At 36.1% G+C, this 72089-nt stretch overlaps 2 protein-coding genes across 2 annotated transcripts; both read right to left on the bottom strand.

Moving 5' to 3' along the window:
* Nucleotides 1-39354: 39354 nt before the first annotated feature.
* On the bottom strand, nt 39355-41476 carry LOC148570504 (uncharacterized). Its single transcript, XM_088510161.1, has 4 exons — nt 41282-41476; nt 40503-40655; nt 40189-40416; nt 39355-39753 (listed from the first exon to the last, which is right to left on the bottom strand). The coding sequence occupies exons 1-4, from the start codon at nt 41474-41476 to the stop codon at nt 39355-39357; spliced, it is 975 nt and encodes a 324-aa protein (XP_088366287.1).
* A 5753-nt stretch (nt 41477-47229) lies between these two features.
* LOC107630404 (polarity axis stabilization protein) lies at nt 47230-53086 on the bottom strand. Its single transcript, XM_016333512.3, has 4 exons — nt 52762-53086; nt 50623-52434; nt 50314-50506; nt 47230-47938 (listed from the first exon to the last, which is right to left on the bottom strand). The coding sequence occupies exons 2-4, from the start codon at nt 52233-52235 to the stop codon at nt 47720-47722; spliced, it is 2025 nt and encodes a 674-aa protein (XP_016188998.1). The 5' UTR covers nt 52236-52434; nt 52762-53086; the 3' UTR covers nt 47230-47719.
* Between the last annotated feature and the right edge of the window lie 19003 nt (nt 53087-72089).

Genomic DNA, 72089 nt, shown 5'->3' with positions numbered 1-72089 from the left:
TCCTTGAACACCTCAGGATCTGTGGACCCCACAGGATCCCCACTTACCTCCACTCACTTCTTCTCACCCCTCTTTCACACAATCCCATAAACACTCTTCCCCAAAACCCTTCACCAATCACCTCAATCTCTCTTACCCATCACCTCTTCACCACTCACATCCATCCACTCTTCCCCATAAACCTACCTCATAAACTCCACCTACCTTCAAAATTCAAAATCAATTTCCCACCCAAACCCACCCTAAATGGCCGAACCTTCACCCCCCTCCCTTCCCTATATATAGCCCTCCATTATTCCTTATTTTCACACAACACAACCCTCTCTTCTCTTCTTGGCCGAAACACAACCCCTTCCCCCTCCTCTCCATATTTTCTTCTTCTTCTTCGTCTATTCTTTCTTCTCTTGCTCGAGGGCGAGAAAAATTCTAAGTTTGGTGTCGTAAAAGCATAAGCTTTTTGTTCTTCCATTACCATCGATGATTCGATGGCACCTAAGACCGGAGAATCCTCTAGAAAAGAAAAAGGGAAGACAAAAGCTTCCACCTCCGAGTCATGGGAGATGGAAAAGTTCATCTCCAAAGCCCATCAAGACCACTTCTATGATGTTATGGCAAAGAAGAAGGTGATCCCCGAGGTCCCTTTCAAACTCAAAAGAAATGAGTATCCGGAGATCCGACATGAAATTCAAAGAAGAGGTTGGGAAGTCCTAACAAATCCCATCCAACAAGTCGGCATCCTAATGGTTCAAGAGTTCTATGCCAATGCATGGATCACCAAGAACCATGATCAAAGTAAGAACCCGGATCCAAGGAACTATGTTACAATGGTTCGGGGGAAATACTTAGATTTTAGTTTGGAGAATGTGAGGCTGGCGTTCAACTTGCCAAACATGGAAGAGAACGCACGCCCTTACACAAGGAGAGTCAACTTTGATCAAAGGTTGGACCAAGTCCTTATGGACATATGTGTGGAAGGAGCTCAATGGAAGATTGACTCCAAAGGCAAGCCGGTTCAACTAAGAAGATTGGACCTCAAGCCTGTGGCTAGAGGATGGTTGGAATTCATCCAATGCTCCATCATCCCCACTAGCAACCGATCTGAAGTTACTGTGGATCGGGCCATCATGATTCATAGCATCATGATTGGAGAGGAAAAAGAAGTTCATGAAGTCATCTCTAATGAACTCTACAAAATAGCCAAAAAGTCATCCCCCATGGCAAGGCTAGCTTTTCCTCATCTTATTTGCCATCTATGTTACTCAGCTGGAGCTTTCATAGAAGGAGACATTCCCATTAAGGAAGAGAAGCCCATCACTAAGAAAAAGATGGAGCAAGCAAGAGATCCCATTCATGGAGCTCAAGAGGCGCAGGAAGCTCATCACCATGAGATCCCGGAGATGCCTCAAATGCATTTTCCTCCACAAAACTATTGGGAGCAAATTAACACCTCCCTAGGAGAATTGAGTTCCAACATGGGACAACTAAGGGTGGAACATCAAGAGCACTCCATCATCCTTCATGAAATAAGAAAAGATCAAAAAGCAATGAGGGAGGAGCAACAAAGACAAGGAAGAGACATAGAAGAGCTCAAGGACATCATTGGCTCCTCAAGGAGGAAACACCACCATCACTAAGGTGGATTCATTCCTTGTTCTTATTTCTTCTGTTTTTCGTTTTCTATGTTATGTGCTTATCTATGTTTGTGTCTTCATTACATGATCATTAGTAGCTAGTAACTATGTCTTAAAGTTATGAATGTCCTATGAATCCATCACCTCTCTTAAATGAAAAATATTTTAATTCAAAAGAACAAAAAGTACATGAGTTTCGAATTTATCCTTGAACTTAGTTTAATTATATTGATGTGGTGACAATGCTTCTTATTTTCTGAATGAATGCTTGAACAGTGCATGTGTCTTTTGAAGTTGTTGTTTAAGAATGTTAAATATGTTGGCTCTTGAAAGAATGATGACTAGGAGACATGTTATTTGATAATCTGAAAAATCATAAAAATGATTTTTGAAGCAAGAAAAAGCAGCAAAGAACAAAGCTTGCAGGAAAAAAAAATAGGCGAAAAAAAAATGGAAAGAAAAAGCAAGCAGAAAAAGCCAAAAGCTCTTAAAACCAAGAGGCAAGAGCAAAAAGCCAGTAACCCTTAAAACCAAAAGGCAAGGGCAAATAAAAAGGATCCCAAGGCTTTGAGCATCAGTGGATAGGAGGGCCTAAAGGAATAAAATCCTGGCCTAAGCGGCTAAACCAAGCTGTCCCTAACCATGTGCTTGTGGCGTGTAGGTGTCAAGTGAAAACTTGAGACTGAGCGGTTAAAGTCAAGGTCCAAAGCAAAAAAAAAGAGTGTGCTTAAGAACCCTGGACACCTCTAATTGGGGACTTTAGCAAAGCTGAGTCTGAAAAGGTTCACCCAATTATGTGTCTGTGGCATTTATCTATCCGGTGGTAATACTGGAAAACAAAGTACTTAGGGCCACGGCCAAGACTCATAAAATAGCTGTGTTCAAGAATCATCATACTGAACTAGGAGAATCAATAACACTATCTGAACTCTGAGTTCCTATAGATGCCAATCATTCCGAACCTCAATGGATAAAGTGAGATGCCAGAACTATTCAAGAGGCAAAAAGCTATAAGTCCCGCTCATTTGATTGGAGCTATGTTTCATTGATAGTTTGGAATTTATAGTATATTCTCTTCTTTTTATCCTATTTTATTTTCAGTTGCTTGGGAACAAGCAACAATTTAAGTTTGGTGTTGTGATGAGCGGATAATTTATACGCTTTTTGGCATTATTTTTAGTATGTTTTTAGTAGGATCTAGTTACTTTTAGGGATGTTTTCATTAGTTTTTATGTTAAATTCACATTTCTGGACTTTACTATGAGTTTGTGTATTTTTCTGTGATTTCAGGTATTTTCTGGCTGAAATTGAGGGACTTGAGCAAAAATCAGATTCAGAGGTTGAAGAAGGACTGCTGATGCTGTTGGATTCTGACCTCTCTGCACTCAAAGTAGATTTTCTGGAGCTACAGAACTCAAAATGGTGCGCTTCCAATTGCATTAGAAAGTAGACATCAAGCGCTTTCCAACAATGTATAATAATCCATACTTTGAACGAGTTTAGATGATGTAAAAGGGCGTTGAACGCCAGTTCTACGCTGCTGTCTGGAGTTAAACGCCAGAAACAAGTCACAAACCAGAGTTGAACGCCAGAAATACGTTACAACCTGGCGTTCAACTCCAAGAAGGACCTCTACACGTGCAACACTCAAGCTCAGCCCAAGCACACACCAAGTAGGCCCCGGAAGTGGATTTATACATCAATTACTTACTTCTGTAAACCCTAGTAGCTAGTTTATTATAAATAGAACTTTTTACTATTGTATTAGACATCCTGAGTTTTATCTTTGGATCATAGTAGTCTTGGTTACTCCGGTTCCCCTCTGGGGCCGAGACCAATGAACTCCATTATCACTTATGTATTTTTAACGGTAGAGTTTCTACACTCCATAGATTAAGGTGTGGAGCTCTGCTGTTCCTCAAAGATTAATGCAAAGTACTACTGTTTTTCTATTCAATTCATCTTATTTCGCTTCTAAGAAATTCATTCGCACTCCAACCTGAATGTGATGAACGTGACAATCATCATCATTCCCTATGAACGCGTGCCTGACAACCACTTCCATTCTACCTTCGATTGAATGAGTATCTCTTAGATCTCTTAATCAGAATCTTCGTGGTGTAACCTAGAATGATGGCGGCATTCAAGAGAATCCGGAAAGTCTATACCTTGTCTGTGGTATTCCGAGTAGGATTCAATGATTGAATGACTGTGACGAGCTTCAAAATCGCGAATGCTGGGCGTAGTGACAGACGCAAAAGGAGGGTGAATCCTATTCCAGCATGATCGGGAACCTCAGATGATTAGCCGTGCCGTGACAGGGCATCTTGGACCATTTTCACAAGAGGAGGGGATGTAGCCACTGACAACGGTGATGCCCTTGCATAAAGCCAGCCATGGAAAGGAGTAAGACTGATTGGATGAAGACAGCAGGAAAACAGAGATTCAGAGGAACGAATGCATCTCCATACGCTTATCTGAAATTCTTGCCAATGATTTATATAAGTATTTCTATCCTTATTTTATTATTTATTTTCGAAAACTCCATAACTATTTTATATCCGCCTGACTGAGATCTACAAGGTGACCATAGCTTGCTTCAAGCCAACAATCTCCGTGGGATTCGACCCTTACTCACGTAAGGTATTACTTGGACGACCCAGTGCACTTGCTGGTTAGCTATGCGAAGTTGTGAAGATATGTTTAGACCATGGTTCTGTGCATCCGTTTTTGGTGCCATTGCCAGGGAATCAATTTCGAACAACAATTCACAACCTGAGTAACAATTTCGCATACCACCTATGCAATTCATTTGGAGTTCGCATAGGAGGAGATACCCTCATTGAGATGGACAAACCCATCACAAAAAGAAGGATGGAGCATGTCAGGGAGTCTGGACACGGACCACAGCATGAGCCTATTCAGCCGCCTCCACCTGAGATCTTGGAGATGCCTCATGGAACATACTTTCCTCCTCGAGACTATTGGGACCAACTGAACACATCTCTAAGGGATAGAGCATCAAGATCATTCTGCCATCCTCCGACAGATAAGGGAGGATCAGAGGAACATGAGGGAGGAGCAGTGGAGACAAGGGCGAGACATTGAGGAGCTCAAACGCTCCAGCGGATTCACCGGAGGGAGCAGTAGCCACCATCACTGAGGCGGTCATGTTTCATTCTCCCTTTTTCTTATCTTATCTATTTCAGTGTACTTTATCTTATTATCTATTTTCTATTCTAGTGCATGATCACATTTAGTGTTTAGTTCCTTTCTAGTATTATTTTTTTCTTTGTTTTGTTATAAGATGTCTCATGTATCCCTCAGCAAGATTAAAAGAAAAATTTATTAAAAAAATGGAATAGTAAAGATGCACAAGGTTTCGAGTTATATCATGATTTATTGTAATTACTTTGATGTGCTAGCCTTATCCTTATTTTCTAAATATATGAATTAATTGTGCATAATTGATATTGAAGTTGAGTATGTTGGCTCTTGAGAATAGTGAATTTAGAAAAGTATTATTGATTCTCTGAAAAATAAAAAAGATTGATTCTTGAAGCAAAAGAAATAGCAAAAAGAAAAGATAAAGAAAAATAAAAAGAAAAGGACAAGAGCAAGGATCCAAGGCTTTGAGCATCAATGGTTAGGAGGGTCAAAATTGGCCTAAAAAGCTCAAATGAGTTGCTATCCCTAACTATATGCTTGTGGTATGAAGGTTTCAAGTAAAAAGCTTGAAACTGAGCATTTAAAGTCGTGATCCAAAGCTAAAGAGTACGCTAAAGAACTCTGAGCACTACTGTCTGGAAATTTAATCAAAGCTAAATTCAAATCTAAAGGGTTCCCCCTAGTTAAATGATTGTGGCGTTTATGTATCGGGTGGTAATACTTGAAAACAAAACGCTTAGAGTCACGGCTAGGCTCAAAAGTGCAAAGAACCAAAAAGAAGATATGTTCAAGAATCAAGAAAAACTAAAAGAAGAGAATCAATCATATCATCCGGATTCTAGTTCCAAAAGATGCCAATGTTCTAAGCTTCAAAGGAAAGTGAGATGCCAAAACTATTCAGAAGTAAGGAGCTAATAGCCCCATTCAGTAATTGGAACCAAGCTTCATTGACAATTCTAAAACCTCATCCATTTAGTTCTATCTTGTTTTTGGTTGCTTGAGGACAAACAACAGTTTAAGTTTGGTGTTGAGATAAGTGAATATCTTATACACTTTTTCATTGCATTTTCTTAGTGTTTTTAGTTATATTTTATTAAATTTTAGTATGTTTCAGTGCAAAAATTTATATTTGGATTCTACTTTGAGTTTTTGTATTTTTCCTATGATTTTAGGGGATTTTTGGGAAAAATTGCCAAAATTGGCAAAGTCTTGTTCAAAGATGAAGAAAGGATAGCAGATGCTTTCAAATCCTGACCTCCGTACATTCCAACGAGCATATCTTGAGCTACAAAGGTTCAATTGACGCGTTCTAAATGGCGTTGGAAAGCTAACTTCCAGAGCATTCTAGTAATATATAATAGTTTATACTTATTTTCCAGATCACTGCCCAAAACTGGCGTTGAACGTTCACATCTGGAGTTTAACGCCCAAAAGGGAGCAAGGAAGCAGCGCATTCACCCCCTAATGGGAGTTCAATGCCCATTCTCAAAGTTGAACTCCAGACTTGGACAAAACACTCAACCAAAGTGGGCCCAAAGTGGATTTTAGCACTCCTTAGCTTATGCAGTCCTATCTTTGTACTTTTTAATTTAAAATTAACATTTCTTAGGGTTAGTAATTACTATTTAAAGAGGAGATCACTTAGGATTAAGGATCAAATTTACGAATTGACAGACAAATCTTCTCTATTTTTTCTGTAAATTATGAGCAACTAAACCTCTTAGGTTAAGGTTAGGAGCTCTGCTTGTCCTATGGATTAATATTATTACTTCTCTATTTTAATATATGTTTGATTCCATTATATGATGTATTGTCGTTCTTCATCTAAATGAGTCTGGGGTGGAACGAAAGTATGACCCCTTATTCTACATGAGTTCTTGCGAGTCTTGACCCGGATAGTACTGAGCTATATCTTGAGAATATATCTCCTAAACTAACAAGTTATCTAGGCTAATTGGAATATGTAACAGATAATCTCATTAGTTATGGGTAATTGAGGTTTCTGTGGCGCTAAGTCTAGAATATTGAGCTTCATTCTCCGATCCGAAAGATCTGACCTTGTCTGTGGCACTCTAAGTAGGATCAAGGGAGAGTGAATTACGTGAGCTTCATCCTCGTTCATATTAAATGACCATTGATAACAGCGTTTGATGTGGATTAGAGGAGACTAATTGACCATGACCAATGGCGTTAATTACTTACAGCTTTGCCATAGAATGAATCATTCATTGTTAAAGTAGTCAGTAAGAAGTATTAATCCAGAAAGATAAAGCATCTCCAAAGCCTTAACTGATTTCTCATTATTGTTTCTACATCAATTCCCTACTGCTTTCTTTACTATTTTGTTTTATGCGCCTATAACAACAACCACTACATTTCTATTCGCCTGACTAAGATCTGCAGGATAATCATTACTTGCTCAATCCAAAAATCCTCGTGAGATCGACTCTCACTCACCTGAGGTATTACTTGGACGACCCGGTGCACTTTCCATTAAAGTTGTGCGAGTTCAATTTCGCACACCAACTAGTATTATAACAAAATTCGCATTTTTATATCTCGGGTCTTATACTAATTTTTTCTTAATATAACTATTTTTATTTGACACCCCTACATAAAAACTCTTCAATTTTCCCAAATAACTAAAGTCGTATTCCTAGAGCAAACAATTTATGTTCTTATATTAAATTTATAATTAGTATAGATACAACGAAATAACATTTCTTATTATCATATTATTATCAATAATATTGAATGATTAATTAAGTTGTTAAAAATCCTAAAGTAACAAAATCCAAACCCTAAACCCAATTTTATAGTAATCAATTCCAAACCCTAAACCCAATTTTACAGTAACATAATTTAAACTCTAAACCCCAAATTCAAAAAAAAATGTTCGATTTATTTTTAAAATATATATTAAAACTAATTTCACAGCAAAATCTAAACATTAATGGTGGAAACGGCTAACTTACTTGAAATGGAGGAGGTGGCCGGTAGCATGGCAGACTCCTCATCGCAGTGGCGAGGGAGTGCAGATTCCTCATGGAGCACAGGCACACACAGATTGTGAAACTCTCTTGTCGTGGAGAAGGGATAGTTCAAGGAGATGAAGGAGGCGACGGTGCTGACAGAGCAGCGGGGAGAGGCGAGGGGTAGAGAGAGAATGGGAGAAGAGAGGGTAGAGAGAGAGAGAGAGGATAACTCCGAGAGAGGGTTTGCGGTTCGAATTTAGGGCATAATTACCGGCGGATAACTCCGACAGTAACGTGGTGTGGATCACCAAAATGTAGCATTCCACTAAACGTATCTACCGTTGGAATTTTTTTACAGTAAATCCGACGCTAAAATTGGCGCCTATTTTCTTTGTTTTCCCTCCAATTATTACCAGCGGATTTATCATCGGAAGCGGTAATCCGTGGATAATTGTTTGACATGACGAATCTCACACCAAAACCGTTGATAAATTCGTCGATAAAGTCGATGCTAATGTGTAACGCTAAATCCAACGGTACTCAATGCACTTCTTTTAGTGTTGGAATAAAAAGGTAGATGGTGATGGAAGTATGAAGTTTCTTCACATGGCTTTCAAACAAAAAATTAGATATAAAAAGTATGCACTTCCTTAATGTTATTTAGTTGTAGTAACTTTTGAATTTTTCAAAGACAAGCGTGATAGTACATCCACAAGAGAGAAATGTTTATTGTATACTCTTATTTTTATGTAATTAATGAGAATGTTGCATTTTCAATGTATAAACAAGTTAATATATTCTACTGGAAATGTTGTGAATTTAATTGAGCTTTGAGTGATGTTGTGGATTGAGGTTAGTTAGATTTGTGAAAATCGTAAAAATGGAATATATGTCCAATTTTAGGGGAGGTTATATCAAAATCTTTTTGAAATAATGTAAATGTTGAAGGATTTGTGTAGTATATATGCTTATTAAAGTTAATAATATATTTTCTTTGCAAACATGACCACAAGTAGCAGAGGTAGATCGAGTGGATCTCGTGGTCGTGATAAAGGAAAGGTTTTCATTGAATCCCTAGGGACTGCTCAATCGTCGCCCTCTACCCCGACTACCCCGTTGGCCCCTGTGACATCACAAGTGGGTCCAACGGACCAGCAGTTCATAATGATCCCGAACCCAAACTACATGCCTCCTTTTGTTTCGCCCCCTACAGATCCAGCAACAGAGCCCGCAGTGGGTGATTCATCTAATGCGTCCCAGCAGGATGCCCCTCCACCACAACCCGTCATACGGATGAGTATTTAGCCTAATGGCATACAGACGTGAGTTATTACATTTTTTAATGTCTTTTATACAGATAAGGTTTATATGTTTTTATGTGTTTGTTAATCTTAAGTTTTTTCATTGATAGGTTTGCACCAAACAATAATGCATCTACACAGGAGATCTCTGAGGTGATTAAGTCAATGTACGACCACCCATGACCGAGCTACACGAAGATCCCTGCTGAGACCAGAAAGCGATGGTTTCAGAAGTGTGGGGTAAGAACCAAATGTTGTTGAATTAACTGTATTTGAACTGTATTTTATTTTGACTAACTAATGTTGTTGAATCACTTTGTGCAGTTGAAATTTATATGGGATACGGAACACGATCTCATGATCAGGAAAATCTACGATCACTAGACAATTGAACAACTTTAGCAGATGATGAGCGACGTTCATCAGGGGCGCGACCACCTAACGATCTGGATTTGTCCATCTATCAAGAAGGAACTGGCGGGTGGTGCACGAAATCACAATCACACTTTTGCAATTCTGCACAACTAACCAGCAAGTGCACTGGGTCGTCCAAGTAATACCTTACGTGAGTAAGGGTCGATCCCACGGAGATTGTCGGCTTGAAGCAAGTTATGGTCATCCTTGTAAATCTCAGACAGGGGAATTAAAATGGTTTTGAGGTTTTGATAATTAAAATATAATTAAAACAGAAAATAAGATAGAAATACTTATGTAATTCATTGGTAGGAGTTTCAGATAAGCATATGAAGATGCTTTGTTCCTTTTGAACCTCTGCTTTCCTACTGCCTTCTTCCAACCATGCGTTACCTCCTTCCATGGAAAGCTGTATGATCCTCTTGGATGAAAACAATTCTATATGCGCTGTCACCGCACGGCTAATCATCTGTCGGTTCCCGCTAGCGTCGGAATAGGACCATTGTCCTTTTGCGCACTATCACTTGCGCCCCACATTCGCAGGTTTGAAGCTCCTTCACAGTCGTCCCTTCCCAGATCCTACTCGGAATACCACAGACAAGGTTTAGACTTTCTGGATCCCAGGAATGCTGTCTATTGGTTCTAGCCTATACCACGAAGACTCTAATCTCACGGAATGGAAGGCTCTGTTGTCAGGAGAGGCAACCATGCATCGTGAACCAGGAGGCTAATAGATACGCACTCAAGCTATTGTAGATAGAACGGAAGTGTTTTTCAGGCACGCGTTCATAAGTGAGAATGATGATGAGTGTCACGGATCATAACATTCATCAGGTTGAAGTGCGAGTGAATATCTTAGAATAAGAAGTAGGCATGAATTGAATAGAAGAACAATAGTACTTGCATTAATTCATGAAGAACAGCAGAGCTTCACACCTTAATCTATGGGGTGTAGAAACTCCACCGTTGAAAATACAAAAATGATGAAGGTCCAGGCATGGCCAAATGGCCAACCCCAAAACGTGATCAAGAGATCAAAAGTGATCCAAAGATAGTCTCAAAAATGATCTGAAGATGAAAATACAATAGTAAAAAGTCCTATTTATAGTGAACTAGTAGCCTAGGGTTTACAGAAATAAGTAAATGATGCAGAAATCCACTTCCGGGGCCCACATGGTGTGTGCTTGGGCTGAGCATTGAAGCTTTCACGTGCATAGGCTATTCCTGGCATTGAACTCCAGCTTTTGTGCCAGTTTGGGCGTTTAACTCCAACTTTTATGCCAGTTCTGGCGTTTAACGCCAGAAAATGGTAAGGAGCTGGCGTTTAAACGCCAGTTTGCGCTACCAAATCTCGGGCCAAGTATGGACTATTATATATTGCTAGAAAGCGCAAGATATCTACTTTCCAACGCAATTGAGATCGCGTCAATTGGGCTTCTGTAGCTCCAGAAAATTCACTTCGAGTGCAGGGAGGTCAGAATCCAACAGCATCTGCAGTCCTTTTTCAGCCTCTGAATCAGATTTTTGCTCAGGTCCCTCAATTTCAGCCAGAAAATATCTAAAATCACAGAAAAACACACAAACTCATAGTAAAGTCCAGAAATGTTATTTTTATTTAAAAACTAATAATTATATACTAAAAACTAACTAAATCATATACTAAAAACTACCTAAAAACAATGCTAAAAAGCGTATAAATTATCCGCTCATCAGCGGTTCATTTTAGAACTGATGAGGGGTTCAAGTGTCGCCATCTGATGCACGTCACTAACAGGGCTTCGCCGAGATCATTGAAGTATACGGGTGGGTCAGCGACCTTCGTGAAGATGAAGAGCAGGCTGGTAAGTATTTTGCAAATGTTTATTAATAATTACTTGAATTAGTTGTTTCTTGATTTATTTTATTGGTTGATTTCAATATGTGTAGTCTATGCCATTTGATCATGAGGCGACACTGGTGGAGACCTTCAAGTATACCCATAGGTTGAAGGCCAACAAGGAGAGATTTGTTGATGAGCGGTCTGATATTAATTATGTGAGTTTTAATTAATTCTATGTTTGAAATTTATTCGGTTTAAAGTCAATTAACTGTTATCTGAATCACAACATGTGTTACACAGGAGGACTGAACATAGAGATTGAAGGCTACAACCCAGCAATCTCAGCCGCCTAGTGGGAACAATGACCCCAGCTCCAATACCTCAGTGGTATATCCTGATAGGGTTTGGCGCGAGACCGCCTCTGAGCCCCACAAGAATCGCATCTTCGGGTTGGGGTCGTTCTTTGCCAGCCCCACCGCATTGGCGGCTTCATCTACGTCTGCACCCAAGCTGGCGTTTAACTCCAAGAATGGCCTATGAACGTGAAAGCTTCAATGCTCAGCCCAAGCACACACCAAGTGGGCCCCGAAAGTGGATTTCTGCACTATTTGCACTTAGTTATTCATTTTCTGTAAACCTAAGTTACTAGTTTAGTATAAATAGCACTTTTTAATATTGTATTCGGATCGGATCATCATCTTAGGACTTGGAGGCTGGCCATTCGGCCATGCCTAGACCTTTTTCTCTTATGTATTTTCTACGGTGGAGTTTCTACACCTCATAGATTAAGGTGCGGAGCTCTGCTGTTCTTCATGAATTAATGCAAGTACTATTATTTTTCTTTCAATTCACACTTGCTTCTTCTCCAAGATATACTCTCGTACTTAATTCAGCTAAGTCAGAATGAAGGGGTGACCCATCACAATCACCCACTATCTTCGTTACTCGCTTAGCCAAGATCCGCGTGCCTGACAACCACAAGCGGTCTACATGATGTTCAACGTAATCATTGGACGACAACCAGAGTATATTCTCTTGGGTTTCTAATCCACGGACCAAGTCTGGAGGTTAGAACCTTCGTGGTATAGGCTAGAACCAATTGGCAGCATTCCTGAGATCCGAAAAGTCTAAACCTTGTCTGTGGTTCTGAGTAGGATCTGGGAAGGGATGACTGTGACGAGCTTCAAACTCGCGAATGTTGGGCACAGTGACAGTGTGCAAAAGGATAGAGAGATCCTATTCCGACGCTAGTGAGAACCGACAGATGATTAGCCGTGCAGAAATCGTACCTGGTATTTTTCATCCGAGAGGATCATATAGCTTGCCATGAAGGGAGCATGCATGATTGGAAGAAGGCAATAGGAAAGCAGAGGTTCAGAAGTAACAAAGCATCTCCAAACGCTTATCTGAAATTCCCACCAATGAATTACATAAGTACCTTTATTTTATTTTATGTTTTATTTATCTTTTAATTATCAAAACCTCATAACCATTTGAATCCGCCAGACTGAGATTTACAAGACGACCATAGCTTGCTTCAAGCAGACAATCTCCATGGGATCGACCCTTACTCACGTAAGGTATTACTTGGATGACCCAGTGCACTTGCTGGTTAGTTGTGCGGAGTTGTAACAAGTGTGATCACAATTTCGTGTACCAAGTTTTTGGTGTCGTTGCCGGGGATTGTTCGAGTTTGGACAACTGACGGTTCATCTTATTGCTTAGATTAGGTAATTTTATTTTATGTTTAAGATTTTTAATTTTTTATTTTTTATTTTCGAAAAAAATACAAAAAAAAATAAAATGTGTGTTTTCGAAAAATTCATTCAAAAATTTTTAAGAATGAATTCTAGAGTTTCATGAGATATGTTGAAACCTGGCTGGCTGTTAAACCATGTCTAATCTTTTGGACTGAGGTTTCCACTTTCCATTGTAGAAAGGACATGTTTGTATTTGTTATGCTAAAGCTTGGCTGGCCACTTGGCCATGTCTAATTCTTTTGGACCGAAGCTTTAGAATAACATTGCATGAGCCTTTGGATTCTCAGTTATAATTCTGTGCTAAAGCTTGGCTGGCCATTGGCCATGTCTAATCTTTTGGACCGAGGCTTTAGACTAACATTGCACGAATCCTGGAATTCTTATTAAAAATTTTGAATTTCATTATTTTCTTTTTCCAAAAAAAAAATTTCAAAAAATATACAAAAAAATTAATAAAACCAAAAATTTTGTGTTTCTTGTCTAAGTCTAGTGTCAAATTTTAAGTTTAGTATCAATTGCATGTTTTAATTTTTCTTTAATTTTCAAAGATATATACAATGTGTTCTTCATTGATCTCAAGTTGTTCTTGATTATTTTCCTTGTTTGATCTTTAAATTTTCTTGTTTTGTGTCTTTTCTTGTTTTTCTTGTGCATTTTCGAATTCATAGTGTCTAAACATTAAAAAAATTTCTAAGTTTGGTGTCTTGCATGTCTTTCTTTTCTTAAAAATTTTCAAAAATATGTTCTTGATGTTCATCATGATCTTCAAAGTGTTCTTGGTGTTCATCTTGACATTCAAGGTGTTCTTGCATGCATTATTTGTTTTGATCTTAAATTCTTATGTCTTGTGTCATTTTGTTGTTTTTCTCTTTCTTCATTAATTCAAAAAAATCAAAAATAATATCTTTCCCTTATTTTACTCATAAATTTTGAAATTTTGGGTTGATTTAGTAAAAATTTTTAAATTTAGTTTTTTCTTGTTAGTCAAGTCAAAATTTCGAATTAAAAATTCTATCTTTTCAAATCTTTTTCAAAATCAAATCTTTTTCATTTTTCTTTCATGTTTTTTTCGAAAATTATTCAAAATAAATTTTCAAAATCTTTTTCTTAATTTTTATTTCATAATTTTCGAAATTATTGCTAACATTTTATGTTTTGATTAAAAAATTTCAAGTTTGTTACTTTCCTGTTAAAAAAGGTTCAATCTTTAAATTCTAGAACCATATCTTTTAGTTTCTTGTTAGTCAAGTCATCAACTTTAATTTTAAAAATCAAATCTTTTTAATTTCCTTTTCAAATCTTTATCAAAATAAATTTCAATCATATCTCTTTCAAAATTTAATTTCAAAATCTTTGTCTAACTTCTTATCCTTTCAAAATTGATTTTCAAATCTTATTCAATTAACCACTTGATTTATTTGTTTTAATTTTAAAAAGTTTACTATTTCTTATCTTTTTCAAAATCACCTAACTACTTCTCTCTCTCATTAATTTCGAAAATCACTTACCACTTTTTTAAAATTCTTTTTAATTAACTAATTATTTTAAATTCTAATTTTAGTTTTTTTTTTCTTAAATTTCGAATTCTAGCTTAATTAATTAAATAAAAATTAAAAAAAATTCTTCTCCCTCTTCTTAAAATTCGAATAACTCTCTCTCTCTCATCTCTCTCTATTTATTTTATTTATTTACTAACACTTCTCTTCTACTCATAATTTGAACCCTCTCCCTCTCTCTGTGTTCGAATTCTTCTTATTCTCTCTGTACCTCATTCTTCTATTCTTCTACTCACATAAAGGAATCTCTATACTATGACATAGAGGATTCCTCTTTTTTTCTGTTCTCTTTTTTTTCATATGAGTAGGAACAAGGATAAGAACATTCTTGTTGAAGCTGATCCGGAACCTGAAAGGACTCTGAAGAAGAAGCTAAGAGAAGCTACAGCACAACACTCTGGAGAGGACCTTACAGAAATTTTTGAAAAAGAAGAAGACATGGCCGAACCCAATAATAATGGTGGAGATACAAAGAAGATGCTTGGTGACTTTACTGCACCAACTTCCGACTTCTATGGAAGAAGCATCTCAATTCCTACAATTTGAGTAAACAACTTTGAGCTTAAGCCTCAATTAGTTTCTCTAATGTAGCAGAATTGCAAGTTTCATGGACTTCCACTGGAAGATCCTCATCAGTTCTTATCTGAATTCTTGCAAATCTGTGATACTGTTAAGACCAATGGGGTTAATCCTAAGGTCTACAGACTTATGCTTTTTCCCTTTGCTGTAAGAGACAGAGCTAGGATATGGTTGGGCTCACAATCTAAAGAAAGCCTGAACTCTTGGGAAAAGTTGGTCAATGTTTTCTTGGCCAAATTCTTTCCACCTCAAAAGATGAGCAAGCTTAGAGTGGAAGTCCAAATCTTCAGATAGAAGGAAGGTGAATCCCTCTATGAAGCTTGGAAAAGATACAAGCAATTGATCAGAAGGTGTCATTCTAACATGCTTTCAGAATGGAGCATCTTATGTATATTCTATGATGGTCTGTCTGAATTATCCAAGATGTTATTGGACCACTCTGCTGGTGGATCTCTTCATCTGAAGAAAATACCTGCAGAAGCCCAGGAACTCATTGAAATGGTTGCAACTAACCAGTTCATGTACACTTCTGAAAGAAATCCTGTGAATAATGGGACAACTCAGAAGAAAGGAGTTATTGAGATTGATACTCTGAATGCCATATTGGCTCAGAACAAATATTGACTTAGCAAGTCAATATGATTTCTCAGAGTTTGACTGGAATGCAAGCTGCATCCAGCAGTACTAAAGAAGCTTCCTCTGAAGAAGAAGTTTATGACCCTGAGAATCCTGCAATGGAAGAGGTGAATTACGTGGGAGAATCCTATGGAAACACCTATAATCCTTCTTGGAGGAATCATCCTAATTTCTCATGGAAGGATCAGCAGAAGCCTAATCAAGGCTTCAATAATAATAATGGTGGGAGAAATAAGTTTAGCAATAGCAAGCCTTTTCCATCATCTTCTCAGCAACAGACAGAGAATTCTAAACAGAGCCTCTCTGACTTAGCAACCATAGTCTCTGATCTATCTAAGACCACTATCAGTTTCATAAATGAAACAATGTCCTCCATCAGAAATTTGGAGGCACAAGTGGATCAGCTGAGCAAAAGAGTTACTGAAATCCCTCCTAGTACTCTCCCAAGCAATACAGAAGAGAATCCAAAGAGAGAGTGCAAGGCCATCAATATACCCAACATGGCCGAACCTATAGAGGAGGAAGAGGCAGTGATTTCCAGTGAGGAATACCTCAATGGATGTCCACTGACCACTAAGGAGTTCCCTAATGAGGAACCAAAGGAATCTGAGGCTCATACAGAGACCATAGAGATTCCACTGAACTTACTGTTGCCATTCATGAGCTCTTATGAGTATTCTTCCTCTGAAGAGGATAAAGATATTATTGAAGAGCAAGTTGCTCAGTATCTAGGAGCAGTCATGAAGCTGAATGCCAAGTTATTTGGTAATGAGACTTGGGAGAATGAACCTTTATTGCTCATCAATGAACTGAATGCCTTGGTTCAACTGAAATTACCTCAGAAGAAACCGGATTCCGGAAAGTTCTTTATACCCTGGACCATAGGCACCATGACCTTTGAGAAGGCTCTGTGTGACCTGGGGTCAGGAATAAACCTCATGCTATTCTCTGTAATGGAGAAACTAGGGATCTTTGAGGTACAAGCTGCAAGAATCTCACTAGAATTAGCAGACAAATCAAGGAAACAGGCTTATGGACTTGTAGAGGATGTCTTAGTGGAGGTTGAAGACCTGTACATCCCTGCTGAATTCATAATCCTAGACACTGGGAAGGATGAGGATGAATCCATTATCCTTGGAAGACCCTTCCTAGCCACAGCAAGAGCTGTGATTGATGTGGACAGAGGAGAGTTAGTCCTTCAATTGAATGAGGACTACCTGGTGTTTAAGGCTCAAGGATCTTCTTTTGTAACCATGGAGAGGAAGCATGGAAAGCTTCTCTCAATATAGAGTCAAACACAGCACCCACACTCAACTTCTAAGTTTAGTGTTGAGAGGCCACCATCACGCTCTGAGTGTCTGTGAAGCTCTCAAAGAGCTTACTGTCAAGCTATTGACATTAAAGAAGCGCTTATTGGGAGGCAACCCAATGTTATTTAATTATATTTATTTGTTTTCCGTTGTTATTTTATGTTTTCTTTAGGTTGATGATCATGTGGAGTCATAAAAATAACTGCAGAATTAAAGCGGAATCAAAAACAGCATTAAAAATAGCACACCCTGGAAGACAGGCTTACTGGCGTTTAAATGCCAGTAAGGATAGCAGAATGGGCGTTTAATGCCCAGTCTGGTAGCATTCTGGGCGTTAAACGCCAGAATTGGCAGGCTAACTGGCGTTTAACACCAGAAAAGGGTGTCTGGTGTCTGGCTGGCGTTAAACACCAGAATTGGCAGACAGACTGGCGTTTAACGCCAGAAAAGCGGTGTCTGATGGGCGTTAAACGCCAGAAAGGGGCATCAGCCTGGCGTTTAATGCCAGAAAAGGTAGCAGAGTTGGCGTTAAATGCCAGAAATGGCACACAGAGGACGTTTAAATGCCAAAAAGGTGCAGGGAGCAGAATTCCTTGAAACCTCAGGATCTGTGGACCCCATAGGATCCCCACCTACCCTACCTCTCTTTCTCTCCTCTTCACACTTCTCCGTAACACTCTTCCCCAAATACCCTTGACCAATCACATCAACACCTCTTCCCCAAACACCATTCACCTATCAAATCCTACCCTCTTCCCCATAATCTCTTCACCACTCACCTCCATCCATCATAAAACCCCACCTACCTCACCATTCAAATTCAAACCATTTTCCTCCCAACCCCAACCCCCTCTTACACGAATTCCCTCTCCCTCTTACCCTATAAATATCCCTCCTTACCACCTTCAATTTCACACATCATAAACACTTACACCCCCCTTGGCCGAATCTATCACACACCTCTATCTCCTTCATTTCTTCTCCTTCTCCTCCTTTCTTTCTTCTTTTGCTCGAGGACGAGCAAACATTTTAAGTTTGGTGTGGGAAAAAGCTCTGCTTTTTTGTTTTTCCATAACCATTAATGGCACCTAAGACCGGAGAAACCTCTAGAAAGAGGAAAGGGAAGGCAATTACTTCCACCTCCGAGTTATGGAAGATGGATAGATTCATCTCAAAAGTCCATCAAGACCACTTCTATGAAGTTGTGGCCAAGAAAAAGGTGATCCTTGAGGTCTCCTTCATGCTTAAAAAGAGTGAATATCCAGAGATCCGACGTGAGGTTCGAAGAAGAGGTTGGAAAGCTCTTACCAACCCCATCCAACAAGTCAGAATCTTAATGGTTCAAGAGTTCTATGCTACTGCATGGATCACTAGGAACCATGACCAAAGTGTGAATCCGAACCCAAAGAATTGCTCACAATGGTTCGGGGGAAATACTTGGATTTCAGTCTGGAAACTGTAAGATTGGCATTCAACTTGCCAATAATGCAAGGAGATCCTCATCCTTTCACTAGAAGAATCAACTTTGATCAAAGGTTGGACCAAGTCCTCATGGACATCTGTGTGGAAGGAGCTCAATAGAAAAGAGACTCAAGAGGCAAGCCGGTTCAATTGAGAAGGCCTGACCTCAAATCCGTGGCTAGGGGATGGTTGGAGTTCATCCAACGCTCTATCATTCCTACTAGCAATCGGTCTGAAGTTACTGTGGACTGGGCTATCATGATCCATAGTATCATGATTGGAGAGGAAGTAGAAGTTCATGAGATTATATCTCTAGAACTATACAAGGTGGCTGACAAGCCCTCCACTTTGCCAAGGTTAGCATTTCCTCATCTCATCTGTCACCTATGCAATTCAGCTGGAGTTGTCATATAGGAAGACATCCTCATTGAAGAGGACAAGCCCATCACTAAGAAGAGGATGGAGCAAACAAGAGAGCCCACTCATGGACCTCAACAAGAGCATGAGGAAGTCCCTCATCAAGAAATCCCTGAGATGCCTCAGGGGATGCATTTCCCTCCACACAACTATTGGGGGAAACTCAAGACCTCTTTAGGAAAATTAAGTTCCAACATGGAACAACTAAGAATGGAGCACCAAGAGCACTCCATCATCCTCCATGAAATCAGAGAGGACCAAAAGGCCATGAGAGAGGAGCAACAAAAGCAAGGAAGAGACATTGAGGAGCTCAAGCACTCCATAGGATCTTCAAGAGGAAGAACTAGCCGCCGTCACTAAGGTGGACCCGTTCTTTAATTTTCTTGTTCTTATTTTTCTGTTTTTCGGTTTTTATGCTTTATGTTTTGACTATGTTTGTGTCTTTATTACATTATCATTAGTGTTTAGTGTCTATGTCTTAAAGCTATGAATGTTCCATGAATCCTTCACCTTTCTTAAATGAAAAATATTTTCTGAAAAAGAAAAAGAAGTACACGAATTCCGAATTCTATCTTGAAAATAATCTAATTATTTTGATGTGGTGGCAATAATTTTTGTTTTCTGAATGAATACGTGAATAGTGCATATTTTTTATAGTGAAGTTTATGAATGTTAAAATTGTTGACTCTTGAAAGAATAATGAAAAAGGAGAAATGTTACTGATAATCTGAAAAATCATAAAATTGATTCTTGAAGCAAGAAAAAGCAGTGAAAAACAAAGCTTGCGAAAAAAAATGGCGAAAAAAATAAAGAAAAAGAAAGAAAAAAAAAAGCAGAAAAAGCCAGTAGCCCTTTAAACCAAAAGGCAAGGGTAAAAAAAAGGATCCAAGGCTTTGAGCATTAATGGATAGGAGGGCCTAAAGGAATAAAATCCTGGCCTAAGTGGCTAAATCAAGCTGTCCATAACCATGTGCTTATGGCGTGAAGGTGTCAAGTGAAAAGCTTGAGACTAAGCGGTTAAAGTCGTGGTTCAAAAGCAAAAAGAGTGTGCTTAAGAGCTCTGGGCACCTCTAACTAGGGACTCTAGCAAAGCTGAGTCATAATCTGAAAAGGTTCACCCAGTTATGTGTCTGTGGCATTTGTGTATCCGGTGGTAATACTGCAAAACAAAATGCTTAGGGTCACGGCCAAGACTCATAAAGTAGCTGTGTTCAAGAATCAACATACTGAACTAGGAGAATCAATAACACTATCTGAATTCTGAGTTTCTATGGATGCCAATCATTCTGAACTTCAAAGGATAAAGTGAGATGCCAAAACTGTTTAGAAGCAAAAAAGCTACTAGTCCCGCTCATCTAATTGGAACCGAGCTTCATTGATATTTGAAATTTATTGTATTTTCTCTTCTTTTTATCCTATTTTGTTTTTAGTTGCTTGGGGACAAGCAACAATTTAAGTTTGGTGTTGTGATGAGCGGATAATTTATACCCTTTTTGGCATTGTTTTTACATAGTTTTTAGTATGTTTTAGTTACTTTTTATTATATTTTTATTAATTTTTATGCAAAAATTACATTTCTGAACTTTACTATGAGTTTGTATGTTTTTCTGTAATTTTAGGTATTTTCTGGCTGAAATTGAGGGACCTGAGCAAAAATTTGATTCAGAGGCTGAGAAAGGACTGCAGATGTTGTTGGATTCTGACCCTCCTGCACTCGAAGTGGATTTTCTGGAGCTATAGAAGCCCAATTAGGGCGTTCTCAATTGCTTTAAAAAGTAGACATCTTGGGCTTTCTAGAAATATATAATAGTCCATACTTTGCCCGAGATTTGATGGCCTAAACTGGCGTTCAAACGCCCACCAAAGACCCTTTTCTGGCGTAAAACGCCAGAACTGGCACATTTCTTGGCGTTAAACGCCCATTTTGGCACCCAGGGTGGCGTTTAACTCCAACTTGAGGCATATGCACGTGAAAGCTTGAAAGTTCAGCCCAAACACTCACCAAGTGGGTCTTGAAAGTGGATTTCTATACTATCTGCACTTAGTTACTCATTTTCTGTTAACAACAGAAAAAGTTAACAGCAGAAAGAGAAAGAAGGTGTTTCTAGCACTGCAATTCGCGAGATTTCTCTCCTCAAGGAAATGCAGCACATGAATATTGTTAGGTATTCTTTTCTTCATCCTAATCTCACTTCTTCTTGCTCTTATTATTTGAATGCGTGTATCTCTGATGAATGCTTCTTTTTAGTAATTTGTGTTTGTAGTTTCAATTGGTGAAATTCATGTGACATGGAAAATTGGAGGGTTTTGGTGTTCATTGTGTGTGGTGTTTTTGGTGAAATTGAGGTTTCTTTCGTTTGGTGTTTTTGATGAAAAATTGAGGCTTCATTGTGTGAAAAATTACTAAGGTGTGTGGTTTGTACTTTGTAAATTGTAATGAAATCATATATATGTTGGGATGTCTATGTTTAGTAGTTCAATCATGGTTAATCACAGAACCTGAAATGATGTTTCCTTCAATGTGATACTTGTTGACTGTAGTTGATAGTCTGTTGTTTTCATTACAGATAACTGGAGTGTGAAGGCCATCCGCAGAAAGACCACCGACACTGGCAGGATGAGCTACCTCCATCACGTGCCTTGCCGATTCAAGAGCGGCTTCAGAGAAGGTACCTCCACGATCTATTTTTAGATCTTCAATAGTTGTGTTTTCCATCAATCATCATTTCGTTAATGCGATCTTGTTTCTGTTTAACTAGGTACTGAAGCTGTACCAAGGAAGAAGGGAGCAGCTGCATCTAGAGATACTATACATGGGAATCGTCATCATCTTGGTCAAGCTCTTCTGGAAGAAACCAAAGCAACGTTACAAGTATGAATCCATCCAGGATGATCTTGAACTTGGAAGCTCCAATTTCCCTGTGGTTCTCATCTAGATTCTAATATTCAATGAGAAAGAGATCTTCTTAATTCGCTTGCATATGCTTATCTCTAGTCTCTATTTTCCTCTGCCTCCTCTTTTTTATTTCTGTGAAATTTGGTTGATTTTTTTTAGTTCTTTTTCTGTGTGTATATATAGGTATACAAGGTATCAATTGGTGCAGCTTGTAATCTTTCATGGCCTGCTGATTGTCTTCTCATCCAAGTTCTTGACGATTCTACTGAGCCTGCAATCAAGGTAGTCTTATTATTGATATAGTAAAATACTTTTATTAAAAATTCTATAATTTTTTAGTAAAAAATAATGAGTCTTAGGAAATATGTGTTGCTAATAAGAAATGAAAAATAATGTAGCAAATGATGGAGATGGAATGCCATAGATGGGGAAGTAAAGGCATAAACATAACATACCAAATATGAGAGAACAGAACAGGATACAAAGCAGGTGCACTTAAAGAAGGTTTAAAGCGTAGCTATGTCAAACACTGAATATGTTGCAATATTCAATGCTGATTTCCGGCCTAAACTTGATTTCTTGAGAAGAGCCATTCCCTTCTTGATTGGCAATCCTAACATGACTCTTGTTCAAGCTCGTTCGAGATTTGGTAAATAAAATCCCAAACTTATGCTTTCTTTCTTCAATTACTTTTTGGAATGAGTTGCTTAGTAAATTAAGAGCATGTACTTGTTCTCGCTGCTACAAATAGGTCCTTTATTCTTACTGCTACAAATAATGTAAAAAATTCAACACAAACACCTTATATAAGGGCTTTCTAACCTTTCAATTCCACTTTTCAAAATTTTCAAACATGGGATACATTGTTTTCTTAAGCCTTCAACAAATTTTTTCCTTTATGATTGTTGCTTGTTTTTGTTGTTACAACTTCATTTTTGTAACTGCCAGCTTCATTTCTGTTTAGGTCAATGCGGTTCTCTGGTTTGAGTGGAGCAAGATCCAGACGCCTACGGATGAAGTCGTGTGCCTTATGACAGTCTAGCTCCAACTCCTGAAGGTAAGTTTCTTTTTCGCATTTTTCTTTTATCTAATTGGTTGGTCTGAATCTAATGTAACTAATCAATGTATTTGCTGCTTGAACTGAAACTGGTGGAGCCTCTTCCGGGTGAAGAGCCTCTGGGACAAGCTTGTGGTGCTTTAGCTTAATGGAGGCTGGGGACAACTATGGGTTGCACTGGTCCAAAGTATTCTGAATCTTATTTTATTATTTTACTTGTTTATTGTAATTATTTTTATTTTTTTATGCTTACTTTAGGTGCGGAATTTTCAGTATGTAATTACTTGTTTACTGGTTCGTGCTTCTTTGATGCTTATCGCAATGATCAGTTTGATAAACTTTATTGACTAGAATTTGGAACATCACTAGGCGTTTCGATTGGTTTTGCAACTTGGTTATTTGTTAATGACTGTTTGCCATTCCAATTCCAAAGGGCAGACTGGCAGAGACGGGTGGTATGATTTCATTTGTGTATTTTGCCTTTGTTATTCAACTGCATTGATGTAACCAGTTTCACTCGAGTCATGTATTTCTCTCCCTTTGAATTGGAAGTCCAAGACTACTATAAATATAGCTTGTTGATGAATCAGAGATTGATTTAGATACTTACACAGCATAACTATCCTTTAAACTACCATTTAGACGGCTATTCAGATTCAGAAGGATATGAATCTATGGCCAATTAACTACACTTTGGTATGTGATTTGTCTCGTGTATTTCGATGTCATGTTTCAGCAATCCTAGAGATAACAATCTGAATTAAATTGACTTTTCATGCTTGGGAAGAAACATTTGTAGTGTATATAGTTTGTTTTGTTTTGGCAGTCATCTTTGTTTTAGGGCGGTTAGTAGTGTACCCCGAGTTGTATATGATGTGACACAATTAGGCACAAACTTTGACATAAAATATCTATCAAATTTAAGTAATATCATATTCCAAGTACATCTTAAACACGTGTATTTGTTGTTGTTGTGGAATGTATCGTGTGTTCACTATTCATTAATCATCCGCCATAACTTTGGCCTTTAAGTATGTCTTTGCTCATAGCTTCCTAAGCTTGGTTTATGAGTAATTCCTTCATGCATAGGTACTGATGAGCGGATATTTTATACGCTTTTTGGGGTTAATTTCATATAGTTTTTAGTATGTTTTACATAGTTTTTAGTTTATTTTCATTAGTTTTTAGGAAAAATTCATATTTCTGGACTTTACTATGAGTTGTGTGTTTTTTTGTAATTTCAGGTATTTTTCTGGCTGAAATTGAGGGAGCTGAGCAAAAATCTGATTCAGGCTGAAAAAGGACTGCTGATGTTGTTGGATTCTGACCTCCCTGCACTCAAAGTGGATTTTCTGGAGCTACAGAACTTGAAATGGCGTGCTTCCAATTGCGTTGGAAAGTAGACATCCAGGGCTTTCCCGCAATATATAATAGTCCATACTTTGCTCAAAGATAGATGACGTAAACTGGCGTTCAACGCCAGTTCTCTGCCCAATTCTGGCATCCAGCGCCAGAAAAGGATTAAAAGTTGGAGTTCAACGCCAGAAATGGATCCAAACCTGGCGTTGAACGCCCAAAATGGCCTTATGCACGTGAATTGCTTAAATCTCAACCCCAGCACACACCAAGTGGGCCCCAGAAGTGGACCTCTATACCATCTGCTATAGTTTACTCATCTCCTGTAAACCTAGGCTACTAGTTTAGTATTTAAACAACTTTTAGAGACTTATTTTGTATCTCATAACATTTTTAGATCTAAACTTTGTACTCTTTGACGGCATGAGTCTCTAAACTCCATTGTTGGGGGTGAGGAGCTCTGCTGTGTCTCGATGAATTAATGCAAGTATTCTTGTTTTCTATTCAAACATGCGTGTTCCTATCTAAGATATTCATTCGCACTTCAACATGAATGTGATGAACGTGACAATCATCATCATTCCCCCACGAACGCGTGCCTGACAACCACCTCCGTTCTACATCAGATTGAATGAGTATCTCTTAGATTCCTTAATCAGAATCTCCATGGTAAAAGCTAGAACTGATGATAGCATTCATGAGAATTCGGAAAGTCTAACCTTGTCTGTGGTATTCCGAGTAGGATTCAATGATCGAATGACTGTGACGAGCTTCAAACTCGCGAGTGCTGGGCGTAGTGACAGACGCAAAAGGAGGGTGAATCCTATTCCAGCATGATCGGGAACCTCAGATGATTAGCCGTGCTGTGACAGAGCATGTGAGCATATTCTTCACTGAGAGGATGGGATGTAGCCATTGACGACGGTGATCCCCTACATACAGCTTGCCATAGGAGGAAGTGCGTGCATGAACAAGAAGACAGAGGAAAGCAGAGATTCAGAAGACAAAGCATCTCTAAAACTCCAACATATTCTCCATTACTGCATAACAAGTAACCTTTAATCCATGCTCTCCTGTTTATTCACAATTCAACTGATAAATATAATTGACTTCCTGACTAAGAATTGTAAGATAACCATAGATTGCTTCAAACCAACAATCTCCGTGGGATTCGACCCTTACTCACGTGAGGTATTACTTGGACGACCCAATGCACTTGCTGGTTAGTGGTACGAGTTGTGAAAAGTGTGATTCACAATTTGTGCACCAAGTTTTTGGCGCCGTTGCCGGGGATTGTTCGTGTTTGAACAACTGACGGTTTATTTTATTTCTTAGATTAGGAAAATTTTTCTTTTTGGTTTAGAGTCTCTTATTATTGTTCTTGGTTAAAAAAAAAATATATATATATATATATACTTCTTCAAAACAAGTGTTACATTCATAACTCATTTGGCTAGAGCGTTAATCTGTGTTCTTGGTAATTGGGTTAGAATCTTTTATATTCTTTTCAAAACCTTCTTTTTCATAAATAATAATTTCTCTATTAAATTGTGTGCCAAACTTTAAGTTTGGTGTTTTCTTGTTGATTTCCCTTTGGTTTTCGAAAATTTTGGTTTGGTTTTCTAAAAATTTTAAGTTTGGTGTTCTTTCTTCATGTTCTTGTGTTCTTGTGAGTCTTCAAAGTGTTCTTGAGTTTTCCTTGTGTCTTGATCTTAAAATTTTTAAGTTTGTGTTCCTTGGTGTTTTCCCTCCAAAATTTTCAAAAACAAGGAGCATTAGATCTAAAAATTTTAAATCTTGTGCTATCTTATTGTTTTTCTCTTTCCTCACTAAATTCAAAAATATCTTTTCTCTCTATTTTTAAAACAAATTTTCGAAAATTATTTTTAAAAAAAATATAATTTCAGATTTTTAAAATTTAAAATCTTTTCCAAATCATATCTTTTTCAAAACTTCCTAACCACTTTCTCTCTCCTCATTTTTTTTCGAAAATCTTCACCTATTTTTATTTATTTTATTTTAATTTATTTTATTTTTGAAATAATTAAATAAATAAATAAATAAATAAAAATATTTTTTTTATTTTACATCATCTCCCTTTCTCCATCATGGATCTAAGTGGAAATGAACAGTCCAGGAGGACTCTGGGGTCATATGCTGACCCCTCTACTGCTTCATACGGGAGTAGTATCTGCATACCTTCCATTGGAGTCAGTAGCTTTGAGTTGAATCCTCAGCTCATTATCATGGTGCAGCAAAATTGCCAGTATTCCGGTCTTCCACAGGAAGAACCTACAGAGTTTCTGGCACAGTTTTTACAAATTGCTGACACAGTACATGATAAGGAAATAGATCAGGATGTTTACAGACTATTACTATTTCCATTTGCTGTGAAAGATCAAGCTAAGAGGTGGTTAAATAACCAACCTAAGGCCAGCATAAGGACATGGAAACAGCTGACAGAAAAATTCCTGAATCAATACTTTCCCCCAAAACGGATGACACAGCTAAGGCTGGACATCCAAGGCTTTAAACAAGGAGATAATGAATCTCTTTATGATGCCTGGGAGAGATACAGAGAGATGCTACGAAAATGCCCCTCTGAAATATTTTCAGAGTGGGTTCAGTTAGACATCTTCTACTATGGGCTTGCAAAAGGAGCTCAGATGTCTCTAGATTACTCAGCTGGTGGATCTATCCACATGAGAAAGACAATTGAAGAGGCTCAAGAGCTCATTGATACAGTTGCCAGGAATCAGCATCTGTACCTAAGCAGCAACCCTTCCATGAATGAAGAGGTTAAAACAGTAACTGCTAAACTCAGTCCTGTAAAACAAGCTGCTGAATTTAATCAGCAATTGGACTTTCTAACAAAGCAGCTAGCCGAATTTAAAGACAGGCTACAAGAGACAAGAATGGCTAATATACATATGGAAGAACAGTTTAAGCAAACAAAGCAGCAGCTATCAAGACAAATAACAGAAGAATGCCAAGCAGTTCAATTAAGAAGTGGGAAAATATTAAATACCCCACCTCAAGGCAGCAAAAAGCTAAGGAATGAGCAAACCACCCAAAATTCACCTGAGGACAGTAAGAGCCCAGGGAAAAATAATTCTGGCACTAAAACGCCAGAAAATTGGTGGAAGGCTGGCGCTGAACGCCCAGACCATGCCCAAAACTGGCGTTCAACGCCAGAAACAAGGCAAATCTGGCGTTCAACGCCAGAAATGGGCAAGGATCTGGCGTTGAACGCCCAAACTGGGCAAGATCTGGCGCTGAATGCCCAAAATGGGCACAATTCTGGCGTTCAGACGCCAGGAACAGACAAGGAGTTGGCGTCTAACGTCACTCCAGTTTCTAACTCTGGCACTCAATTGGCAGTGAGGGATCAGACACACACAAATGCTGATAACAACCCCTCTAAAAAGGCTTCTTCAACCACTTCTGTAGGCAATAAACCTGCAGCAACTACGGTTGAGGAATATAAAGCCAAGATACCTTATCCTCAAAAACTCCGGAAAGAGGAACAGGATAAGCAATTTGCTCGCTTTGCAGATTATCTCAGGACTCTTGAAATAAAGATTCCATTTGCAGAAGCACTCGAGCAAATACCTTCTTATGCCAAGTTCATGAAAGAGATCTTGAGTCATAAAAAGGATTGGAGAGAAACAGAAAGAGTTCTCCTCACTGAAGAATGCAGTGCAGTCATTCTGAAGAGCTTTCTTGAAAAGCTTAAAGACCCTGGGAGTTTTCTGATACCACGCATATTAGAAGATAATTGTACCAAGACAGCTTTATGCGATCTTGGGGCAAGCATCAACCTAATACCTGCATCCACTGTCAGAAAGCTTGGCTTACTTGACGAAGTTAAACCAACCCGGATATGTCTCCAACTTGCTGATAGCTCCACTAAATACCCATCAGGCGTGATCGAAGACATGATAGTCAGAGTTTGGCCATTCGCCTTTCCCACTGACTTTGTTGTGCTGGAAATGGAGGAGCACAAGAGTGCTACTCTCATTCTAGGAAGACCCTTCCTAGCAACTGGACGATCCCTCATTGACGTCCAACAGGGGGAAATAACCCTGAGAGTCAATGATGATGAGTTCAAGTTGAACGCTGTCAAAGCCATGCAGCATCCAGACACATCAACAGACTGCATGAAAGTTGATCTTATTGACTCCTTGGTAGAAGAGATCAACATGGCTGAGAGTCTCGAATCAGAGTTGGAAAATATCTTTAAAGATGTTCAGCCTGATTTGGAGGACTCAGAGGACATGAAAGAGCCTCTGAAATTTCTTCTGGAAGAGGAAAAACCTCCTAAACCCGAGCTCAAGCCATTACCACCATCCTTGAAATATGCATTTTTGGGAGAAGGTGACACTTTTCCAGTGATCATAAGCTCTGCTTTAAATTCACAGGAAGAGGAAGCACTTATTCAAGTGCTAAGGACACACAAGACAGCTCTTGGGTGGTCCATAGGTGACCTTAAGGGCATAAGCCCAGCTAGATGCATGCACAAAATCTTATTGGAGGATAATGCCAAACCAGTGATACAACCACAGAGGCAGCTAAATCCAGCCATGAAAAAAGTGGTGCAGAAAGAGGTCACCAAATTACTAGAGGCTGAGATTATTTATCCTATTTCTGATAGCCCCTGGGTGAGCCCTGTCCAAGTCGTCCCAAAAAAGGGAGGCATGACAGTGATTCATAATGAAAAAAATGAACTGGTTCCTACAAGAACAGTTACAGGGTGGCGCATGTGTATTGACTACAGAAGGCTCAATACAGCCACCAGAAAGGATCATTTTTCTTTACCATTCATAGACCAGATGCTAGAAAGACTAGCAGGTCATGATTATTACTGCTTTTTAGATGGCTACTCAGGCTATAACCAGATTGCAGTAGATCCCCAAGATCAAGAGAAAACAGCATTCACATGTCCATCTGGAGTGTTTGCTTATAGAAGGATGTCATTTGGGCTATGTAATGCGCCTGCAACCTTCCAGAGATGCATGCTCTCTATTTTCTCTGATATGGTGGAAAAATTTCTGGAAGTCTTCATGGATGACTTCTCAGTATATGGAGACTCATTCAGCTCCTGTCTTGATCACCTGAAACTTGTTCTGAAAAGATGCCAAGAGACCAACCTAGTTTTAAACTGGGAAAAATGTCACTTCATGGTGACTGAGGGGATTGTCCTTGGGCATAAAATCTCAAACAAGGGAATAGAGGTAGATCAATCAAAAATAGAGGTAATTGAAAAATTACCACCACCTGCCAATGTTAAGGCAATCAGAAGCTTTCTGGGGCATGCAGGATTCTATAGGAGGTTTATAAAGGATTTTTCAAAAATCGCAAAACCTCTAAGTAATCTGCTAGCTGCTGACACGCCATTTGTGTTTGACACAGAGTGTCTGCAGGCGTTTGAAACGCTGAAAGCTAAGCTGGTCACAGCACCAGTCATTTCTGCACCAGACTGGACGTCACCATTTGAGCTAATGTGTGATGCCAGTGATCACGCCATTGGTGCAGTATTGGGACAAAGGCATGACAAGCTTCTGCATGTCATTTATTATACTAGTCGCGTTTTAAATGATGCCCAGAAAAATTACACAACCACAGAAAAAGAATTACTTGCAGTGGTTTATGCCATTGACAAGTTCAGATCATACTTAGTAGGATCAAAAGTGATTGTGTATACTGATCATGCTGCTCTTAAATATCTACTCACAAAGCATGATTCAAAACCCAGGCTCATCAGATGGGTGTTGCTTCTGCAAGAGTTTGATATAGAAATAAGAGACAGAAAAGGGACAGAGAACCAAGTAGCTGATCATCTGTCCCGGATAGAGCCAGTAGAAGGGATGCCCCTCCCCTCTCTTGAGATCTCTGAGACTTTTCCGGATGAGCATTTATTTGCCATTCAGGAAACACCATGGTTTGCCGATATTGCAAACTATAAAGCTGCAAGGTTCATACCCAAGGAGTACAACAGGATACAAAAGAAGAAACTAATTACTGATGCAAAGTACTACTTGTGGGATGAACCCTATCTCTTTAAAAGATGTGCAGACGGAATAATCCGTAGGTGTGTGCCTAGAGAAGAAGCACAGAGGATCTTATGGCACTGCCATGGATCACAATATGGAGGCCATTTCGGAGGTGAGCGAACAGCCACCAAGGTCCTCCAATGTGGCTTCTATTGGCCCACACTCTATAAAGATTCTCGAGAGTTTGTACGTAACTGTGATAGTTGCCAAAGAGCTGGCAATCTACCTCATGGTTACGCCATGCCTCAACAAGGAATCTTGGAGATTGAGTTGTTTGACGTATGGGGAATTGACTTCATGGGACCTTTCCCACCATCATACTCAAACACTTATATTCTGGTGGCAGTTGATTATGTATCAAAATGGGTTGAGGCCATTGCCACACCCACCAATGATACTAAAACGGTGCTGAAGTTCCTCCAGAAATATATCTTTAGCAGGTTCGGTGTCCCTAGAGTACTAATCAGTAATGGGGGCACCCACTTCTGCAATAAACAGCTTTACTCTGCCATGGTTCGGTATGGGATTCGTCACAAGGTGGCTACTCCATATCATCCACAAACTAATGGGCAAGCTGAAGTCTCTAACAGAGAATTAAAGAGAATCCTGGAACGGACAGTAAATGCCCGTAGAAAGGATTGGGCACGGAGCTTGGATGATGCTCTGTGGGCATACAGAACAGCATTCAAGACCCCTATAGGGACCTCTCCATACCAACTCGTGTATGGTAAGGCATGTCACTTGCCCGTGGAACTGGAACATAAGGCCTACTGGGCAACCAGATTCCTAAACTTTGATGCCAAATTAGCAGGAGAAAAACGATTGCTCCAGCTAAATGAGCTAGAGGAATTCAGATTCACAGCTTTCGAAAATGCCAAGCTTTATAAAGAGAAATCAAAAAAGTGGCATGACAGAAAGCTGTCATCTAGAATCTTTGAACCAGGACAGAAGGTTCTACTGTTCAACTCTAGACTCAGGCTATTCCCCGGGAAATTGAAATCCCGGTGGAGGGGACCATACGTGATTACAAGCGTATCACCATATGGTTATGTAGAGCTTCAAGATATTGACTCTGACAAGAAGTTCATTGTTAATGGACAGAGAATCAAGCACTATCTTGAAGGCAATGTTGAGCAAGAGTGCTCAAGGTTGAAGCTAGATTAAAAGCTCAGCAAGGTCCAGCTAAGGACATTAAAGAAGCGCTTGTTGGGAGGCAACCCAATTTTTATTTATTTTCATGGTTTTTCATGTTTTATTAGGTTCATGATCATGTGGAGTCACAAAATAAATATTAAAAATTGAAAACAGAATCAAAAATAGCAGAAGAAAAATCACACCCTGGAGGAAGCACCTGTCTGGCGTTCAACGCCAGAACAGAGCATGGTTCTGACGCTGAACGCCCAAAATGGGCAACATCCTGGCGCTGAACGCCCAGAACAAGCATGGTTCTGGCGTTCAACGCCAGAAATGGCTAGTAAATGGGCGTTGAACGCCCAAAATGGGCACCAACCTGGCGCTGAACGCCCAGAGTTGTGTGCAAGGGCATTTTGCATGCCTAAATTGGTGCAGGGATGTAAATGCCTTGACACCTCAAGATCTGTGGACCTCACAGGATCATTTCAAGATCTGTGGACCACACAGGATCCCCACCTTCCCTCTTCATAATCCTAATTTTTTTCCACATCTTCTTCTTCATCTATTCCTTCTTCTTTTGCTCGAGGGCGAGCGACATTCTAAGTTTGGTGTGGTAAAACAATTATGTGAAGGATCTATAGCTTAGTGGTAGAACATATGGCTGCAAATCAAGAGATCCCTGAGATACCTCAGGGGATGCACTTCCCTCCACATAATTATTGGAAGCAACTGAGGATAGAAATACCAAAAATCACTAGGAATCAAGCCACAAAGGCAAGGAAGAGACATAAAAGAGCTCAAGAACATCATTGGTTCCTCAAGAAGGAAATGCCATCATCACTAAGGTGGACTCGTTCCTTGTTCTTACTTTCTCTGTTTTTCGTTTTCTCTATGTTAAGTGCTTATCTATGTTTGTGTCTTCAATACATGATCATTAGTAGTAATTAGTGTCTATTTTGATTTTATCCCCAATTAAGTTATAGTCTATTTTTCTCATCATCAGCAAACATGAATAAAATAGTAGATCTTTTGAATAAGAGGCAATAAAATTTCGAGTTTTTAATAAGAAAAATTCTAATTAGTAACATGTGGTGGCAATGCTTTCTGTCTTCTGAATGAATGCTTGAACAGTGCATATGTCTTTTGAATTTGTTGTTTAAGACTGCTAAATATGTTGGCTCTTGAAAGAATGATGAACATGAGACATGTTATTGATAATCTGAAAAATCATAAAAATGATTCTTGAAGCAAGAAAAAGCAGCAAAGAACAAAGCTTGCAGAAAAAAATATATATATATATATATAAAATAAAATAGGCGAAAAAAAATAGAAAAGAAAAGGAAAAAGCAAGCAGAAAAAGCCAAAAGCTCTTAAAACCAAGAGGCAAGAGCAAAAAGCCAATAACCCTTAAAACCAAAAGGCAAGGGCAAATAAAAAGGATCCCAAGGCTTTGAGCATCAGTGGATAGGAGGGCCTAAAGGAATAAAATCCTGGTCTAAGTGGCTAAACCAAGTTGTCCCTAACCATGTGCTTGTGGCGTGTATGTGTCAAGTGAGAACTTGAGACTGAGCGGTTAAAGTCAAGGTCCAAAGCAAAAAGAAGAGTGTGCTTAAGAACCCTGGACACCTCTAATTGGGGGCTTTAGCAAAGCTGAGCCACAATCTGAAAAGGTTCACCCAATTATGTGTCTGTGGCATTTATGTATCCGGTGGTAATACTGGAAAACAAAGTGCTTAGGGCCACGGCCAAGACTCATAAAATAGCTGTGTTCAAGAATCATCACACTGAAATAGGAGAATCAATAACACTATCTAAATTCTAAGTTCCTATAGATGCCAATCACTCTGAGCTTCAATGGATAAAGTGAGATGCCAAAACTGTTCGGAAGCAAAAAGCTACTAGTCCCGCTCATCTAATTAGAATCTGAGCTTCACTCAAAACTCTGAGATATTATTGCTTCTCAACCTATTAGTCTTCTATTTTATTTGTCTAGTTGCTTGAGGACAAACAACAGTTTACGTTTGGTGTTGTGATGAGCGGATATTTTATACGCTTTTTGGGGTTAATTTCATATAGTTTTTAGTATGTTTTAGTTAGTTTTTAGTTTATTTTCATTAGTTTTTAGGAAAAATTCATATTTCTGGACTTTACTATGAGTTGTGTGTTTTTCTGTAATTTCAGGTATTTTTCTGGCTGAAATTGAGGGAGCTGAGCAAAAATCTGATTCAGGATGAAAAAAGACTGCTGATGCTGTTGGATTCTGACCTCCCTGCACTCAAAGTGAATTTTCTGGAGCTACATAACTTGAAATGGCGTGCTTTCAATTGAGTTGGAAAGTAGACATCCAGGGCTTTCCAGCAATATATAATAGTCCATACTTTGCTCAAGGATAGATGACGTAAACTGGCGTTCAACACCAGTTCTCTGCCCAATTCTGGCGTCCAGCGCCAGAAAAGGATTAAAAGTTGGAGTTCAACGCCAGAAATGGATCCAAACCTGGCGTTGAACGCCCAAAATGGCCTTATGCACATGAATTGCTTAAATCTCAGCCCCAGCACACACCAAGTGGGCCCCAGAAGTGGACCTCTATACCATCTGCTATAGTTTACTCATCTCCTGTAAACCTAGGCTACTAATTTAGTATTTAAACAACTTTTAGAGACTTATTTTGTATCTCATAACATTTTTAGATCTAAACTTTGTACTCTTTGACGGCATGAGTCTCTAAACTCCATTGTTGGGGGTGAGGAGCTCTGCTGTGTCTCGATGAATTAATGCAAGTATTCTTATTTTCTATTCAAACATGCGTGTTCCTATCTAAGATGTTCATTCGCACTTCAACATGAATGTGATGAACGTGACAATCATCATCATTCCCCCACGAACGCGTGCCTGACAACCACCTCCGTTCTACATCAGATTGAATGAGTATCTCTTAGATTCCTTAATCAGAATCTCCGTGGTAAAAGCTAGAACTGATGACAGCATTCATGAAAATCCGAAAAGTCTAACCTTGTCTGTGGTATTCCGAGTAGGATTCAATGATCGAATGACTGTGACGAGCTTCAAACTCGCGAGTGCTGGGCGTAGTGACAGACTCAAAAGGAGGGTGAATCATATTCCAGCATGATCGGGAACCTCAGATGATTAGCCGTGCTGTGACAGAGCATGTGAGCATATTCTTCACTGAGAGGATGGGATGTAACCATTGACGATGATGATCCCCTACATACAGCTTGCCATAGGAGGACGTGCGTGCGTGAACAAGAAGACAGAGGAAAGCAGAGATTCAGAAGACAAAGCATCTCCAAAACTCCAACATATTCTCCATTACTGCATAACAAGTAACCTTTAATCCATGCTCTCCTGTTTATTCGCAATTCAACTGATAAATATAATTGACTTCCTGACTAAGAATTGCAAGATAACCATAGATTGCTTCAAATCAACAATCTCCGTGGGATTCGACCCTTACTCACGTGAGGTATTACTTGGACGACCCAGTGCACTTGCTGGTTAGTGGTACGAGTTGTGAAAAGTGTGATTCACAATTTGTGCACCAGGTACCCTCCTAGCCATGGAGATGTCTTCCCATCATTACTGAATAGTGGAAAACTTCATGCACTATTGTCACAGGTTTACACCAGAACTCAATTTATTTTTATTTGTAGATGGACAAAGTCTTATATTTCACCCTTTTTTTTTCTTCTTAAGAATCGTAACTATCCCTTTTTTTTATTAATTTACTTATATTTTTTGGTGCCTGTTATGCAGGTGACTCCCAAAGGATTTGTTGATGTGAAGGGTGGCACTTTGATTTCTTATGAAGAGTTCAGACACATAACCATTGCTGAATCACCACTTCTCAATCAAGATTTAGCTGATTAAATATGTACTGTGATGGTTGCAAATTGGCCACAAATTTGATAGTTCTAATGATCTCCTAAGTTCTAATGATGAACTTATTTTGTCCTAATTCAATTATTAGTTTTGTTAAAGTATTATAATTTTTTAATTATAATTTTAGCATGTAAATAATTCATGTTAATTCAATAAAAACTCAATTTTTTATACCTTCTAATTTTCTCCTTTTTTTAATTTGACAAAGGAATAGGCCACGCTTTGAAAGCGTGGCAAAAGATTTTAGCTGGCAAGCCACGCTTTTGAAGTGTGACTATACATGCTCTATCGATATGCTTTCAAAGCATACCGAAAACCAACCTAATCGGCACACTTCAAAAGCGTGGCAATATGTACACTTTTCAGTACGCTTTTAAAGCATAGCTATAGGTTAATAGATATGGCCACGCTTTTTAAGTGTGATAAGAGATGAAAGCGTGGAAAAAAAAAAAGCGTGCCGATAGATCCACAAAAGCGTGCCGATAGAGCAACTGGCACGCTCGCGGATATGACCCTTTCAAAAGCGTGCCGATAGCTCAAAAAGTGTGGCGAAAAGCTATCGGTACGCTTTTAAGCACTTTTTGGCACGCTTTAAAAGCGCGGCAGAAAGCTTATTTTCTTGTAGTACCTCCAGCAACGGACACCGTGATGCCAAAATCCTTCCACGGAAGCCAGCCAGCTGATGCCCCTCCACCACCTCCCATCGTACAGATGACAATTTGGCCTGATTGGAGAACGTCGTAAGTATTACTTTAAGTCTTTTATATGCTAAAAGTGTTTGATAATTCTTAGTTAATGATTCTTGATTATTGATTATAGTGTTAGTGGATTTAGGGTTGTAGGTTTGAACTGCTAAAATTATTTGATATATCATGATTAGTAATTCTTGATTATTGATTCTAGTTTTAGTGAATTTAGGATTGTAGCTTTGAACTGCTGAAAGTGTTTTATATATCCTGATTATTGGTTTTTAATTATTGATTCTAGTTTAGTGGATTTAGTGGATTTATGGATATTGCTTCTTGATTATTGGCTATTGTTCATTGATTGTTGACAACCGGTACTGTTTAAGTTAATTGTTGATGGATAGAGTTTGTGGCGCATTCCAGTTATAGATGAAACTCTGCCGAAATTTCTAAAAACAAATCTCTACATATTATGGTTATTTTCTTCTGCAGTTTAAATTTATATTACCATATTGGTTTGTTTGTAAATTGTTGATATGTTTGTGCCAAATAACAACGCATGTACTCAAGAGATGACCAACGTCATCAAGCTGATGTACGACCATCCATGGCCGAGTTACAAGAAGATCCCCTCTGAGAGTTAAATACACAACTTCAAACTTAAATGAGCTGTTTAAAACTAAATTGTCAAACTACACATAAGGCCAATAATTGTTTAACAACCACTATATATAATATTGGTGATTCATTTAGAAAAATTCAAGTTGATAAAATTAGGAATTATTTCAATTGTAGATGCATTTTGAGCATGTGATGCAATATGACATTTATTTGGCTATAAAATCTAAAAGAAAGAACTATCTCTAACTAGACCTTCATTTAATTTGGAGAATGACCAATCTATGATTTACATTACAGAGAATCTTCTTATGTGTATGATATCGTTGAAAAGACAAAATATTACAAATATATATTTTTGGGCCAAATGACAGGTCATATTCTCATACATAAAATTTAACTTATGTCAGATTATTTGGAAAAAAAATATTTTACAATTAAAAGTTAAGGTTGACCCATGTGCTTGCAAGTAATGATGACCTTCTATTCAAAGTTGTTTTGCATATATTCAATGATTTAAATTCGAAATCTTAACATGTACCCTGCATCTATTTTATTTAATTTGTTGATACGAAAAAAATATTTAGATAATTTTTAGCTATTATAATTTTGTGTTATACAAATTACAAAATTCTATCATTGTTGTTCACTTTATCAAAAGAATAATTTGCTATGCATATATAATTGTTCATAATACTTTAGAAGTGAAATTTTAACTAATGTTTCTTTAAGAAATGATAAAGATAATTACCAACAACTACTTCTCTTAAATAGTCAAAGAAAATGTATGATAATTTGAGTCATAAAGACAACAAGAGTGATCATCCATATTATATTTACAAGGATACATGTTTTACTCTTAAGATTGTTGCATGATAGAAAATTCATAGATGCTATTAATGAAACGAAGTTCATAAAACCTCTAGATCATATGTCAATAGGTTATCATTCTACTAACTTTTAATAATATTTCAAAACCAAAATACATCTAGGATAGCTATTGGCATGAGCTCTCAAATAATATTTTATATCTGTGAAAAATAATATTAAACATAAAAGAAGAGTTTCATTAACTGGAAATAATAAAAATTTTCTAACTATTGATCATTTTAAGTTAATTGAATTTTAACACTATTTTATATTATATGCAGAGTTAACTATGTCAGATGATGAGATTAAGTTATTATTATATTTATTTGATATAGATGAAAGATTACAATCCTATGGTAAAACAATGAAAGACTATCCCCTTTATCTCTTATACGCTTAACAATTAAAGTTGATAGTTCTTTGTTAGTTAAAAGAATTGTTATGAAAAAACTAAATTTTGAGAGTGATAAGTTAAAACAAATAGTCTCAAACATGTTAGTCGTTGCAATACATCTAAGCAGAAAAAATATATATTTGATAAAGTTATTACAGTTGTGTATCATGGAGTAGAGATTTTGGCTTTGTTTATGGTGGCGGAATTTGACATTTCAAATGATATTGCATTTTTACTCCTTCATAATTGATGATTCCATTATTCAAGTCTCAAGATCTAACCCAATTCCCTTTGGGTGTGTGTGGTTCAAAGATTAAATTTTATTACCAAGTAATCTCATTCCTAGGTATTATATTCCTAGGAATGAGATTACTTGGAATATATGATTCCCATATTTGGTTGTAAAATTTAATACATTGGAATATTATGTAATAATCCTAGGAATGACTAAATTTTTGTTTGGTTGAGTTTAAATATCTTGGTCATATTATGTAATATATCAAAATTACCCTTAATCATTCAAATTAAAATATTAATGACTAAAAGTTAAATATTTTTTAAATTTACTAAAATACCCCTAATAACAAATATCTTAGTTAAAATTATTATTGATTCTAAATTTTTTTAAATTTACTAAAATTAAAATTTTTTAAATTTACTAAAATACCCCTAATAACAAATATGTTTAGTTAAAATTATTATTGATTTTAATTTTTTTAAATTTACTAAAATACCCCTAATAAAAAATATGTTTAGTTAAAATTATTATTGACTCAAAATTTTTTTAAATGTACTAAAATACCCCTAATATCAAATATCTTTAGTTAAATTATTATTGATTCTAAATTTTTTAAAATTTACTAAAATATTTCTAATAACAAATATCTTTAGTTAAATTATTATTGACTCTAAATTTTATCTCTACTAATAAATTTACTATAATACCCTTAATAACAAATGTTTAATTAAATTAAATTAGTGACTATGACAATGTAAAAGGAGCAGTGTTCATCTCAGATGATTCTCAACTAACTGAATGGCGACATCTCTATTCTCCTAGCATTGTAATTACTTCCAAAGATGCAAAATCTGTGATCAATTATACACAAAGCAACAAAAATTCAAAATCCACCATCAATTTTCAACAAACATTTCTTGGAATCAAGCCATCACCAGTTGCTACACATTCTAGTTCAAGAGGAACTTTAACTAGTTTTCCATGGATCTTAAAACCTGATATAATGGCATCAGGAACTAGGGTTTTAGCTACTTATATTCCTCACAAAACAACAGCAACAATTGGCACAAATGTTTTCCTATCAAGTCACTATAATATTCAATAAAAATTCAAAAATAGCAATATTTAAAGCAATTTCTTCAAAAATGGCAAAAGTTTCTCCGGTTGAAGTTGGAACACCATGTCAATCAGACTATTGTCCCTTAGAATGCTAAGGCCAGCCTTCATTCTATCATCATCGCTCAAACCAGGAACATCTCTCAACAGTGCCATTAGCTTCATTCTGCGCTCAGCTCCTTCTTTCTCATGCTTAAAACAAGAAACCATATCAACTAAAACGGCTGTGTGTTCTTGATAAGCACCTTTCATATCTCTCATTGAGTCTACTACTATGTCAATCACTTCCTCACTTTTGCTCCCTCTTTTTCTTTTATTCCTTTCTATATATGAAGCACTAGGAGCAGCAGAAGAACTAGGAGCAGCAGTAGCACCGGAAGCAGCAGGAACACCAGGAATTGGAGGCTCCTAAAAATTGAAAGCAACACCAGCAGGAACATCAGAAGATTATTCAATATTTATAGAAATGAAGAACAAGTAGCCTAACTGATTATACATGCTCTACACTTGTATATACAAGCATTATCTCTGCCTTGGCCAGCAAGACTAACAACATTAACTAACTAAACAGAACCTAATAGAATATTAACTACCTTGATTCTAATTATGTTTGCATAATTACATTCATATCCTTTTTTTCTTTATTATTATACTCCACAGAAATGAAGATCAGTATTTCTATCTAAATGCTCAACATGATGGGAATAGTTAAGGCTAGTCACAGGCACAGGTTAAAGTAAATGAACTAATGAAGAATCACACTAAAATCAAAGAAAATACACAGCAGTAGGATCAACAATAAGTAAATCTATGTATATAAATTAGAGTCAATTGCTTACGTACTTGAGAATCAGCTTCATATTCCATTTCGGTCTCTTCCAAATTTACTTGGGTGTTTTCATTCACTTGCCGATCACTCAAGGTTGCTTCGCGCTCAGCCTCCATTGTTGCAACTGCTTGAGTTACATTTTCTGCATTGCCTCCTTGAGCCCTATCTCTACCAAATGCTATTCCCAACTCCTCAAAATGTGGAAATGGTTTATTATAGAGGCCATTAGCATTAGGATGAGACTGAAATTAAAAGAAAATAAATAAGCAATTAATATTAAAAAGCTAAGATAAATAAACTTGTATTAAGAAAGTTATTTAGAATTTACACTCTTCCATTCATTGAAAATTTGTCGCTCCACCACAATCATTTTATCTTTGTCGTTCCAACCAAATCCACTCCCAGCCGTGCCCATCATCTCAACTATTGCAAAATATTGTCTTTTTAGCAATTTCACCCTTGATTCAATGTGTGGATTAGCCTAAACATAGCAAAACAATTTAGAATTATTACTACTCTGTATATGACACCACAATTCATCCAAGCATAACTAAATATAGTGAATGTATGGAGCAGTAATAATCATTCAGTTTTTGAATAACCAACTTATTATGAATAAGGTAAAGTTTATATGTAAGTTGAATATAAAGTTTCTTTATTTAATTTAACACTGCAATTTTAAGACTATATATATGAACCAATTCGTAATAACACAACAACCCAACAACATAAAGATCACCAAAGTGCATCTATGAATTAAAATTATGCATTTATAAAAAAGTTGATGATCATATAATTTGAATCTAAATCAATGATGATAATATAATATAGTCGCATTCATAGATCATGCATGGTATCTAGATCTGAAGGCATCCTTCTTAACATATCCTTGATTTTTCAATTTTGTTTAAATTATAATTTTTATATATTCAAACTAAATTCTTTCTGGTCCTTTCATCTCTATCCCATCATCATCTTAAAATAAAATGAGAGCACAGTAGTAAAGCATCTCAATATAGAAGCATAAATATTTTGTAAACTATACAATTATAACACAAATATAGAATTATAAACAAAGAAAACAAGTATTATGTAAAAAAACTGTACCTTAAGATCACATCCAGGGATCTTTTCATGCAGCATTTTTTCCAAATGTTTTCCATAACCGGATTTAAACGTGCCATTGTCACACTTCCAAGAAGTAGTTGCAAGCTCTATCAAACACTCAACTAATTTTGAATCTTCGTGTGGCGTCCATTGACGCTTAGTTTGTTTTGAATTAAGTCGAGTATTCTCTTCCATTTTCTATAAAAGCTTTGATATAAAAATAAGATGGAATAATAAATCTCTGTCTAGAAACAAACAAATGTATAAAAGCATATATTTCTCCTAATGCTAGCAAGCTGAATTAATACTCATGCATGTTACTATTTTATAAATAATAACATAATTGATTTCTAATTAATCAGTAAAGTGTTACTATCTAGTATCTAATACAATTGGTATAGGAAACTACAATTTAATATCAGGAAGTTCTCAATTGAAGCATATTTTATTGCTTGATTGGTTTTATGGTATCAATCATAAACTCCCATTTAGAGTAGGTGACATGATTCTTAAACTAATTTTGTTTTGATTAATTTCAATCAAACATTTGCATCTAAACCCCTGCTTGAGAAGTGTAAAGAGGCCATAAAATGTAGCTCTATTTTGGAAAACTAGTTTCATGGTAAGTTTCAAATGCATGATACTTATTAACAAAAATCAATTGCAAATTTTTTAACATAGAATCTAATACAAAACAAGCTTTTGCTCCAGCTCATGTTCACAAAATAAATTCCAAACAAAACAATATTTTACAAAAGAAACTACAAAGATACTATATAACATGCAATATGGCCTTCATGTCAAGTTGTCAACACTAAGTTAAAAGAGGTTTTTGAGAAGAAGCCTACCTCAGAACCCTCAAATTTGATATGCTTCACTTGATTTAATTGTTTGAGAAGTAGAAAAGCATGAAGTCCTGTTTGTGTGTCCTTCTCACATTTCCACAGAGTGATATCAGCAAAAGCATTATGAGCAGACAGTGGATCTACCAGTGTAATACACTGTGATATAAAACCATAAGCACAGTATCTGAATCTTTTCAAATGTGAAGCAGAAACATAGATCGGACAGCTACTTGGCTTATAAGATGCAGATTCAGCTTCTTGTTTCATGAAAAAACTAAAGAATACCACAACCAATAACCTTTTACACATGAAATATTTAATACATATTTCAGCTTCAAATTTAGTTAAAATTGGCTTATTATTGACTCTAAATTTAACACATGAAATACATATTTCAGCTTGTACTGTTCTTCCTGAAAAACAAATAATAGCAACAGAATTTTTTAAAAATCAAAGTAACAAACAAAACTAAAGGAAATCTTGTAATACACAGCATTGACTCTAAATAAATATGTACTAAAATATGTACTAAAATACCCCTAATAACAAATATGTACTAAAATACCTCTAATAACAAATATGTTTAGTTAAAATTATTATTGACTCTAAATAAATATGTTTAACATGAAACCAATTTTCAATATGAAACTAATGGCAATGCCATGGCTAATCAAATGTTCTTGAAACATCAAAGTAACAAAGAAGTTAGGCATCAGAACAAGACAAAGAAAGAAACATTAACAAATTCAAAAGATCAAAATTCAGCAATTATTATATAAGATTCAAAGAAAACAGCAACAAACAGAAAGTGATCTTCAAGTTTTGTTCAAGAGCTGAAACTATACAACAGAAGCAGTTAATAAATCAGGCAGAAAACAAATCATCAAATCATCAAAATCGGTGACAACAAGCTTAAACTCTTTATTTGAGGCAAATCATCAAACACCATGTTTGCATGCAACATAATCACAGAGAGCATCTAAGAAATCAAGCAAAATAGAAAATAAATAATCAAATTAGCAGTCTATTGCAGAAAATTAGTGTAATATGATGTAGAAAGCATAAAAAAAACTCAAACCTTAATGAGAGATTCGAAGAGAATTCAAAGAGAATTCGCAGAGAGAAGCAATGCGAACATGAACTCGAAGAAGAGAAGGAGACCAATCTTCCGTTTAGGGTAACGGTGGCGCCGGCGCAGCTCCGGTGGCGGTGGCGTTGGTGAAGTCTCACTGATTTGGGGACAAAAACAAAGCTCTGCTAGGGTTTCGCCGTTTCCTTCTTCAGAGAGAAATGAAGAAGAAGCTGAAATATGTATTAAATAGCAGGGGTAATTTAGTCTTTTTGTTTCATTATATACATTCCAATGGGATTGGAATGAAAGATAACCAGGGAAGAAATGGGAATTAAATTGGTGGGAATTCAATTCCCTGGAACAAAATATACCTAGGAATGATTTTCTAGATCTTGAACCAAACATGGAAATAAATCATTCCCATATCAAAATTCCTGGGAATATAGTTGCATTCCCTCCAACCACACACCCCCTTTAAGTAATGTTGTTAGTGTTAGGATTTGGTTGAATTAGTCCCACATTGCTTAGGATAGCAAATGGAGTAGGTGGCCTAGGCTATAAATATGAGGCTAAGTTCTCCATTTGTTTTTGCACCAGTCAGAAACACTTTAAGCTTGTATCTGATTTTTCTTTTCCTCTGTACTCTTTGATTAGAGAGTGTTGTGAGGTGTAGTTAGATATTTGCTTTGAGAGAGTGTGGGTGTACTGGGGTGCCGGTGAGAGAAAGAAGTCTATGTGTTGTAACAATTTTCACATAGTGATATTCTCTGGTTGTCATTAGACAACGGCCATGGTTTTTTCTCCGGTAATTAGAGTTTCCACGTTAAATTCTTGTGTTGTGATTGTGTCTATTTTATTTCTCTGTCAAAGGTGTTTTCTCAAGGGGGAATGGTGTATTATTCCCAACAAATGGTATCAGAGCTTCGGTTCGGTGGGATTTATTCTTAGTATGCTCTGTGGTTGCAGCCTAGTCTGACCTTCCACATCAGAAAAGAATTTTGTCCTGTGGCTTGAGGTTGATCTTTGGTTGCTGTTGTTGTTGCTGGAAGGCAGTGTGACACTGTGAGAGTGCTGTTTGGAAAGGTTCTGGCTAAGGAAAGACTTGGTATTTAAGTGTGTCCATTGTGACCCACCTCTCTTTCCTGGGGACCCTTCCTAGTGCACGGTTGAGTTATACTATTCCAGTATACGGTTGCAACAATGTCAGGATATTCAAGTGCTGTGAAGCTTGAAATAGAGAAATTTGATGGAAGAATCAATTTTGGCTTGTGGCAAATACAAGTCAAGGATGTGTTGATACAATCAGGTTTGCACAAGGCGTTGAAGGAGAAGATCTCTGGTTGCTCTCTCTATGAGAGAAGATGATGTTCTCTAGAAGACAAGAAGTATCCTCATGGTATTACCGCACTGCCATGGATAAGGATGAGTTGTGGCAATCGGGTCCACAATTGCACACGGGCATTGGTTGGCGTTGAGATGCAAGGTGTGTGGTGGAGTTAGGTCGATGGCTGAAGAACTTCCAGGAAAAGCCAATTTGGAAGTTGCACCATGAATTTTCAGCAAGGTTTCGATCTGTACCAAGGTGAAATGCTTGGAGTGGTCTAATTCCAAGTGAGTATACTTTCATGGTGGAGTATGATAGTTCTCTGAACTATGATTGTCGGTATAGACAATGACAGCAAAGAATTGTCGGTGTTGACAATGGAAGCTGAAGATGTGTGACTATTTCAATCAAGGTGGAGATTGTTAGGATTTGGTTGAATTAGTCTCACATTGCTTAGGATAGCAAATGGAGTGGGTGGCCTAGGCTATAAATATGAGGCTAAGTTCTCCATTTGTTTTTGCACCAGTCAGAAACACTTTAAGCTTGTATCTGATTTTTCTTTTCCTCTGTACTCTTTGATTAGAGAGTGTTGTGAGGTGTAGTTAGATATTTTCTTTGAGAGAGTGTGGGTGTACTGGGGTGCCGGTGAGAGAAAGAAGTCTATGTGTTGTAACAATTTTCACATAGTGATATTCTCTGGTTGTCATTAGACAACGGCCGTGGTTTTTTCTCCGGTAATTGGAGTTTCCACGTTAAATTCTTGTGTTGTGATTGTGTCTATTTTATTTCTCTGTCAAAGGTGTTTTCTCAAGGGAGAATGGTGTATTATTCCCAACAGTTAGTAAGAACCAAATGTATAATTTGAGAAGATGCTCATATGGTTAGTAGGTATTGCTATGAAGCACATGATAAAATATTTCAATGGTATCATGATGTTTTTATGTTATATAACAAATATTTTTATTTTGGAGGAAAAAGTGGTTGTACTTGACAAAGGCTTTAGACCTATGGAACACAGACACTGGCACAGATACTAGATATGCGTGAATAGTCAACCAGTATTACACGTGCATCCAACCACGGAACGTCATTTCAGCAAAAATAACTAATTTTTACATTGACCGCGTGAATATTTAACTAAAAGAACAAATGTAATTAGACAATTGTGTAAAACATATTGTATAGTGTCAGTGCATCAAAATTAAACTTATATAAAACATATAAGGTATTTTTTGGATAAATGATAATAATATTTCAATATAGTATTCATATTAAAATATAAATTATATATTTTAACTGTTTTTAGTATTTTTAATTATAAAAAGATTTAATTATAATATATACTATTTGTAAACTCATTTTAAGAATATAAGTTACTAATAAGGTTGGACACGGTTGACACATGATAGTATTTAGATGTGTTTAAGCGTGTCCGCAGAAGCATTTTGTATATGTTTTATTAAAACACGGTTGGACTCACAAGATACGGATGTCGGACAAGTGTCAAATGAGTGTCGTGTTGTGTCCAAAATGTGTCTTATACGTGGACACTGCAACTTGAAGAAGTGTCTGTGTTTCATATCTTTAGACAAATCCTTCCTATCATTCCAGAGAGTTAAGACAAGATCTTGTATTCAATTATGTATTCATCCTATCTTTAATAGTTTTATTAGGTGTTCAAACTAACAAAAAAAATGGCATTATCTCTAAGTATAAATATAACTACTTCAACTCAAGAAGAGACAAAATAAATTAATAAGTTTCAATAGGTAACAACGTTGGTCGTATTACTTTAATTCCAAAAATGAATATAGTACCAACAAGTAAAACAGTCCTAAGTAGATTTTAATAAAGACAATTCTCAATATTAGTATCTTTTACTATAATAATAATAATAATAATAATAATAATAATAATAATAAAGAATGTTCAAAGTCAAATTTTATCTCATATTAGATTGTACTTGCTCAAATTGGTTTTTTTTTTTTTTTGGTGACTGCTCAAATCGGTTTTAATATAAAAGTAAGAGAGTTTAAAAGGTTTATTCATGAATTATTAAAAAATATCTACAAATTCAAGTACCAATATTGCTTAAAATGAATTGTTCGAAAACGTAGGATCCTAATATAAATATTTTAATTTAATCACAAATTATGTATTATTATCGATAAATACTTGTTCTATTTTAAAAATAAATAAAATAATTATTCATTGTTTTCGACATTAAAAACAGTTAAATTTAGATTTAATTAACTTTGTAAAATTTATATAACAATAATTGTTGTGTATTTTTATTTAAAATTTTCAAAAAATTATTTTATATATTTTTGTGTATATTTCTCGGTGCAAGACACCGATACATATACTAGTTCACTTTAATAATCCACTTTTACTTATTCATGTCTAGATGTTTGGACATTTTTTTTAGAATGTGCAAGAAAAATTAATCGAATAATATCTAAAGAATGAATAGGTTAATACTTTCGGTAAGATACAAAATTATAAGTTTAATCATTATACTAATCAATATATTTTAAGTAATTAAAACATGGATGGTGCAATTCAACTCAAATCCTAATGAAACTACAAAAATAGTTTATATGAAGAGACATAAGAGTTGACATTTATCAAGATACCCTCTAATGGCCAAGTTACAAAGGCACATAGAGAAGTTTCAGAATTTACAACCATAACCAGAACATCCGAGTAAAGAATTTTAGCCTTGAGAGACAATTCATTGCATAAAACTCAGAATTTTTGAATTGCAGAAAATTTTAGCAAAAGCTTACACAAGGTGAATAATTTACATCTTGATCCATCATAATAGAAACGATGTGAAGCGACAGTTTTTGCCAATAGAGACAATCAACAAAACCTCACAGGTTTATAACAGAATCGAATTTCCACGTATGGTTCTCAAGGGGACGACATATTGTCCCGCGCCCGCTGCTTGATGTGGAGGGATCAATCAAACTGTGGTTATTGCACAGTTCTCTTCCAGAGATGGAAAAATTAGCGTATATGTTCTACTAACATGAATTCATGATCTACAAAGGAAAATGGGATAGTCGCGAAAATGTGTGATACCCCATGACTTGTCGAAAGACAGCGAAACTCTCAATCAGAGAGACGTAGGCTGTGAATTTACCAGAAATCTCTCCTTCATAATATCCAAGATCACATGTTTCATGCTATTCTTATTGTTTGGGTGATGTAGAAGAGACGACCTGTACGAGTGGATGCCCTGGAAGTTTCTTCAATTCTGGACTACCATGCAATAGGGATGCCCTTTGTGGATTCGAAAGCATGATTTGTTGCATGTCCTTTGAAAGTGCATTGAAAACTGCCTGAAGGTCTCCCATTAGTTTCTGACAAGTTGCCCTGGAATCAAGACCTCCATTTCCAGATTGCTGCAGCTGGTAATTGCATTCAACAGAGGTATAAAAGCAATGTTTATGTTTCATTCACAGCCAAAAAAGATCGAGTATTGTCATATCATATTCTGCAGCAAATTATGTAATGAATAACAATGTGTTGCTAAAAGCATAGTCCGCTGCAAAGGGCCAATGAAATTTTGTAGCTATTCTTGAGCTTAACTAATGGTGTACCCCACCAACTGAAAAAAGCCTCTTCAACGCTAAACTTGTGAAATGTAGCAATATGTATTTAGTCGTCAAAGAACACAACAATCACAATAAAACCTTTCTCACATGGTTAAGTCAGTTATCTAAATTAAAGGATGCCATTGAGCCCTATCTTAAACAACTTTTTTTTATTACTATTATAAATAACTGCTGATAAACAAAAACCATGTAGTCGGCCTCATGAAGTGGGATAAGACTCTATTGTTATGGTTGTTAATAAATAACTTAAATAAACGCCGAAGCAACTTGATAAACTCCATTTTATCGTTATAAATTGTGTTAAAAAATATGGAGTTTATCAACAAACTTGCACAATTTTAGCTAAATAATTAATTGAGTTTTTCGAATCTTGCTTCCAACGAACTTGTGTGTGAAAAGCATGCTTTTTTTGTGCTCCTAATCGTTAATTTCATGATTCCTTTTTATGCCATTTGATGCCATGATCAATTTCATTTAAGTGTTCCAGGGTTAAGGTACTTCAATGGCTTCAAAAGATCGAAAAGAATGGAGCAAAGAAGCGAATTCAAGAAGCGATTCAGAGTGGAGATTGCTGAATGCTCGCGTGGGCAGCCGTTTCTCACTTAGGCGAGTTTCCCGCGTAACCACCATATCTTGCGTACTCGAGATTCTCGCGTGCGCGAGCATTTTCCGCATGCGCGAAAAACCCCCGCGTGCCTAGTATAATGAAACACGTGCATCCTCGTTTTTTGGCTTTCCAAAGACCCCCCCAATTGCTATATTTTTATGTATTTTGATGCCAAGAGGAAGGGGGGAAGGGGGAACTCTCATACACTCACCATTTTACATTTTTCTTAGTTTTGTTCATAGTTTTAGTGAGAGAAACTCCAACTTCTCTCTAGGTTTTCTAGGGATTAATTCAATTTTGCTCTTGTTTAATTGTAGTTTTGACACTTGTTCTCTTGTTCTTGCATTATAATTCTCTTAGAATTTGGTGTTAGTTTGCCTTCTTCCATTTTACTATTCTATGAACTTGGTGAATTCTTGGTTTATATTAATGAATTGGATGTTTTATGATTTATTCATGTTTATTTGAGTTATTATTGTTGAATTCTTATAGTGGATTGTCTTAGTGTTTGCTATTTCTTCCAATTTATCATGTTTTACTTTTATGCACACCAAGTGTTTGATGAAATGTTTACTTTGATTATGAAGTAGATTTTCCTTTTCTTGGCTTGGGGTTGAGGAATTAGGTGACCTTAAGTCATTGATATTCAATATTGATCGGTGATTTAGAATTGTTAGTCGATTTTGTTTTTACTAACGCTAATCTTTTACTAAACTCAATTAGTAAGTTGGTTAGGATTTGTAAATTAAAATCAATTATGCTTACTTAACTTTCCTCAATGTTTAGAAGTTGACAGAGTGGAATTAACTCTTAACAATTGCATGTTTGTGGTTAATGACAATGATAGGAATTCTTGACTCTCAACCCTAACCAAAACCCTTTAAGAACTTGAATTGCACCTCTTTATTAGTTCATTGTCTTAATCATTTCTATCTCACTTTAGTTGCTTTATAGTGTAGTTATTGCTTTAATTGTTGCCTTTTATTCCATGTTTGCTTAGTTCATCATTTATTTATTAATTTCATTTTCTTGCAATTTAATTGTTACGTGCTCTTTTACTTTCTAGTTGATTTACATTCCCGTAACTGGGTTCAAACCCTGATTTCCATAACCAATGTTGCACATCCTATTGCAAGTCCTAGGGACAACGACCCGGAATTAAACTCCCAGTATTTGATTTGAATTTGTGACATTTTCACTAAACTTTGAAGAGCGTTGAATTCCGGTTTAGAGCTACGACGAATCTTGAGCTTTAAACCGGTATTTAGCGCCTGTCACAACTCCCACTTGATTGACTCAGTTACCTAAGTTCTATTCTTACAGAGGCTTCCACAAGTCTTTTCTTCATATGATCAAACCATTCATGACAAGATTCTACATTTTTTTCCAGAATAAGTGCTTCAACTTTTTTTTTTAAACTTTCTGTACAATCATTTGTAATCCTATCTTGTTTAATGTATCCACTCATCCTAAATAATTCAATGTTGAGCAAAGACCAAGAGAAAGGCACAGTAAAGCAAATTAACTGCATAACTGAAAGGATATTAGGAGGGTTGGTTACCTGTACTTCTCTAAGTAGAAATCTCTCTATTACACCAAAGAAATCCACAATTTCCAACTCAGACATTTTAGATATAAGCTGTTGTATGTCAGCTTTCATTCTTGCATGCCTCCACAGCCTATTTTGTTCTTGTTCAGCTACAGCACGCCTCCTTCTAAACCAAGGCATAAAGTTTGGTCCATTCAGGAATCGCCTGATAAGAACATGCAAGCAAACTCGTGAAGAAAAGGTCACATTTTAAACACTATCATATATAAAGGTTGGTAGCAAATGGTAGCACGAAAAAATAGCATAAACAAAATTCCTTACGTGTAGAAGTCAAGCCAGTTAGATCTCATCCGCTTTAGTAAGAACTTCCCTGGACCTCTGGCTGATAAATTTGCAAGAAATTCATCAGAATTAAATGGAGGCAGAGGAGGAGGATCTACATATGGAGAAGATCCTTCTGATGGAGCAGTAGTCCTAAAATATGGACCAAAAGGGGCCAAAAAATTGGTAGTGAGCTCCAAGAAATGCCGCCGTAATATCTCATTGTTAACAACTGACATTGACTCCTCAACTCTTGCCGACACTCCAGCATCTATTAGCCTATTTAAGATAGAGGTGTCTGGCTTAGTTGCGGCAGAGTAGGTACTCCAAATGGCTTCCTTATGTTCTGTCATGAGACAGAGCGGACCATCCCTACGAAGCTTTACTGCACCCAATAAACTTGAAGGAGAAAACTTCTTTAGAGAAAATTGTTGAAGCCCAAGGCCCTCGGATCTACCAGGAATTCTTCCAGTAGACTTAGCTGAGAGGGAAACTCTGTTCGAATTAGTAGGAGGGGTACCAACTGAGACAACATGTGGAATGTTACGGAGCGCTTTGAGGAAGAAAAGGTTTGTCACCCCTAAAACCATTGGAGGGAAAGCCTCCCCTTCTCGAATTGAGTTCAAACGGGCAAACAAAGGGTCATGGATAGTGAAATAGGGTCGGAAATCAACACTGCAAAGTAATGGTGAAACCAAACTCACAAGACTGGCAACAGCCTCACAACACTGGGAAGGTGTGGGTGCAATGATGAGAATGGGTTCACCAATTAGCAACAACTCCCATAATATCCAAAGCTGCAATAGCAGGCTACGAAAGGTACCAAAAAGATCCGAATCATGGAAGAGTCCGTGGGGGATAGATTGATTATTAGGAAGAAGAGGTGCCACAGAATAAGCTGAATCGTCAACAGATGCTCCACCTTCCACGGGCAAGCTATGCGCAGGTGGCAAGTTCACTTTAAGTGTTGCATTTCCAATTGGAAGATCCATTAGTTTACCAGGAACAGGAGCAGGCCATGTCGACACATAAGCAGCAATATGCTCGAGTGCTTTTTTACCCATGTCAAAATATAAGGGACCTATAATCTGTAACAAAGGCCTGAAGACACTAGAATAAGGACTGTGAGACAGAATGACCACAGACTTTTGCTCCCCTCCTCGTTTTAGCCTCTCATCATGTCTCTGTCTGTTAAAAACAAAGCCATACATGTATTTCGAAACATTATCATCACTTGTACTGGATAATCTTCTACTAACATTCTTTTTTTCTATGGAATTCGAAGGAAACTCCTTGCCAGCTTCTGTTATCTCTGAATGAGTAGCATTGCTGGTTTGAGATTTAAGGCGCCTGGGAAATCGGAAAAAGAATATACAGTCATGGACGCTTGATCGGTTATGCTGCTGCGAAACAGAATCGGGAAATGAATTATAAGCAACTTCAAGCTCCTCCTCCTGTGTAAGACATCCTGGTGGATAACACACTTCTATGAGTTGGCCTTGTTCAAGGTCAAATCTTATAGCACAAAATGCAACAATCCATCTCTGTAAAGATTCTGGATCAAGATTAGGACTTTGTTCTGTTTTAACTTTGAAAGAAGGAGACCGATTCATATCCGAGAGAAAACACTAGCAATACCAACTCGCATTGATCAAAATGCCGTCATCAACACCTTTGGCAACCATTTTGGGCTAGAAAACCAGCAGCACCATCATTGATCAAACAAGTTTAATCCAACTTTTACACTTCAAATTTAAAATTCTCTATGCTCTATTTTATTTCTTCTCTCCCACTCAATAGAGAACTTGCAGCCTAACAATAAACCCAAAACAATGCATTAGTTTGCAGATATGGTTTTGTAATTGGGAGAAGTAATTAACAACAAATTAGCATGATATAGCAGAAACCCCAAAACGAAAAGATAGCAACTTTGGGAGGGAAAATTGCAACACAAGTTCAAACCATTCTACTCAACTACTTGTTTTACTTTGGTTAATATATAAACAAGTTTTTCAGAACCAAAGAAAGCTTATGCAAGATCCACAATTCCATAGAGTTTGTCATTTTCCCAGCAACAAAATGAGGAGGAAAAACAAAAGGAATTCATTTCCAAACAAGAAATCATTTCGAATGGGATACCTGAAAATTGGAACTTTCGGAACACGGATACTGTTCTTGGGAAGAACCAATCTGGATCGGTACAAACGTAAACCAAAAATGATCGGAAACAATGGAATCTCAGGGAAATCAAACAAAGTTTCGAGCTTTAGGCATTGGCCCCAGCAACTGTGGCTCCGGATTCATGAATTTCGTTCCACACTGAAATGGGTACCCAAATCTATGAACTTCCTGTGGTTTTTGGAGAGAACCGCATACATGAGCAATTAAATGCAGAAAAGGAAATTAATTAAAAACAAACAAACATGAAGAGTATTTTGTTTTCTTCTATTTGTTTTTAGTTTCTGTTTTTTTTTTTTTTTCATTTTCTTTTTGGGAGCAATGCAAGGGGAAGAAATTATAACAAAATTACCGTTTTGTTTTTGTATATGCTATTATGCTTATCCCCAAAACGGGAATGATTAAATACTTTTTTTATTATTATTATTATTATTATTATTATTATTATTATTATTATTAATTTATGAATTTAATTTTGATGAGCAAAAGTCTTACTATACATAGTTGTTCGTTTTGAATGATTATTTACAAAAATAATATAAAAAATAAATATTTTGACTAATGTTATTATATAATTAAATATAAATATAAATTTATTTTATATTAGTAATGTATTAAAATTAAATCTTATTATTATTATTATAACTGGTGATAAATTTATTGTTTATTTAAATAAATTTAATTTTTATGCATGATGAGTTAAAAAAAATTATACAAGTAACTATTTTGTATTGTTGCATAATAAATGAAGGAAAACTAACATGAATGATAAGAGAAAGCGTAAAGAAAATAAGAAAACGTATATTCAGTTATAAATAATGTTACAAGTCAAATTCAATCTCATGGTTTATAATATGATGTTATGTATAGGCAGTATAGCAATTGAATGAGTAATAGAAATAGAATATAATTAACGAATTATAATTCAAATGGTATAGTTTTTTTTTTATTTATTTAGAGGTTTCGAATTCGAATCTCACTTCTAGCTTTGAAAAAAATATAAAAATAGGACAATAAAATAATTCTATATTAATCTTAATCAATTTGTCTATCTACGATATTAATCTCTCTCAAACTTAAAATCACTTTTTTGAGAGTTTCTTCTAAATTTGAATTTAAATTTTTCAAAAGGACTCCATTTATTAGTTTCTGATTCATAGTTCTGCCTCCTCTAAAAGCATAATTTTCTCTTCCTCTCCTACTAGGGTTTGTGAAGTTATTGTCATGGCCATATTGATATGGACCTTGAGAATAATTGGCATGAATAGATTCTAATTCCACTTTTTTGAATTTTTCATTCAAATCTTCGTGAGTCAGTAATAAGACTTCTACTTCAATAAGAGAGATATAATCTAATTTTGTCAATACTAAAAATATGAATATATGATAATCTTCGTTAAGTCCATAAGTGATTGTTCATATATGATCTTCTAGAAGTAAAAAATGACCAATTGATGCAAACGCATCAACAATTGATCTAATCTTCTTAAGTACTCAGTAACAAAAATACCACACATTTTCACATTTTTTAATTGAGTTTTCAATTGTTATAATTTGATTTTGAAAATCTTGGCAAAATAATCTTGGATAGTAGACCAAACTTAATGAAAAAATTGACACTCTAGTATTCTTCTTGAAAGAAATATTGATGGAGATTAAGAGCCATGTTATTAATTGATCGTCCTTCACCTTTTAATTTGTATAAGTTGTTGATTCAGTGCCTGCTATTCTTGCTTCATCAGAATCATATTGTGGAATCTTGCTTGCAAGAAGATGATCCCCCTCTCCCCCCCCCCCCCCATTTGTTTTCATGGATGTCATGTAGAGCAAGTTGTTGTCAAGTACGAATAGATTTTCATCAAGTTTGTCCAGAAGAGGAGTTGTGAATCTAAAGTTGTTGAAATTGTTAATGAGAATAGGTTGATGAAGGATGATAGCATCAGCCATGAATTCTCAACCTAGAACTCTTGATACCATGAAGAAAAATTGATATGAATGATAAGAGAATGTAATGAAAGTGTAAAGAAACTAAGAAAACGTATATTGAGTTATGAGTAATGTTACAAGTCAAATCCAATCTCATAGTTTACACTTTGATGCTATATGAATGAGTAACAGAAACAGAATATAACGGTATTCTGTTATTAGTGCTAACTGTAAAATTTGAGAAATTAGTGAATAATTGGCCAATAAATTAATTATTATTTAAAGAAATTAGAAAATTAGAATGGAAGAAATAATTAAAATATGAATTTTGACACTAATTTTAAAGATTTTGACCCAAAATTAGACCGAACGGATTAAACCAGTTGAACCGAGCCCAAAATGGACCCAAGGCCCAACCAAATAACAAGTTAATAAGTGAGCTTCAACTCTTCTTCTCCTTCCTCATTGGAAGCATGCTAGTTTTTGGGAAAGGGGAGCAAAGAACATGCAAACCCTTGGTTCCGAAATTCAATCTCACATAATTTTCGATTCGGAGCTCCGATTGACGAGTCGTCAGTGGCCATGCGTTCGTCTCGGAATCCTCTATAAAACTCACTAAACAATTTAGTTGACCATAGGACAAGTTTGAATAGATTTTGGTTATTGAATTGGTTAGTGAATAAATATGTGGTTGATGTGTGATATGAAGAATATATAGTGGCATGTTGTGGTATGAGACTAGTGCAATTGAATGAAATTATTGTTGGTTTTGTAGAGGAGTTATATATATATATATATATATATATATATATATATATATATATATATATATATATATATATATATATATATGGTATATATATGGATGAAGTTGCTTGATGTTGGATTGTTGAGAGGGAAAGTAAATTTTGAATGCTGTTCATGATGTGGAATAAATGTAAAGTGTTTAGGCATATTTTGGGTATGGTTGGTTGAATTGGAACTTGAAAACTTGTAGGTTATGTAATGAATGATCGAATTAATGTCAATGATTTGAGAAAGCATTGAATATAATATGAAGAATGATGTAATAACGATGATTGATCGAGATTATTGAGGATGAACATATGATTGATGATTAAATGATTGGGAGTAATTGAGGAAGTGCGAAAAATTTGCGAATATGCTGGAGATGCATATACGAGTTAATGAATGAATGAATGAATGATTTATAATGATTTAAAATGAAATTTATCTTTGAGCTTTGACCTAGCAAGGATCATGGTGATTTACCGCTTGCCCAATGTCGAAATGTTTGTGAGGATCGTTGTGGTTTATCGCTCACAGAAGGTGGGGATCGTGGTTGTTTACCGTCCACGTGTGTGTTGTTTTTCCAATTGAAGATCTTGCGAGGTTCGTGGTGGTGTACCGCTTGCAATGGTAGGTTTGTGGTGGTGTACCGCCCACCAGGAGGGGTTCGTGGTGGTGTACCACCCACCGATTTTCAAGAGGATGATATCTGGGTTAGCTTCCGGATGTGTCGGGTTCTGGCAATAGAAAAGGCATGAATCATATGCATTTATGTGTCTTGTTTGGTTTTGCACTACTTGGGTTTGCTTATTTGAATATCTATGCTTATCTGCTATATTGGTTACCTGTTGTATCTGTATTCTACTTGTGTTTGCTTTGTTTATATTGTTTGTCTGTTCACTGGTGTTTCGGAGGATTGGAGGAAAGGCGATGAATTTAGGGATTTAGTTAGAATTGAGATAGAATAAAAAATCTTTAGATACCCCACCCTATTTATGGTTTTCAATTTTATTTTTAAATTTGAATCTATTGTTTGAAGTTCTAGGATTATCTTTGGCTTTTCCGAGGCCTTATATGTTAATTATGTGGGTACTGTTACCATGCTGAGAACCTCCGGTTCTCATTCCATACAAAATATTGTGGTTTTTAGATGCAGGACGTGAGGCACCTCGCTAAGGCATACTGGAAGCTTTCTGCAAGTGAAGGGCTCTAGCCGTTTGGGGTTTCATTTTGGTTTTAGATGCATATGTACATAGTTATATATCTCCACTATATATATTTATATATTATGTTTTGTCTCTCTTAGAGGTTGACTTCGAGAAACAGGTTCTGTAAACAGTATTTTGGGTTTCACATGTATATATGTATGTATGTATGTATGTATGTATGCTCTAGCCGGTCTTAACTTCGCGAGCCGAGTAAGAAGCTTTGTTATTTGTATCTTTGGAACTCTTCTCTTAGGTATCTATATTACTTTGTTCTTATCTTATATGGTTCACTTTTATCGACGTCGAGAGATATGCGCTTTTCTTTTCTTAAAGAGTAAAGTATCGTTTTTGTCCCCAACGTTTGGGGTAAGTCTCAAAGTTGTCCCTAACGTTTGAATCATCCTATTTAAGTCCCTAACATTTCAAAATTGACTCAATATTGTCCTGCGTTAGGAATCTGTTAACGGAATTGATGGCGAGTGTAAGAACCGGAGTTTTTCGTAAAATCGTTTTAATAAAAAAATAATAATCATTTTAAGTACCCGAGATAGATTCAAAATTTAGAAGTTTTAATTTGAAAATATAAAGGTGAAATTTGATTTCAATGAATTTTTCTAAGTTGGAAAATGTATCTTTTGCGAAAAGTTTTTGTAAAAATGCATACTGGTGCTTAAGCAGGCAGTACCGGCTTTAGTCTATCTAATACCGCGTATTTTGAAAAATAATATTTTAAAAATTGATTTATTGTTTTGAAAGGACAAAAATAATTTAGAATTGAAAACCGGGCACCAATCTTAAAGGTTTTAGCCCAAAGTGAGACAAATAGACTGAAAATGCTAACGGATTGGACTAGATCCAAACCAGGCCCAAGGCCCAACATATATATATAATGAGCTTTCAGCTCATTTTTCACCTCCAAGAGAGAGAGAGGCGCGGTTTAAGAGAGAAGGGAGGAGAAAGGGGGTGACATTATTGATCACTACCTTCTAGAAGCCATATCTTGAGCTACGGAGCTCCAATTGACGAGCCGTCTGCGACCACGAGAAGCTCTCGTCGAACTCTTTATTTTTATTTAAGAAAATCTGATAAGAACTCGAAGCTCACACTCCAGTTTCCTGCCCTATTTTCTGTGCGTTTTTTGTTATGGTTTTTGAGTAGATTTTGTGGTTTTGGTTGTTTAGGTGATGTCTAGTAGCGGGTAATTGTTGGAAATTGTCCCAATCCTCTTTTGACAAGGCAAAGTTACTCATAAACTCTTGTAGTTTTGTATGTTGTGGTTTCTAGGTTTTGATTTTGGTGATATATGTGTTGTTAGTTTGAGCTTTGGTGCTTTTTGGAGTTGTCTTGGCTTTTTGGTGGTTTCGTGCGTGGAGGATAATCGGTCAAGGTATGGTTTCGATTTTCTTTATGTAATATATAAGGTTTCATGAACCTTAGGCTAGTGGACCCTAAGATAGGATTGAATGATATTGGCATAAGAATAATTATATGTGAATTGATGTAATTGTTGGTTTCATTGGATTATTGGTGTTGATGAATAATGAAGATTATGAGAATTTAAGGTAATAAGTTAATGTAAAATATTTGTGATGGTTTGGAGTAAAGGATAGTGATGATTTTGATGTGTGATGATATATGTTGATGATAATTTCGGACTTTGAATCTTGTGTTTGATGTGGTGTTAAGGTTGGTGGGTTATTGATGGTGTGTAAGGTTGATGTTGGGTGACTTTTATGATAATGATAGGTGGTAAGTGAAGTATATTTATGTATGAGGAATTATTGATGTTGTTAGTGTTGTTAAATAATGTTGTTGATTGTATGATGTATGATGAATTTGGATGAGTAATATTGTTGATTATTGATATGGAGTATAAATGAGGTTGATGATGAAGATTGATAGTGATAGAATGATGATTGATGAATGTGTTGGTGGAGGAATGATTATAGTGTATATATTTGATATTTAAGAATGAGAATAATGAAATGTGAAGGAAAATTTGGTATGAAGGGTGAATTGTGACACAAAGGGTGAGTTATGAGGTAAATTGGAGTTTGGCATGGTTTTGATTTGATTTTGGTTGAGGATTTGGAAAGTTGAGAACTTGTGACTTTTTGGTTAAAAATGAGTTTTGGGCTAACTTTGACGGATCATATCTTGAGCTACGGTTATTGGAATTTGATGTATTTTATATCGAATGAAAGATAATTTAACAAGCTTTAAAATGGTTTAAATTTGTGGAAATCTAAATTTTGTAGAGAAAGATATGATCATTTAAAGTTTGGTGTCAAAATCTGAATTATGTGCATACTGCAGAATTTGTGATTTCTGGTTTGTGTGCGCACGCACAGCCTTGTGCGTACGTAGACACAGGGGAAGGCTTACTGATGGGAGCGCTAGCACGACTTGTGCGCACACACAACCAACGAAGTTTTGCAACCTGTGCGCACACACATGTTGGAAGGTGTACTCTGTTGAGGGTGTTCGCACGCCTTGTGCGGATGAACAGAGTTGAAATTGTTACTACCTGTGTGTATGCACACCTCTATGCGTACGCACACATTGAAAACTTTCCTGGGCGTGCGCACGCACACCCTTGTGCGTACGCACATGCCCTGTTTTTCAACTAAAATATTTTTTTAACTGTTTCACCTTCCAAACAAGCTTGTAAACTTATGTGATACCTATTTAAGACTTTTTGGCTTGTTTTTGGATGTTAAACATAGAGAAGGTCTTGGAAAAATTTGGGTATTACCGTGAAAAGTTAGAGAATGAAGGTTTAAGTTTCTGGTGTATTGAGGATGGGTTTAGTTGAGAGAGAAGGAAAGGTAGTGAAATTGGTGATTACTGACAACAAATTGAGAAACTGATGAACTAATGAGTTCGGAATGGAAGTAAGAACTGATGATGGTTATTATGAGTTTGATGGATATTGAAGGAAAGTGTGCTAGACACTATATCCTTGGAATGTTGAGAATTGATAATTAAAACTGATTTGAGATGAGAATGGTGATGACTGATGATGATTTAAGGTCGATAGACTTGCTGAATGTGGATAGTGTACCAGGCACTATATCCTTGGAATGATAGTGTGCCAAGCACTATATCCTCGGAATGATTTATGATGAAATAGATGTTGTTGTTGGTTTCCTTCTTTACCACAAGAGTGTGCCAGGCACTATATCCTCCGAATGAGCATGCAAGTGTGCCAGGCACTATATCCTCGGAACGATAGTGTGCCAGGCACTATATCCTCGGAATAAAAGCGTGTCAGATGCTATATTCTCGGACGTGGCAGAAAGGCGACATCCGAAAGGATGTGTCGGGTTGGCATTCATAGACCGACAAGTGATATCACGAACCAATAGGATAGGAATTCATCATGTACATCTACTATGTGTTTTGTTTGCTTTGCCTAATTGCATATCTTGCCTAAATGAATAATATGCTTATTTTCTAGTTGTTCTACTTGCTGTACATATATATTACTTGTGATTTACTTGCTTGTATTACTTGTGATTTGTCTGGTGCTGAGGAGGTAGGTAGGCGGTGGTGATGGGATCGCACGGAGGTTGGGTTAATGAAAAGGTTGTGGGTTACAGCGGTGTGTTTAGCATTAGTTAGAATTTTCCTAAGTTTAGATAATTCGGTTTATGTTTAAAGTTCTTTATTTATTTAATTTATTCTAAGCTTGAATATCCTTATTTGATGTGAAGTTCTAGGATTGCCTTCGGCGTCCCAGAACCTTACATCTTACTTATTGGGCACTGTTACCATACTGAGAACATCCGGTTCTCATACCATATTCTGTTGTTGTTTTTCAGATGCAGGTCGCAACCCACCTCGGTGAGTTGTTTTGGTGGTGACAGAGCAGAGGATCTCTATCTGTTTTGGAGTCTTTTTGCTTATTTTGTATTATCTCTCACTTTTATATTTACTTTTGCCTAGAGGCTTACTTTGAGAGAAAAATTTGTATAAGCTGTTTTAACTTCCAGATGTCTGTATGGTCTGTATATAGCTATCCAGCTTAAACTCCGTGAGCCGTGGCTAGGTCTTCATACTATTATACTCTTATATTTGGTTATATTATATCTATTTCCTGTGTGTTAAGTTTGTAGCTTTGTGAGTACGTTTTGTGCTTTTCACATCCTGTTTTTGAGTTGTATCCTTCATCGGGCTTCTAGAATATATTACTTCTTCTATATATTATATGTATAAGCTTTAGACTTGTCGTAACCTTTGATTAACCTTTCCTTTACGACACGAGGTAAGGCTTAAGGTAATTAGGGTGTTATAGCGGGACAAAATTGAGACAATTTTAAAACATTAGGGACTTAAATAGGACGAAAACGTTGAGGACAAAAATGATACATAGAAATAAATTTTAATTTTATCCTTCACTAATATCAATCTTTTACGGTACATAGTTATTCAATTATTTTTTAATCACATTTAAGTAAATTACACTTAATTACATTACTTTGATTCTAAATTAAATTTTTTATAATTTTACTTTTAAAAATTTTTACTCATCATGAAATGTTTGTAAAATGACTAGAATCACATTACTTTATTATATATGTATCATTTTTTTCCCACAAGTTTATGTACTAGTTATTCTACAAACATTTTATGATGAGTAAAAATTTTTAAGGGTAAAATTATAAAAAAATAAATTTATTTAGAATAAAATTATTGTGATTAAATATAATTTACTTAGATGTGATTAAAAAATAATTGAATAACCATGTACCGTAAAAAATTGATATTATTGAAGGATAAAATTAAAATTTATTTATATGCATCGTTTTTGTCCCCAACGTGTTCGTCCTATTTAAGTCCCTAATGTTTCAAAATCGTCTCAATTTTCTCCTGCCGTCAATTCCATTAACAAATTTCTAACGGCAGGACAACATTGAGTCAATTTTGAAACGTTAGGGACTTAAATAGGACGATTCAAACGTTAGAAATAACTTTGAAACTTACCCCAAACGTTGGGGACAAAAACGATACTTTACTCTTTCTTATAAAGGCTCCTAGATAAAATTCTTTTTCACCTATATTATATATATGATTTTACTTTTAGAGACCATAATTGTAACACCTTAACTTTTAGCACCTCATGATCGTACTAAAAGCTTAGGCGTTACTTACCTCTAAACCTTTTTATTATACACTATCTTTATTTAATATTGAGCCTTTGCGGATACGAACCGAAACTTTAATTATGAAAGCAAAAAGTTTACTCTTAACCACTTAATCTCAAAGATATACATATTCACATAACATTATATACATAGACTTATTTCAAGTTTCACAAATACAAGTCCTACCCCTATAAAAAACAAAGACAATAAATGGCAAGGGGAAATTCTAAGACTAAACTAACTACAGAAAATACGGATACATATTTACATAAATCTCTGATGTTCAGTCGCGGCTCCACGCCAAGGATTCCTGAACCTATTGCTGAAAGGAAAATCTATAGGGGGTGAGAACATCGTCCTCGCATGTTCTCAATAGGGACAGTGAATGCCGTAAAAGTAATGAACGAAATGCGAATAATTGACTTTACTCGGTAAAACTATTATTTTATCAAGCCTTTGAAAATATTTTTAAATTTTACTTTAGACAATTAATTGCTTTCTTTAAAATTTCTGAACTTAAAATAAAACTCATTTATAACATTAATTCTTAATTACTTCAATACATAAACTAATAGTACTAGAGATTCAATTGAACACACAAGCAAGGTAGAATAAGACAACCAGTACAATCACAGAGAAATAAAACAAGCAAAACATAACCAAAACGAAAATGCGCGAACAATATGATGCATGTCTGTCCTAAGCAGGCCATGAGCTCACGCGTCGGTTGTCTACCCGCAACCCGACGATATTCGGAGCGAACAACGAATATGGTTTCTTTACCGTGTCAGTCAGGCACAATTATTATCATGGACGAACCCACGTCAGTTAGAATATCTTGGCATCACGGTAGAAACAGGCTATCGGTTAGGCGAACATTCCCGCATTAGCAACCTCAGGCTATCAGTTAGGCGGGTACTTTCGCATTAGCAATTTGGCACAAAGGCCCGTTCAACATACAATATGCTATCAGTTAGGTGGACATTCCCGCATTAGCAATCTTAGGCTATCAGTCAGGTGGGCACTTCCGCATTAGCACTTTGGCACAAGGCCCATTCGACATACACTTTTCATGATTCATTATCTGTTTCAGTTATCTCTTTTATACTGGCTCCTCATTTTCTTTTTCTTTATCATGCCTCCACATTACCAATTACATACACACACCTCTGCATCACCTATATTATTAAATGTACCTCCGCATCACCGTTTAATTACACATACTTTCGCATCACCAAATAATCAACTACTCTTACCTCCATACTTCAAACGTATACTTTCAGTCTTAGCATCAAAATCTTTAATTTCTAAATATCCAAACTTCTTTTAACTTTTATTCAAGATAAAAGTCACTTTAATACATAAAAATCGAACTCAATTCCTAACTTAAAACAAAATCTTTTCTTAATAGATTGAACTCAAAACATTATACTTTTCTTAATAAATCGAAATCAATTAATACGATTCTTAAATCAAATTTTCTTTTAAATAACGCTTTAAACAAGCCTTGAAGATTTATAAAAATTTCTACAGCATTTTCTCTAAAATCCGGATTTTGCCACCCTTCAAAGGCTCCTGCCAAACCATCTTCAATTCTCAAAAACCCCTTTTTGATAATTCAAACAAATTAAATTCAATATTATAAATCCATTTTCAATTCTCAAATATCACTTCCAATAAGTCAAATTTTTAATACAAAAACCCTTTTCTCAATTATGAGTAAATATGTAAACTAAATCTTTTTCTAACATAGAGTCATTTTTTCAAATAAGCTTGTAAATCAGGTTTCCAAAATAAAATTATTTTTTTATATATTTTACAAAAACTTGGCAGAACCTCACCTTAAAATAGACTTCACCACCCTCACGGGCTCCCTTACTTTTATCATTCCTTAACTTATCTCCATCCATACACTACTCTCAATTCTTACATCATTTTACCAAAACATACACATAATTTATTCACAGCCACAGTTTCGACAACTCTCATCACAACCAGCTATAAATCAGAATCTTTAGTATTCTCAAACATTCAGGAAATCAAACACATATTCATCGAATTCAATTATTTTCACAGTCACAAATCCAACATAAATTTGTCGTTCAACCAGTCCAGACAATCATAAATTATTTGCAATTACTCATTAAGCTTTTGAGCATTCATGTATTAAAAATTTATAATTTTAAAATGAATCCCCTACTTCCGTACGAAATTAGAATCAACGAAAATTCTGGAGAAGTTTTTTACCGAGCTGCTGAAGAGGAAAACGTCAGAAATCGTCTATGTCTCCTACTCTTCTAGAACTCCAATTGACCAAACTCAAGGGGAAGGAGAGTTACGTCACCGTCAGCTTTCACTGAACAAAAATGACGCCAACGTGTAGAGAGAAAAAATACGAACACTTTTGTCGAATTAGATTTTTTATCGAAATTACAGATCACAAGAAATCGAGCTCGAAAGGGTTAAGGTTCCATGGTTTCTCGTTCCTCTCACTCACGACTTACTCTCTCTTTTGCTTTCAAGGTTGATTCGGTGATGCATGAAGGAAAAGAAAGTATAATTAGTGATTATGGTGATTAATAAGGATTTGTGGTAATAAGGCTTATTAGGTGTCATTGGTTATTAAATGAATAAAACATGTGTCATATTTGCATAGATATATGTAAACATATAAGCCACGTCCTTTCATTTCTTTTTCTTTCTAAGGAGTTCGGCTGAGTTAAATCCCAAAATGGTCTCTGAGATTGGCGTCGTGCACTAAAATTGTTCTTGAGATTCTAATTGCACAAATTACGTCCCTGAGATTGAAAAAAGTGCACCATATTAGTCCCTGACCTATTTTTCATTAACGACGTGATGACATGGTATGATGACATGGATTGTAAGTGACACGTGTCACTTTATGATTTGGCCACGTGTAATGGTATGATGTGGTGACCAATGACACGTGGCATGATGACGTGGATGGTAGTGCCACGTGTCACAATGTTATTTGGCCACGTGTCCGTTTGTGCCACGTGTCACAACAGTATTCGTCCACATGTCATCTACTATGTCATCGTTGTATATGCACCAAATTAGTCCCTCACTTTGTATTAAGTGACTCATTTTAGTCCCTGAAATTGAATGTCGTGCACCAAACTAGTCCCTTCACCAGTTTTTTCTCAATTTTTTCTATAAATTCAAAATTCTCAATATTTTTAAATGCATTAATTTCAATTCTATTTTTTCACATGTTCTTCAAATAAAAGTATTTTTATAAAATATTTTTTTTCTTGCGAATACCCTAACCGTCGACTTAGAGTTGACGTGAAGGCTTTTCAAGCACCTTCACTACCATCTCTGACCTCTTTCAATACTTTTATAAAATATTTTTTTCTTACGGATATCCCTAATGACCGTCGTCTTGGAGTTGACGTGAAGGAATTTCAAGCTTCTCTCATTACCATCTCTGACCTCTTTCGTCTAGACTGCAGAGATAAAAAATGGTAGTGAGGGTGCTTGAAGTGCCTTCAATCTAGCTCATTTACACATAACGAAAATGTGTATTTCATAAGACAAAAAATGTTTATTTTAATTATTAATTTATTGTTAAAAACACATATTTTTTATGAAAAAAAAATGTGTCTAATCAATCATATAATTATTTTTTTTATAATAACATATTTATATATTACAAAATTTACCAATGTTAAATTATTAAAAAAATTATATAATTAAAACTAAAATCTTAAAAAAATTTATGAAAGCACTTGTATTTAAACGATATGTGAAAAAATAGAATTGAAATTAGTGTATCCAAGATATTAAAATTTTAAATTAAAAAAAAAGAGAAAAAATTGGTGAAGGGACTAATTTGGTGCACGACATTCAATTTCAGGGACTAAAATGAGTCACTTAATGCAAAGTGAGGGACTAATTTGGTGCATATACAACGATGACATAATAGATGACACGTGGACGAATACTGTTGCGACACGTGGCACAAACGGACACGTGACTAAATAACATTGTGACACGTGGCACAACCATCAACGTCAGCATGTCACGTGTCACTGGTCACCACATCATCATACCATTACACGTGGCCAAATCATGAAGTGACACGTGTCATTTACAGTCCACGTCATCATGCCATGTCATCACGTCGTTAATGGAAAATAGGTCAGGGATTAATATGGTGCATTTTTTTTAATTTCAGGGACGTAATTAGTGCAATTGGAATCTCAGGGACGATTTTAGTGCACGACGCCAATCTCTGGGACCATTTTGGGGTTTAACTCGAGTTCGGCTATAATGAATGAAAGTGATAAAAGAGAATGATGTTAATGAATGATGGTTTGTGGTGTGACACGTGTTTGTGGAGACTGGTCAAAAGCACTGTGTTGATGCAGTAATGGCAAGGGAGCTCATTGTGATTCCATTTTCTATTTGGCCTAAATGTATTAATTAACATAACTAAAGTGTTTATATTAACTATTAAGTAGTAATATGGGCGGGTCCAGTGCCTGTGTTACTGGGCCATAAGAATTTTGGGCTTAGGTAGTTAAAATTTTTGGCATTGTAAATTGTAATACTAGTTTAGTCTAATAGTATTGCCATAAAAATAATGAAAGCAAAAAAAAAATATTTGCTACTTTATATGATGCAACTATATGTATCAATAATTTATCATAACTTGTACTATAATATGTCAATAGAGAGTACCTTTTAATTAATTAATTAATTAATAATAATAATAAGGGATAAGTATGATTTTGGTCTCTAACGTAGAGGCCAAAAATTTATTTCGTCCCTGGCCTTTTTTTCGCTACAAAATGGTTCCCAAGGTTTCAGTTTGTTTTAAAACCGTCCTTCGGACCAAAATGCCCCTATCCCTTCTCCCCCAAATCAACCAAAAGCGAAGCTGAAGCAGAACAGAAACAAAAGCAAAACAGAAACAGAAACAGAAGCAGAAACAACACCAATGAACTCAGAACTCAGAAAAATAATCATCATCAAAACTCAGAAAATCATCATCTGAATTCAAACAAACAACAATAAAAATAGCAAGAAATAGAAGAACAACAATAATAGAAGAACAACAATCCAGAACTCAAAATCATCGTCATCGTCAAAACTCAGAACCCAAAATCAGAAAAACGAAAACCCATAAATTAAAACTCAATCGATAATGGAATCAAAAGAACAACAACAACACAGAAACCAGATTGATAATCATAAGCATGCAGAAGCAGCAGAACCAGAAGAAACCACAAGAAAACCAGAAACCAGAAACCGGCGAGAGCAGCGACCCCGACGGCCGAGCGAGGAGGAGGAACAGAAACGGCGACCGGCGCACGACGTGCACCCTCGCGGATCTGCTAGCGCCGACGTCGATCCAGGAAGAAGAGCAGCGGCGACATCTGGCAGTGAGATCCAACGGAGATGACGAGGAGCAGTAGTGGCGGCGACAGCGAAGAGCGGCGGCGTCCGTGAAGACCGGTGGCGGCGGCGAGGACCCTTCCCCTTCCCCCTCTTCTTCCCGAAATCCCCTCCCCCCTCTTCTCCCTTCGCGTTCCCTTCCCCCTTTCCCCGAGGAGCAGAGCAGCGGCGGCAGACAAGAGCGGCGGTGGTAATGAAGACCGGTGACGGCGGCGAGGAGAGAAGAAGAAGAAGAAGAAGAAGAAGAAGAAGAAGAAGAAGAAGAAGAAAAAGAAGGTAGTGGTGGTGCGGTGGTGCGGTGCAGTGCGGTAGGGCAGCAAGGCGGCGGGCGGCGGTGCGGTGGTGCGGCGGTCTCCCCTCCCCCTCCCCCCTTTTTCTCGCGCCCCCGGCTTTCTTTCTCTCCCCACCCCCCTTTCTTGTATCCCTTTCTTTCTTCTTTTTTTTTATTTATTTTATATTTATTTTATTTTATAATTTTTTTAATGAGGGGTAGTTTGGTAATAAAAAAATAAAATTGGTAAAAAGGACGATTTTAAAACAAACTGAAACCTTTGGGACCATTTTATAGCGAAAAAAAGGCCGGAGACGAAATAAATTTTTAGTCTCTATGTTGGAGACTAAAATCATACTTATCCCTAATAATAATAATAATAATAATAATAATAATAATAATAATAATAATAATAATAATAATAAAGAGTACAAATATATTATGCATGAATATGTGATAAATTTATAACAAAAATATGTTAACTCAACAATAATAACTTAGCTCATTTAAAAATCAAGTTAATTCAAATAAAATAAAATTATAATCTTTTTAACTAAATTTATTTCATGTTTTACCATGTTCTCGTCAGAAACCAAATTTTAAATATTTTTTATTTCTTTTATATAACAATAATAATAAGGGAATGACCTTTTCTAACCATCAAGGCTGTCAAAAAAAATTGAAAATAACGTAAAACGTTATTATTTGTAATTTAATTTTACAAATATGTATATCAAAAAGACAATCATTTCAAAATTTACTTTGAAAAATCTAAAAATACTTCAAAAAGTACCTATCATCTAAAAAATATCAACAAATAAATTTAGAATTTTTTTTAATTTTTTCATGAAAAAAGTAAAAATTAATTTATATTTGGATATCTCATATAAAAAAAAATATTTTTATCCATTAAACATGTTTCGGTATAAGAATATAAAAAAAAATTCTTTTTTTGTTGTATAAAAAATATGACTAAAACCCCAAAGTGGTTCCTGAGATTGGGCGAGTTACCCATAATTGTCCTTGACTTTCAAAATTTTCTAACAGTATCCCTCACATTCAGCTCTGGGACCCATAGTTGTCCTGCGACCCTTTCCGGCGCACAGTCAGCAAACGGAATAATGATCTGGCACCTCCCATGTCATGCTGGAGTCAGCAACGGCTAGCTGACGTGACAAATCTTAATTTTTTACCCAATGTGGTCTTGGTCCATTAAAACCCTAAAAACTAAGAATAATTATTATATGTAGTATCTCTTCTTCCCTTCTCCTTCGTCCCATAATTGTGGTTCACCATTGTGATTTAACGGAGATTCCATTGATACTCTGAAGCAATGTTTGGAGGTGAAGGACAAGCCAGTGATTATTCAGCTAAGCATAAATGCCCTTTATCTCAATCTACTCATTCCATTGATATAATATAATGCTAAAAATACAAGGAAAAAAATCTTGGACAAATGATAAATATTCATAAGTGAATTTCAACCCTAATTTTCAAACATGTAATTCAGACCACTGTGCTAGATTGATAATAGGAACAGAAGAATAATTAATATCTGGTTCTTCCCCCTACCAAGTGGGTGATTAAACTTGCAACTGAATCCAAATTTGCAAGTTCTAGTTTTAAGATAGAAAGCACAATATTCAGCCTAAGGCCTCAGTGGATATTGCTACTGAACTCTACCACTGCTTCTATCTTTCTTCTTTTCCACTTCTTCATCACCTTCAACTTCAACTTTATCATCACTATTACCATCACCATCAACATCAAAATTTTCACTTACCTTATCAACCTCACTCTCTTTCACATTCTCATTCCAGCCATAACCTTCATCATCATCCCAACCATCATTATCATCACTCCCTTGTGCTTCACCTGTTTCCGGGGCACAACCACCTTCACCACCCAATTTCTCACCACCATATTCTCCACTACTAGCTACAAAGTTCGAATCTTTCTTCTCATTTTCAGCTACCCTTTCATCCTCATCCTTCAAATCTAACTTCTTGTGAAACTCTGCACCAAGTTCATCACGAGTTTCATCCTACAACCCCAAATTTTTACTGAGATCTGACTCTGACAGGTTGATTTTATTATGTGGAAAGCACCTTTGCACATGTCAATGGAATCTCCCTTAAATCACAATGGTGAACCATAATTATGGGACGAAGGAGAAGGGAAGAAGAGATACTACATATAATAATCATTCTTAATTTTTAGGGTCTTAATGGGACCAGGACCACATTGGGTAGAAAATTAAGATTTGCCACGTCAGCTAGCCGTTGCTGGCTCTAGCATGGCATGGGAGGTGCCAGATCATTACTCCGTTTGCTGACTGTGCGCCGGAAAGAGTCGCAGGACAACTATGGGTCCCGGAGCTGAATGTAAGGGATACTGTTAGAAAATTTTAAAAATCAAGGACAATTATGGGTAACTCGCTCAATCTTAAGGATCACTTTAGAATTTTAGTCAAAAAATATCAAATATTTTTTTTTAAAAAAAAAATATTAATATAAATTCTTAGTTTATTCTTTTCTATAATGTTCACGAAGAAAAACAATTTAGAGGGCAAATATGTTAAGAGCATTAAGTCATGATTCACTGTGCTTTTTTAGGGTAATAAATTTTTGATAAATTAATAAATTATTAATACGTATAATTGCTTCATATAAAGTAGCATATGTTCAATAAGTCCACATCACAGGTGCTTTGGACCTTTGAATCAGAAAATTACTTTCATTATTTTTATGGCAACACTACTAGACTAAACTAGTATTATAATTTAAAATGCCAAAAAATTTAATTACCTGAGTCTAAAACCCTCATGGCTCAGTAACATAGGCACTGGAGCCGCCCATATTACTACTTAATAGTTAATATAAATACTTCAGTTACGTTAATTAATACATTTAGGTCAAACAAAAAATGAAACTACGATGAGCTCTCTTACCTATACTGTATTAACACAGTGCCTTTGACCAGTCTTCACAAATATGTGTCACATTTTAACAGTGACACATAGGTAGCATTTGGTGGAGAGACAGAGACGGAAAGACTGAGATTGAGAGACAGAGACTAAGAGAAAGGGATTAAAATAAATCCCAGTATTCTGTTTGGTGCAAAATGGGAGACAGAAATTGAAACTAGAATGAAACTCTAATTTAATTTGCACAAAGGGTAAAATTGGAATTAATTAATTGAAATAAAAATATTTTAGGTATAAAATGTTATTAAAGTTTCAGTCTTCATCTCTAAAAATTTCAGTCCCCTGTGTCCCTACTTTTTGGAGGTACTGAAATACTGAGATTTTAGAGGCAGAGACAGAAATTTCAATACCAATCTCTAAACAAATAAACACGATATTGAATCTCAATCTCTCAGTCTCTGTCTCAGTACCTCAAAATAAACGCTACCATACAATCTACATGACATGATGATTATATTGGTAAGCACCATAGAACTTCTCATATATATATATATATATATACTTGTACATGAGCCACGTTTGACTTTTCTTTAAACTATTCATGTTTTCTTAATAACTTCAGCCAAAGGAAAGAAATAAATAATAATAATATAGTAATAATAATAATGATAACAATAATAATGATAGTAGTATAATAATCATAATAGTAATAATAATATCAATAAAAATCAATTTAATTTTTGTCTTATCAAAATATTTTTTGATAAATAATTCAAATTTAATAGAATAAGTCATAATTAAATTAAACTTTAATAATCATAAAATTTTATTTAATTATTTTTTTTGTTAAAAATAATTTTTTTAAAAATTAAATCTCAATATAATATAATAACTCATAAATAATTAATTATTTAATTTTTCAAAAATCCAGAATCTTACAGTAATACCTCGTCACTTTAGTTTTATGACTTAAACATAAAATTCTGTATGATAAGGTGTTACACTAACTACCTATAATCAAGAATACTGCTTGAGACAGCAAAAAAGTGATCTTGCATTAATCTTGATCAATTTGTCTAACACTTTATTATTATCATTATTAACGGAACAAGAAATCCGAAAAAAAAAAAGATTACAAAGAACCAGCATCACGAGAAAAGACAACCCCTTAACGTCAGCGGAGAACTGGATCAAATATATATATGTAGAGAAAAGAGAATTATAAACTACTACAAAGGGAGATTGAGTGTGACCAAGTTTGGTTAATGCATATATGCAACTATTATATTCTCTAAACACATGAATAACAATCTTTTTCAAGCAATGACTGGATAGCTGTGTAACAAGAGGAAGGACTATACGAAAATTGTTCAAATAATTTTGATAGAAGTCCAAAGCAATTCCGGAGTCTACTTCAATATGAGCGTTGAAACTTTTTGGTGGGGAGGATACAATTGAAAGTCCGAAGAGGATACCCCAAAAAGCATGTTCCCAAACTTGCATGAAAAGCTTAAGTAAAATTTCTATGGTGGTCTCGAAGAATATTATCGCGAGTTGACTACTTGAAAAATTATTGTTCATACCCTGACCCAATGATA

The sequence above is a fragment of the Arachis ipaensis genome, chromosome B3 (genome assembly GCF_059453495.1).
Source record: "Arachis ipaensis isolate K30076 ecotype BB chromosome B3, ASM5945349v1, whole genome shotgun sequence".
Classification (NCBI taxonomy): domain Eukaryota; kingdom Viridiplantae; phylum Streptophyta; class Magnoliopsida; order Fabales; family Fabaceae; genus Arachis; species Arachis ipaensis.
The sequence above is the reverse complement of the archived record's forward strand: the minus strand, read 5'-3'. Positions and strand labels throughout refer to the sequence as shown.

Coding starts and splice junctions, on each gene's coding strand:
- LOC148570504 (XM_088510161.1), bottom strand. CDS start 41,476: ATGGAAGAGAATACTCGACTTAATTCAAAACAAACTAAGCGTCAATGG. Junction 40,417..40,502: donor TTTTCAATGAATGGAAGAGT/GTAAATTCTAAA, acceptor TTTTAATTTCAG/TCTCATCCTAATGCTAATGG. Junction 39,754..40,188: donor AATATGAAGCTGATTCTCAA/GTACGTAAGCAA, acceptor TTCAATTTTTAG/GAGCCTCCAATTCCTGGTGT.
- LOC107630404 (XM_016333512.3), bottom strand. CDS start 52,235: ATGAATCGGTCTCCTTCTTTCAAAGTTAAAACAGAACAAAGTCCTAAT. Junction 50,507..50,622: donor AACTGGCTTGACTTCTACAC/GTAAGGAATTTT, acceptor TGTTCTTATCAG/GCGATTCCTGAATGGACCAA. Junction 47,939..50,313: donor TTCTACTTAGAGAAGTACAG/GTAACCAACCCT, acceptor TGCAATTACCAG/CTGCAGCAATCTGGAAATGG.